At 42.2% G+C, this 71747-nt stretch overlaps 3 protein-coding genes across 4 annotated transcripts; 2 read left to right on the top strand and 1 right to left on the bottom strand.

Moving 5' to 3' along the window:
* Positions 1 to 14779: 14779 nt before the first annotated feature.
* LOC114794527 (speckle-type POZ protein-like) lies at positions 14780 to 18132 on the top strand. Its single transcript, XM_028987143.1, has 12 exons — positions 14780 to 14881; positions 15099 to 15217; positions 15319 to 15470; positions 15600 to 15724; positions 15873 to 16035; positions 16202 to 16257; positions 16644 to 16766; positions 16857 to 16999; positions 17191 to 17459; positions 17558 to 17717; positions 17865 to 17920; positions 18045 to 18132. The coding sequence occupies exons 1-9, from the start codon at positions 14855 to 14857 to the stop codon at positions 17321 to 17323; spliced, it is 1041 nt and encodes a 346-aa protein (XP_028842976.1). The 5' UTR covers positions 14780 to 14854; the 3' UTR covers positions 17324 to 17459; positions 17558 to 17717; positions 17865 to 17920; positions 18045 to 18132.
* Positions 18133 to 21787: 3655 nt separating this feature from the next.
* Positions 21788 to 25140, top strand: LOC114794522 (speckle-type POZ protein-like). Its single transcript, XM_028987134.1, has 12 exons — positions 21788 to 21889; positions 22107 to 22225; positions 22327 to 22478; positions 22608 to 22732; positions 22881 to 23043; positions 23210 to 23265; positions 23652 to 23774; positions 23865 to 24007; positions 24199 to 24467; positions 24566 to 24725; positions 24873 to 24928; positions 25053 to 25140. Exons 1-9 carry the CDS (start codon positions 21863 to 21865, stop codon positions 24329 to 24331), a joined length of 1041 nt encoding a protein of 346 aa, XP_028842967.1. The 5' UTR covers positions 21788 to 21862; the 3' UTR covers positions 24332 to 24467; positions 24566 to 24725; positions 24873 to 24928; positions 25053 to 25140.
* Positions 25141 to 31377: 6237 nt separating this feature from the next.
* mrc2 (mannose receptor, C-type 2) lies at positions 31378 to 69230 on the bottom strand. Of its 2 annotated transcripts, none has more exons than XM_028986914.1 (29): positions 68947 to 69230; positions 60601 to 61002; positions 53036 to 53209; positions 52770 to 52934; positions 51804 to 51917; positions 51546 to 51689; positions 51121 to 51312; positions 50383 to 50537; positions 48355 to 48459; positions 47287 to 47402; positions 47034 to 47182; positions 45441 to 45658; positions 45220 to 45359; positions 44992 to 45088; positions 43964 to 44093; positions 43833 to 43865; positions 43408 to 43571; positions 42868 to 43036; positions 42646 to 42788; positions 42359 to 42473; positions 42109 to 42275; positions 41886 to 41994; positions 41532 to 41770; positions 40016 to 40181; positions 39778 to 39927; positions 37581 to 37700; positions 36802 to 36981; positions 34405 to 34428; positions 31378 to 33750 (listed from the first exon to the last, which is right to left on the bottom strand). In XM_028986914.1, exons 1-29 carry the CDS (start codon positions 69071 to 69073, stop codon positions 33530 to 33532), a joined length of 4428 nt encoding a protein of 1475 aa, XP_028842747.1. In that variant the 5' UTR covers positions 69074 to 69230; the 3' UTR covers positions 31378 to 33529. The 2 variants fall into 2 exon arrangements, with proteins under 2 accessions (XP_028842747.1, XP_028842745.1); XM_028986912.1 differs by having other exon boundaries at positions 31378 to 33753; positions 68947 to 69229.
* Between the last annotated feature and the right edge of the window lie 2517 nt (positions 69231 to 71747).

Raw genomic sequence — 71747 nt, 5'->3', positions numbered from 1 at the left:
GCTGTGCTGGTTCCTGACAAATTTGTGCTTCAGCAATTCCTTGGCAGTTGGTCTCATGCTTGGGTCCATAGTTAATGCTGACTGCACAAAACTCTGAAATGAGTTAGACCATTCTCTGTTCCCATTAAGCTGTGGAGAGGCTTTTTGTTCTGACCAGAAGGTGTACACTGTTTCAGGAGGGTCAAATTGCAAGGGAAGCCTGGCCTCTGCTAGCTCAATCATGGTGATGCCAAGGGACCAGATGTCACAGTTATGGCTGTAGCCTTTTCCGTGTTCTTGTGCCTGGGATACTTCTGGGGCCATCCATTGAGGTGTCCCAATAGGCTCCTTTTGGTCTTCCCTGTCTTCTATCCGTCCAGTCAAGCCAAAGTCCGTAATTTTTACCTCTCCATCTTCATTAATAATAATATTGTCTGACTTAATGTCCCTGTGCATGTAACCAAAATCATTAAGATATTGTAGACCTTGTAGGACCTCCTTGGCCACGAATGCAATCTCATTCTCTTCAAAGGGCCCTAGTTTTCTGTAAAGGTTGGATAATGCACCAGGACAGCAGAGGTCCATGCATATATATAATTTTTGTTTCCAGTAGTAGATGGCTAAAGGGCTCATAAGATTGTTATGATAGATCCGCTGCATTATTTCCACTTCTTGCTTCGGTGTGATGTCACGCGATCTAAATGGTATCACTTTAATTGCAAAGAGCTCGCCGGTTTGAAGACCCTTGGCCTTGTACACTTGGCCAAATGAACCATTACCAATTAACTCCTCAAAAAGGAAATCATTGGTTGGGTCTTTAACTTGAATGCCATCTATGACAACGTGTATATCTGTGTCATGAAAATGCATTTCCTTCTTTACAAGGACATTGGCTTCATAAGCCCTTTCCATTGCTTTCAATATGTTCAGAGCTCTTTTCTTTCCTGAATGCTGCCATTGTACTGTCCTGCATCTCTTCGTGATCATTTTGTTGGCTGCAGAATTCTTGGTTAGCAAGTGAGAAACATTACTTGTACCTTTGAAATTCATGAAATCGTCAGTATGTCCCATGCGTTTTCTCTTGAATATTTTGCACTTAAGTTTCTTAATCTGCAGCTTTCTTACTTATATATTCATGGAAAACTTCTTAAATATATACGCTAAAGAAGTTATTACAGATCAACTGCCAATGCACTAAGGTGATTATTTTTAGACATATATATATTTTACTTTTGTTCACCTAAAGGAGTTTCTAAAATGCAGCTTACTGATTGGGTGGTTATGCATAATTATACATTTCCTTTGATCTTTTTGTCACCTAAAGAAGTTTCTAAAATGCAGCTTGCTGTCATTATCATACATGTATTGTGTCAATTTAAAGTTCCCACATTTGAAACGAGTGCCTTTTTTTCCACAGAAAAAAAATTGGTGCTAGTGCCCTAAAACAAGTGAAATAAAGTCGCAGGCTTCACACGAACAACCGACCAAACTGTCAATTTAAAAAAATACAGGGGCAAAAAGAACCGGCTATGTAAAAGTGGCAGCTGTGGACGTTCAAAATAGTCCTAGTACGATATAATGATTCAGTGCTGGGATTTCTGTTTAGTGGGAGTGACTTGTGACCCGCTGAGTTCCTGTCTATTGTAATTGCGGACCAGTTCTTGGTTGGTTCACATTTGAGCACCAGCATAGCACCAGAACCGGCAGCTGGCACCAGCGTAGTGGAAATGAGGTTTAAAGTGTGGTATAAAGTTCCTCTCTTACATGAGAACCCAAACCAGGGAGAAACCATAATGCTGTGCTGAATGTGGGAACAGTGTGGACAAAGTACTCAAACTATGGGCTTGAGTTAAAGTGGAGTTACTCAAGGTTCAATTTTACTCCAGTTTAAGTCCTCCATTTAATTTTATACTTGAGTAGATGTACAAAAGTATTTGCCTTCAAACATTAAACAAGTATTAAAAGTAACAACATTTACGACATTTATCAAACGCCCTTATCCAGAACAAATTACAATCAGCAGTGACAGGGACTGTAACTTACTCGGGCACTGTGGCTTCAGACCACCTTTATATTTTTGACAGACAGTCTTTGGATGCGGAAAATTGTAGGACTGAATGCTAGCATTGAGTGTTAGTGTTGTGTGATTCATGACTGGCTCCATTACATAACACTTTTTTTCTGCACCAATACAATCTGAATCGCTCACGGATGGGTTAGCACTACTAACTCGATTCAGTGCATCCGGCAGTTCCTCTGGCTGGAAATACTTACTTAAGTGACGCACCTGGATCAGTTTAGATCACATTTTCAGCCTATTCACCACTCCTCCTTTTCATCCCTAAATCATCCCATTGAAGCCCTTCCATTTTACAGAGCAACAATTGTCACACTTTCAACCTTCCTACCACCACATACTTCAACAATTACAACCACATTTCAAATTCAAATTCAATTTTTATTTGTCACATTCATAGTCATACATTGCAAATGAGTGAACGACAATGTATAAAAGCAAAAAAAAGAGTAAAAAGAGCAGAGATTTTATGCAAAGAGAAAAAAGAGCAGAGATTTTGTGCAAAGTGATTTTGTACAGGGAGCTTGGTACGGATGATGTGTTCGGCTGATAGAACCACCCTCTGTAGGGCTCCCCTGTCCTTCATGGTGCTGTTCCCGTACCAGGTTTTGATGTTTCCCGTAAGGATGCTCTCTATTGTGCAGGAGTAGAAGTTCCTGAGCACCTGGGAGGGCAGTCTAAAGTCTCTCAGGCGTATGAGGTGGTAGAGACGCTGCTGGGCCTTTTTCACCACGGTGCTGATGTGACAGGACTATGACAGGTCTTGCGTGATGTAAACACCAAGGTAACGGAAGCTGTCCTCTCTCTCCACTGGGCTCCTGCTGATGACAGGTCCTCTCCTGCTTGGTACTGAAGATTCACAGATTTAGAATGCCTGAAAAAACTCAAGCTGCACGCTTGGAGATCAATCACAGTCTCTTTAGTTTTTATATATATATCTTTTCATTTATATGTCTTACATTATCAGTTAGAGACCTGACCAAGTTTCGTAGAGGTGCGTTTTCAGCAGCGGGTGTTTCCACCTGTTGCTGCCTGAATTCCAGCAATCCCCTCAGTGATTTAAATTCGGTGAAGAATCTTTCGTCGAAGCTGGGCAATTGCTGTCGATTTAGTACAGGATGTTGGCGAGTCTTCACCAGTTACCTTTCTTGTACAATTGTGCTTTAAATAAAGAACTTTATGTTAAAAAGAAGAAAAAAGTGAACCTGTAAAACTGTGTTGTTCAATGCGATGCAGTCAAAAATTTGATGCACCTAAACATTTATATTTTAGTATGTTCATAATACGTCTCTATAATTAATCATTTTTAGTAAAGTAGGTTTTTAAAAAATACAGGCCAATGCATTAAGGCTGAATGATTACATTAAGTAAAGCTAAGGAATATTTCCTTGTCAATGCACTTGATTCTGAAAATATTCTTGAAATATTTAAATCTTTATTTATTTATGTATTCATATGTATTCATCTTGGTGTCAGTGGAGTCAGCCGCAACGGTCGTCTGGCATTCAAGCAAAAGCGGTGGTGTCGTTTGCAAATGGTTTGTCTAGCCTAGAGAATAACACACTCGACTATGATCCAGAAGACTACAAAGTCACAGGTTCAAAAACCACTTACTACATGGGCAAGACATTTAACACTGGGTTACAGATAGCAGAAGTACTGAAAGATGGCGCCGGTGAGGTCGGCTGCCGTTGTGACTGCTCCGACCTCGTTTACGCTGTTTTTGTCTTTTAAGTTAAGTTTTAGCAACCCTTCACCGACAAATCCACCACCATTGTGAGAGCCATTAGGTGTAATAGAGACACACTTGTTGTACAATGTACAATGCACTCAGAACTCGAAGTATGTAACTGCTCCATATCCCAGCTGGTCGAGTGAGATCCTGAGGAACAACAAACCGGCATCAAGAACAGGCTGAGAGCCTGTGCACACCGCACACCTCTGCCTAGCATCTGCTTGCCAACGTCCAGTCACTGGAGAACAAGCTCGATGATCACAGGGCCAGGGTTAAGTTCCTGAGAGACATCCTGCAACCTCCTCTGCTTCACCGAGACATGGTGGAACCCAGCGGTGCCGGACCACGCCATCCAGCCATCAGGAAGTCAAGGTGAGGTGGCGTGTGCTTGATGGTAAACAACAGCTGGTGTATCCCCCCCAGTCATTTGCACAGCTTCACTTTACACATTTGCACATTTGCTCACCTTCTCCCTACTCTTTACATATAATTTATGTTTAAGAACATAAATTTGTATTATTTGTTTATATTTGCACTATTTGCATATCATACCACCGTGTGTGTGACAAATAAAATCTGAATTTGAAAGGTTGGACCTTGGCAGTAAAATTCACTCACATTTCCTTTTGGAAGAAGGGGAAGGCTGACGTCTGTTCCACTTTTTTTTTTTTTGGTCAAATGATTTCCTCACAGGACAAAATGTCAACAATGTCTTAAACTAATGACTGACTCTGTCACACCGGCGAGCTGACGGGGGAAGGAAGTGCAGAGGCGGGACATACTGGGTAAACAAATAAACGCAGCTCGGTGGCCGAAAACAGTGAAACTTAACAGGGGGGAAAAAAAACTTGCCCACAGGCGATTGCCAGAACTCAAAACACACAGGAACAGGTCAAGTTCACACAAAGAGTGCACGAAAATGCCGTTCCTCCAAAGGGGCGGAGTCACTGGCTTTTCATTGGGCACAGGTGATGTGTCCAGGTGCCGTCAATCCTGACATTTATTTTTTTTATTGGATTCTAGCATGGTAACAAGTGATTTTTACACCAGTAAGCTGGATAGCAACCCCACAATTTGTGTTGTTTTGGCCAAAATGGGTACCTTGCAAATTAGCGAATAGCCATCATACTGTGAGTGTTTGTTCAAGGGAGATCCATCTTTGTCAATCTTTTCTCGAAAAACTTGTCACCTCATCACCTGACTCTAGACTTGATTTTCGAGCTGATAAAAAAATAAAAAAATTATAATTATGAGTAAATGTAATTAGTGTAATGTAATTAATGTAACATTATTTTTATATTGTAATTAAAGTAGATACAACAACAACATTTATTTCTTATATAGCCCAAAATGACATACAGTATGTATCAATGGGCTTTGACAAGCCCTACAGTTGACACCCCCCACACTTGACACCCTAGTATTACATTTTAGATAGGTAATAGAGTAACTTGTAATTGTAACAACCTACATTTCCAAAGTAATCTTCTCAAAGTGATAGTATTTTGCCTGCAGCAACAAACAACACTGTCTCTTTTACACTGACAACCTAATTTGCTTCCACACATTCAAACAGTGTTGGGAAGATTATTTTGGAAATGTAGTTACATGTTACCCTATTTATGGATGTATAAATGTAATAGTAGTTTCATGTAATGAATATTCTTAACTGTGTATCTTTTTTTATTTTGTAACCTGGAAGTGTTCATCTTATATAGCAGTTCTAAACATACACTAGTTCCAATCACTCAGAGCCGCTTCAATGCTTTGTTTCTATTGGTGGTGCAACAATGCATCACAGCGTGCCGAGGTCAAACCACAATCTGCACAGAATTTGTATATGCCAATAATTTTAGATTTTGAGTGTGTTTCTTTAATATATATTCTTTAGTTTAAGACCTGCAGCCTCTACAAATGCTTCTTTAAATAATTCTCAGTCCTTGAAACACCGGGCCACTGGGGGGGCGGGGTGGGGTTGCGGTACCACTCCAACCACGATGCAGCTCCCCAAACTCACAAGGAAGCTGGCAAACACCATAAAATGACAACGCCAACCCCAGATCTTTTACACCTGCGCTCCTCGCAATCTCGAGCTCTTCTGCAGCTAAGAAGAACTTGTCTTTAGTCAGTTCTATCTCTGTGCCATCACATGAGTCATATAAGCAAGTTCTAAAAGAAGCTATCAGTGAGTGGCTGAGGGATTCACTGGTTGTAGAGCGAGCTGCTGGACTCACTAGACGTCTTCAGAAATGGTGAATCTGTAGTACTCTTTGTCAGATGGATGTCCACCAGTTCTTTCAGTGGAGATATATCACACTGCACGTTTTTAACAAATACATGCCTCAGCAACGCGTTGGCAGTAGGTCGCAAGCTTGGGTCTACAATTAGAGCATGATGCAAAAAACTCTAAAATTCATAAGACCATTCAGATTTGTTTTCAAGTTCTGGCACGGATGATTTATCATTGTAATCTTGGCACAAGGCGTCAATGTCAAACTCTGGGATTTTTCCCTCAGCCAACTCTATCATTGTGATGCCAAGGGACCATATATCACAATTCTGGTTGTAACCTGTACTTTCTGTTGCATCATACACTTCTGGAGCCAGCCAACCTGGGGTACCTATTGGGTACGTATGTCTTTATGTGCTTCCTGCCAAGCCAAAGTCACCAAGCTACAATTGACCATCATCAGTTATCATTATATTGTCTGGTTTTATGTCTCTATGCATGTAACCTTTATCGTTCAAGTACTAGAGACCTTGTAGAACCTCCTTAGCCACAAATGCAATCTCATTTTCCTAAAAGGGGCCGAGTTCTTGATAGAGATCGAATAAAGACCCAGTGGTGCAAAGTTCCATGCACATATGAAGTTAATTTTCCCAATAGTAGCTTTCAGTTAGCTTCAGCAGGTTTTCATGGTCCAACTGCTGCATTATTTCAACCTCATCCAAGGCAATGAGTGTATCACGATGAAGTTTTAGAACTTTTATTGCTGCCATTTATCCTGTTTGTAAATTCCTGGCCTGGTATACTTCGCCAAATCCACCTTTTCCAATTTTCTTATATAAAACGTATTCTTTTTTGGGGTTTTAAATTTTAATACCACTGACTACGTGGTTCATGTCTGACATCAGGTCTGAAATCTTTTTTTTCTGCTGTTTAAAGAGTTTAGTCTTATTAAACTTGGGCATATTCTTCTTTTTCTTGAGATGATCAATCAGAGGGGATGGACCACGCTATAGATTTCTTATGAAAATGTGCTGCAGCAACATATATGCAGATGGTCTCATACTTGGATCTGAAGTTAGTGAAAATTCAACAAAATCCTGAAATTCCTCAGACCATTCGTTTTTGTTTTCAAGTGTTGGGATTTCTTGCTTGTCCTTACCGTTTTCTTCTAGTAATTCAGGTGGTCTGAAAGCAAAAGGATGTCTACCCTCAGCTAATTCGATCAAAATGATGCCCAGTGACCAGATGTCACTTTACTGCTGTCTGCTGTCACTGCTGTCTTCTGTTCTTCTTACTGAGCCAAACCCACCAATTATCAGTTCACCAGCATCATTAACCATAATGTTGTCTAGTGTTATTGCACTGTGCTCAAAATTCCTATTGTGCATATGACGGAGGCCCAACAGAACCTGTTTGGCCACAAATGCTATCTCTGTTTCTTTGAAAATACCTTTCTTATAATGAACATCTTTTAATGAGCCACCACTGCAATATTCCATACATATATAAAGTTTTTCTTACCAATACCACACGTCTATAAGAGCAATAAGATATTTGCTGCTGAAGTTTTACATTATGCAATACTCAGTTTATGCGGAGTAGTCATTAGAATCCAAAGGCAAAACCTTGATTGCAACCAGCTCTCCTGTTTCTTTATTAGTGCCCCTATACACTTTACTTTTTTCTCCCTCCCCAATAAGATTCTGAAAACGTAAAACAATAGTTGGATCTATAACTAAGATTCCATCTACCTTATTGTAAATAAATCTAGAAATCATTGTTTCAATACTTTTTCAAAATTGTCTTTTCCTATTTGATCCTAAATAGTTTTGGCAATATCACAAACAAAATGCAACTATAAAGAACTTTTAAACTGACTGAAGTGATTTTCCCTGTGATGAATCCATAGGTTGAAAGTAACATTTTACATTTATATAATTTACATTTGTTTCGTTACTGTAATTGAATAGTTTTTGTAATTTTTTTAAATAGGTCATTTTGCTTTTACTTAAGTACAGCACATTACATTAATTTACCCAATTTTAATTCGCTACATTTAATGAGTAAAACATTTTTAAAAATCCGTCTGAACTGAAAGGAAATTTCGGGGGCACGGCATTCCCATATGTTGCAGCGCTCAATATTTGCCTCATTAGTGCCTCTCCTCTGGGTCTTACTGCTGGTCATTTACCAGCCAATCAAAAAAAAGAAAAGACCTACACAATAGCCAATCAGAAAATAGTAGTATTGTAATTGGGTAAATGTAACACAACAACCAATGAAAATGCATCCTTGAATTCTTTCCGTTATTCTGCTTCTTGTAATTAAATAAAGAGCATCACTTCAAGCACAGAATAAGTAATCTTTTGTTTTAATGTTACAACAAATTCACAACTTGATACAAACAATGACAACATGGCTACTGTTAGAGAATGTTACCCAGTTAAATAGCATCAGTTTTTCAATGCTGAGCATTTGTAGACTTTTACAGCCTTTTTTACAACACCTGTCCTTAACAAGCAGTCACTGACATATTTTTTTGACTGACAGGATGACTGACATATTCACACATTATAGTCATTTCTCTCTCCAAATTGGCTAAATAATTTTATTGAATTGTCTGTGCCATGTGTCAATTTTTTTCCACAAGTCTGAGTAATTAATAACAATAACAATACTAAATACTAAATAGAAACCAAAATTCCAAAAGAAATTTTGATGGGCCGGGCGTTTTTTGTAGGAGCATAACCTCCTGAGCTGGTCTCAGCTGTGAAATCAAGTGTTATTAAAATATCCAATAGAGCAGGCAGTGATGTGAAATTTGTTGACGTTTAGAACATGTTGAAAAGATAGCATGTTAGCATGTTAATGCTAGCATGCTAAAATACAAAATGCTAACAGGGTGTGGCCAAGGTGCGTCACATTAAATTTGGTGTTGTGTGGAGCATGTTTAAAAAGTAGCATCTTAGCATGCTAATGCTAGCATGCTAACATCAAAAACACTAAGAAGGCATGTCTAAGATGCGTCACGTTAAATTTGGTGACATTTGGACCATGTCAAAAAAAATTAGCATGTTAGATGAAAGGACAGGGCGTCCCTACTAAAGTGGCCGAAGGACCGGGTGTCCCTACTAAAGCGGTCAAAGGACCAGGTGTCCCTAATAAAGTGGCTGTAGAACAGGGCGTCCCTAATAAAGTGGCTGAAGGACAGGGCGTCCCTTATGACATGGCGAAGGATAGGGCGTCCCTAATAAAGTGGCCGAAAGAAAGGTCGTCCCTAATAAAGCGGACCAGGCTGTCTTAATAATGTGGCTGATTGACATCCTAATGAAGCTGCTGGTTTGAGGTTCCATTCAATTACAGTGCTGGCGCTGCTGCTGTATCAGTACCCCTTGTAGGACCCCTTTTGCTGGCAATGACACTGTAGCAGTACCACTTAAAAGGGGGCCCATTTTACAAATGCTACCAATGCTAAAATTAGCATTCAATACATTTCAATGGGAAACTACCCTGTTTGAGCGTTAATAGCTCGGCCACGCCCTGTCCAATCGCTTATAAAAGTAATAGCACACCTCACACAATAAAGTACTAATTTCTGATATGTAGCATGCCGGTGTGCGTGCTTCGGTACGACCCGCTTAAAAGGGGCCCAATTTTACAAATGCTACCAATGCTAAAAGTAGCATTCAATACATTTCAATGGGAAATGACCCTGTTTGAGCGTTAATAGCTCGGCCCCGCCCAGTCCGATCGCTTATAAAAGTAATAGCACACATCACACAAAAAAGTACTAATTTTTGATATAGAGCACACTGGTATGCGTGATTCGGTACGACCCGCATTAAGTGCCGAAAAAAGGCTGAAATAAATAATACATAAATGTTTTGTTACCCATTGACACTTTTTTGTTTTTCCAAAATTGTGCATGATCCGTAAATCAGACAAACCATCAAAACGTCGGTCTTGACGAGATCTACGAGACAACATTAAAAACTTTTTTGTATGTCAAACTGTCTTGACACAAAGTCCAAAAAAGTAAAATTTTGGACTAGGATAATAAACGCGTTGCGAAAACGCTTTTTGGGGAATTGCGTGCAGACCGTAAATCCGGCCGAGCCAAGCCATATGTCAAACCGTGCGGAATGAAAAGCCGCACGATCTGAAAGTCGTGTGTGTGCTGTGAACCGTGTCATCACAAATTCTAAGAAACCAAATTTTTTCACACTTTTAATGGTTTGGTCATGATTTGTGGCCATTCTGTAGTCCCCAATGAAGCAACCAATATGTCATTTTGTGCGTCTCACAGTCTTAGTGTGGCAGCCACAAATGCAAGACATGGCCTTTTTTGCCTTTTTCCCTATTTCCTATGTTTTCCTGACAACTGTTGGTGGTAGCAACACATCCAATATGTCAGATTGTGTGTCTGAAAACCTCTTCCTCTGCACAATAGTAAACGGTACTTTTTAAACTTTGAACACGATTTGTGGGCGGGCCGTATGACCTACCAAAACAAACAATATGTCATCTGGTGCGGAGAGGTCATGTAAACATGTTCTCGGTGAGAACTACCGTTTCCCACCAGTGTTTACTGTGGATTCTCATCCACTAGTCTGAGGAAGGGGGGCTATCCACAGTGGCTGTGCTAAGACGTGTGCCTCAACTCGCTCCCTTAAATAGTGCTAGAGTACCACGAACCGCTGAAAACTAATTATCAACAGCACATTTACCAAGAGACACAGAAATTACATTAATGTCAAGGCCAAATGAGCTGGGCTCAAATGTAAATAAGTGTCGGCAATGAAGGCGGGACTGTTCAGGTAGCCAATTCTGAGGTAAATAAAGGAGAGACTTTTGAATCGCGCAATGGAGGTGGGATAAACAAGGAGAAAGGAAGCTTCAGAGGTTCAGATAGAGCATTTCCTTTTTTCTGTACAAGAAAAGTTGCTTAAGACCACCACAGCACTTGTCAAGTTAATGTATGATCGGATTAAATGGCTCGTACGTGTAAACGTGGAACAAACGCGGATCTCTTTATTTGACGCTCATGTAAACAGTTCGGTTGGGTTATTTAAATCTGATTAAATTCAATCAGATTGAAAAAAAGGGTCCATGTAAACGCGACTAGTGTAATGCTGTAGTATTCAACGGGACAGTGATTGGGGCTTTATTTTCTCTTTTTTATTATAATGTTTGAGATGGACCATACAATTCAGAATTTGGCACAAGCTCCCATGTCATGAAAATGTAAATATGGGTGTAAATAGTGCTTTGTTCATTCTGCTTTGCAGTTCAGAGAACGGCAGCTCGGATGGTCAGATCTGGAATTTTTTCCCTTTATGTCATCATAAGGTTACCTCCTCTTTCTCATGCTTTGCCGGCCCAGAGAATTTTCCACCCCTCCCCTAAAAATGAGCTCCACCGACCATCATGGCAAACAAATGAAGCATTGCAGATGCTAAATTCATTTCTAGTTTCGTCACGTGAGCATCTGAAGAATCAGCGGGTTAATTTTATTTTTCCTGGAAAAACTTCCTGTTTGTGCACAGCATTAAGGTTGTGGAATAGTGTTGATGACGCCATTTCCACAAATGCCCCCTCGCTTTTATAGGTTGCTCTTATCTTCGTCCCACCTCTCTCCTCCTCATTATCATTTCAATTTACAGACACTGAAATAAACTTGTTGCGTCCTGGGGAAATCTCATTCTGGGACTGCCTTAAGGTGACTGTAATGCTGCGCCAAAGTTGAATTTCGGCAAGAGACTTCAGTTTTAGGAGATCACTGTAGACCTATATATACATAGTTTGTTAGTCATACTGCCTAAAAGTTGAATAAAACAACTAGTGCTGGATTGGATTTATAACTAGTCATTTTTTACATCAAGTAATTGAAAGAAACTGAGTAACCTTTACTCAAAGTCTATTTTAAATTAAGCATTTTTTTACTTTTACTCAAGTAGATTTTTAGATCGGTGCTTTCTATTGAGTATAATTTAATCAAAGTTAAGATACTTAATCACATTTACAAAGATACCAGATAATTTTTTCAGTACTTTTTCCACCTCTGGTTGAATCACAGTTACAGTTATAAGATATATTAATAAATACTTTAACAAAAATATAACTTACTACACTGTTTGAATTAATGCTCATGTACAGAGAGAAGTGTTGAATTCATAAAAAATCATTTTAGATAACTTGAACACAAATTCTGGAATTTAGCTAATTAGCTCATAACAGACTGTAGCGTTTGCAGCCAATAGGGCTGAGGTTATTTGCATATGGCCGCCTCTTAGAGTAGCGAGGCCCATTAGGATGAGTGGTGGGCGAGTTAGTGGGCTACTGGAAATATTAGAGCAGGCAGGGGGCATGTTGTGATCTGAAGTAAAGGCCTCCCCTGTTGCTATGTATTTTGTCGAATAAAAAGGCATCTTGGTGCTACAAAGATCTGCCTTTCTTTCCACCCAGTCATAACCTTTGCTATGCTGGTGTCTGTAGTGGGATGGGGAGTGTCCAAGCATCTCTGAAAAGCGTATTCCATACCCAGTGGGTGGCAGCTACGTCTGATCTGTGAGAGAGCCTGTGGAAGGGCAGCGGAGCAGCTGTGGAGGCAGACCCAGGGACGGATTATGGGTCGTGGGGGCCCCTGGGCAAAACGTTCGCGAGGCCCCCCCCCCCTAAAAAAAAAAATAACGGCAGCATTGTCTGGGATGGCTAGTTGCTACGTCACCGTGCCACTTGTGGGTCCAAACTAGTGCGATGTACCGTGTTGTAAAGGCAGAATGATGTTGGCAAAATCTTTTGCCGCTTTTTACCTTGGAAAAAGTGAAAAGAAGGTGGCTTAAGTTGATACAGTAAATTGGATCTCAAATTATACTCAGTACAGCCTAATGCCATTACCTCACGTTAATGTTAGCACCAGGTTACCCATCTCTGTTTCTAGAGACAGGTAGCAACGTAGCACAACCAGATCGTACCATAACACACATTATTTGAATGTCATACAATTCATGCTCTAAATCAAAGCACTTTTGCTAATCATCCCATTTCTATTCAGCCGCCTGGTTATTACCACGGGAAAAGATAGGTCTCTGCCCATGATTTACGCAATGCAAGTTCTCCAATGTGAAAAAAATGTATTTTATAGTGGTGGGCCGTTATCGGCGTTAACATGCTGCGTTAACGTGAGACTCTTATCGGGCGATAAAAGAAATATCGCCGTTAATCTATTCACAAAGTTGGGTTGGGAGCTGGGTCTATACTACGCAAGCTATTGTGCCGGAGTTAAATGGTTACACTAGATTTATAAGTATATTTCTTCTTTCTTGTGTCTTTTTTTTTCTTATTTCCTAAAGACTTTTATTTTGTTTTTGACCCGGTTCAGGTCTCTTGGACACATTGCGTGAGCTGTGAGAGGTGCGTGGGGTTTGTGTGCAAAAAGTTATTTCTTTCATTTTAATGTATGTACATATTAGGAATATTTTGCATGTGTGTTATTTTGTGAATATTTTTTTATGTTCTTTTAATACTGTATATTGTAATTTAATACATTTAAACAAATTTAAACGGTGACATCATTAGACAAGTTGATTAATTTAAGTTATTTAATGGATGGAAGTCCAAGCAACCTTAAAAACATAAAAGCAAATATAAAAACTACATGACTTCAAGAGCACAAAACAAAAATAATAAAAAATATTATTATTATAAATCCAGGCCCATGTCTGTTTCATTGAGATTGAAATAAGTAATAAAGGGCATGATAGGTTTGAAATACACCACAGTTACTTAGTTATCATGCTCAAATAAAAATTAAATTACTAAAATGTGACAAAAAAGAATGAATATAAGACCACACGAACAATGAGTCTTATGAGTCAATGAGTCTTAGGGTGGTAGAAGCCTAGTTGGTAACACACTCGACTATGAACCAGAAGACACTTACTACCATTGTGTCCCTGAGCAAGACACTTAACCCTAAATTGCTCCAGGGGGGACTGTCCCTGTAAATACTGATTGTAAGTCGCTCTGGTTAAGGGCATCTGATAAATGCTGTAAATGTAAATGTGTTATCAAAGCGTCATGTGACGTCACATTACGCGCTCTAGTGGTCAAAGTTAATATTGCAAGTTTGGGCAGGAATGACGCCATGAAAGCCAGGTGGCGTGGAGTCACTTAGTCCTGAAATTAATGATCACAAGTGGAAAATGGGGACACATGGACCCCAAAAACCAAATATGAAAATGTTGTCTGGAGACATGTTTAATTTTTTCACCATTGCAGTATATAAGATGTAGACATGCTGTTTCTGAAAGATGTTAAGTAAACAGGTTTAACCCACGTGCGGAAGCCCCGCCCATTCCCCATTACCAACGTAATAGAAACCAGAGAAAAGAAAAATACCAAATAAAATCGTGTTAAAAACAAATCACACGAACTACACTCCGTTCATATTTTATTGCTGATTTCATGATGTGAACTGCATGGCTTGGAAAAAAAAACGTTCCTTAACACTTAAAAGTATACAAATTTAAATGCTGCAATAAGGTGCCCCTGCACACGTTACCATGGTAGCCGCGATATGTAAACAATAATTTCATTAGGACACAGCACTTTTGGTGAGTAGCTACCAATTATTTTAGGACAGAGTTAGCATTAGCCATATAATACTTTTATTTCTACACATTTTTATTGTTTTTCTAATCAGATCATTAATGTTTAAAGAGCATTTGAGAGAGACCAGCATTGTTTTAGACGAAGATTCCTGCGAGAAGAACGACCCCACAGCGTTTCCAGCAAGAAGATTAATTCGTCAGAGGATCTTCAGAGTTCCAGAATGGCCAGCAGCTACAACTACACCCAGGTGTGTGTGAGTGAGGGATACGTCAGCCATTTAAAAAAAGTCTTTATCCATCTAACAGTGTTTATCTCTCTTTGTTGGGCTTTATTATACAGTTAGAGCATTAATAAAGTTTAGTTACTGAATAATAAAGAAGAGCAGTCTACGGGGCTGAAGATCTGGCCGCTGTTTACCTAAATTAATACGTTGACGACTCATGAAATATGTTTCTTGCTCTCAGCACCAAGTGGAAGAATTCTCCTGCAGCTGGACGATCAGCAACTTCAGCTTCGCAGATGATGAGAATGGCGCCTCCCTCACCAGCTCCACCTTTTCGGATGCCAGCGGACGGCTGAAATGGTAGGTCTGGGTGGGTCTGGAGATTCGTTTCAGCCAGGGAGTGATGTCCTTCCAGCTCATGTGTTTTTAACTCTTCCTTCCTCTGGTCTGTGTGTTCTCAGGACTCTGCAGTTGTACCCTAACGGCGTTGATTCTGTCCAGGAGGGCTACGTGTCATACTTTGCCGTCCTGGTCAGTGCTCCAGAGGCAGGTGTGCGGGCCTGTGCAAGACTCGTCCTCCTCAACGCCGAGGGACAGGAGGCCAAGGTCACTGGTGAGTTCAGGTGTCCCTGTGAGAGGAGATAAAGGCGTGTTTTCCTGCATCTCTCTGCTTTGATCTGTATTGATTTTATTGCTGAGCTTCAGTGCTGACCTGTCCTGTCTGTGTGCTTTTGTGTTGCAGAGAATAACTACTACACCCGGGTGTACGAGGGCGATCAGATCGGCTCTGAGTTATTCAGCAGAAATGACGTGTTGGACGATGCCTCTGGACTTTTACAGGATGACAAGCTCACCCTCACCTGTAAGGTAAGTATCACTGGCTGCCTGGTCGCACTTCACCATCTCACTGCAGAGGGATTCTGTGATGTTCGTCTCTTTAAAGTCCTTCCATGTTGGTAGCTTTTGTGTGATGGCGTAGCTGTGTTGTACTAACTACCATGTTGGGATGTTACAGATCACTGTGGAGAAGGATCCAGAGATCTCCACAGCGCAGGTGAAGGAGCCAGATAGCAGCCTGGCGTTTGAGCTTGGGGAGCTGTGGGAAGAATCCCTGCTCACTGACTGCACCCTGTGTGTAGCTGGGCAGGAGTTCAAGGCCCACAAATCCATCCTAGCAGGTAACACTTCCTCTAGCACATCCTCTAATATACACACACACATGCACACACTTGAGAATTTACAGACAGACGTAAGATGATTTGGTTCCAGGTATTTAAATAGCTACTGTAGAGAAGAAATGAAGGAATTTAATGCTCATCTTTACACTCTTCTGTCTCTCTGCAGCCCGCTGTCCTGTCTTCCGTGCCATGTTCCTACAAGACACGAAAGAGCAGCAAACTGTGAGTCTTTAAAACCTAATTTTCTTCCTTTTTGTCATCATGTGACTACATGAGATTTGCTACAGGAGTCTTATAAAAAAAGTGATTAGTTGTCACACGTGACACACCGCAGCACAGCACCCTGTGAACACCCTGAAATGTGGTCTCTGCATTTATCCCATCCCCTGAGGGAGCAGTGGGCAGCCATGACAGGCGCCTGGGGAGCAGTGTGTGGGGACGATACTTTGCTCAATGGCACCTCAGTGACAACCTTCTGATTACGGCTCAGCTCCCTTACCCGCTAGGCCACCACTGCCACCACTATCTGCTCTTTGCTGGAGCCGTGTGCCCACCTTCTTCTCATGCAGTCTAGAACCATACTGATTTCATCTCTGCTCTCTTTCTAGAACCGCGTGGAGATTAAGGAAATGGAGCCCGACGTCCTCAAGGAGATCCTGACCTATATCTACTCGGGAAAGGCTCCCAACATTCGTCATATGGCTGCCAAGCTGCTTGCTGCAGCAGACATGGTAGCTCTCACACTCACACATTACTGATTTATTTTTTTTTTTTTAATTCATCTCTTCACCTCAAAATTTCTGTCTCCTTCTGTCTTTCAGTACCTCCTGGATCGCCTCAAGTCCATGTGTGAGGACACACTTTGCAGCAGCCTCACCGTGGACAACGCTGCTGAGACCCTCATCCTGGGCGACCTCCATCAAGCTCAGCACACCATAAACGACGCTGTCACATTCATCAATGTGTAAGTGACACTTCCTCAGCCAACTACATCCTAATCTCAGGACCAGGCCACTATGTAAACTCCAGTACAGTTCAGGGTAGCGGTAATGCCAGGGCGGAAGTTTCCATGGTTTCCATCCTTACCTTGCACGGCCTGCAAAGGCAAGTATTTGGATGCAGCTGCTCACTTTTTTCTCTCTGTGGGATTTTTAGGAATGCAGAAGAAGTCACGAAGACTGACGGCTGGACGACCCTTACTGATGACCACCCACACCTCATCACAGATTTGTACCAGTCACTGGTTTCTGCTGGAGAACCACCAGCCAAACGCCAGAGACGTTTTTAGTCTCTTTCACCTCTTAATATACCTTATATAATGTGGTGTAATATTAAATGTTCAGGGTTAATGTTTTAATCTTTTTTTTAATCTGCTTTTGTCTATCTAGGTTATGATTATTTTAGGTGCTTGGTTACTATTTTTGGTAGGTATTTAGTCTTTTTGAATTACATGAAAGATGCAAGATTACATCTGTTTCTAAATGTAAATAATTCATTTTTTACTCTCTCATTATCCTACCAGAGGTCATCCCAAGACACCATCCCAGGACCAGCATCGTTTTGGACTGAGATTCCGACGAGAAGAACGACCCCAGAGCGTTTCCAGTAAGAAGATTCCTTCATCAGAGGTTCCTGCAGATCTTCAGAGTTCCAGAATGGCCAGCAGCTACAACTACACCCAGGTGTGTGTGAGTGAGGGATACGTCAGCCATTTAAAAAGTCTTTATCCATCTTACACTGTTTACCTCTCTTTGTTGGGCTTTATTATGCAGTTACATTATTACAAAGGAATTTAATGTTCATCTTTACGCCCTTCTGTCTCTCTGCAGCCCGCTGTCCTGTCTTCCGTGACATGTTCATACAAGACACGAAAGAGCAGCAAACTGTGAGTCTTTAAAACCCCATCATGTGACTACATGAGCCTTATCTGCTCTCTGCTGGAGCCATGTACCCACCTTTTTCTCATGCAGTCTAGAACGGTACTGATTTCAGCTCTGCTTTTTCTCTAGAACCGTGTGGAGATTCAGGAAATGGAGCCCGACGTCCTCAAGGAGATCCTGATCTATGTCTACTCTGGTAAGGCTCCCAACATTCGTCAGATGGCCACCGAGCTGCTTGCTGCAGCAGACATGGTAGCTCACACACACACTTTCACTCCAGACACAAACTCACAGAGTACTGTGGATGTTTTCAGATGCATCTCTTTATGTCTAACTGTCTGTCTCCTTCTGTCTTTCAGTACTTTCAGCCTGAAGTCCATGTGTGAGGACCGTGGACAACGCTGCTGAGACCCTCATCCTGGGCGACCTTCATCGAGTTCAACACATCAAAAACGCCGCTGTCACATTCATCAATGTGTAAGTGACACTTCCTCAGCCCCACTACATCCTAATCTTCATTTTGTTAAAATATTAAAATGTCATTATTCGGTTTTAAAATATTTTCTACTGTTGAAACTAATGTTGGTCTAATATCTTTCTTTTTCATATTTCGGGGCCAGGCCATCTTGAAAGAGAAGAAAGTCCTTTTGTCCCCAGAGAGGGGGGTGGTGGTGTGACCAACAGATTGGTCCGGGGTTAAACAAACAACTGAAAATAAAATATTGTTTTAAAACCATTTTTGATGTTTTTCTGTTTATATTGCTGAAATTATTCTTTAATTCTCTTTCTGTTCCCATGTTATAGTGACAAAAACAGACAATCACCACAACACCATGTATAGTCAGTTTTGAACCCCCACTGTCACTGACTGTTTCATTACACATTAAATTAAATAAATTCACATCACTATGGTCAGACCAGTTGTGTTGTGATGATGATAATTGTTTCTTGTTAATGTTAGCAATTCTATGTTAGAAACGTCTGCACCTAACTCGCTTCTATAATGTTGAGTGACATACAGACTAATTTATGTATAATTACAGTATATACAGTTGTCACAGCATCCACGGAGACGATCACCCACGAGCAGACGAGGTCGGGGTCGGTGTCGACTATAAACATCCTGCGGCCATCTTGCTCGGGGCCCGCTCATTGTAGTTTTATCTTCGTTGCCTTTGTACCTGGTTGACCCTGCCACGTATCGACTGCCTTGATTTAACTACTCTTTCGAATTGCCCCACCTCTTTCTGGTTCGAACCCCGATGTTACCAACAGACCGCTTGCCTCACGACCATTCTTCTACCGTCCCCTCGGAAACGATCAGCCCTCAACGTTGCCAACTCTCGCCACAAAACTATTCTCCAGCCATCCTATTTCACTCAGGATCCATTATCTCATACAAGGGTGGCCGGGATGTTATGGGAAAAACATTGTATGTATGTTATGTGAACCCCAACAAAACTTACTGTTGTCATTTTAAGCTACAGGCTGTGTTTAAGCTGTGTTTTCTGTGTAATTGTGGGTGGGAACGAAAATTTTATGTCACTGTTGTGCTCACCTGTAAATAGTTGTACTATTAATGACTGAATTACTTTTGGAATTCATGTGGTGGGTTATTTTATGTATTTTATTTCATTTTATTTCACGAGCTGTATTGCTAGGCAGTTGCCTCAGTGTGCTGCGGGAGCAGAGACGGGATGAGAGGAGGAACGTTAGCCACTGACTGTACCCTGCTGGGTTCCCACAGAAATAAAACCTCCCTTTTTGACACCAATTGATGTGCATGGGTGATTGAATGCTGGTGTGAATCAGTTACATAAAACTGGGGCCGTGACCCGGATGCACCTGATCAGCCATCGCCGATCACCGGGACCGAGTGCATGCTTGTAAAGCTGGAAGCACCGAGTCAGAAGATCCAAATGCTTGTGAAGCTTGTTACACAAGCATTAATTATACAAACATCCATCAACAGCATTTTTATGGCATGGGCGAAAAAAATTAACTCCATCTCACTGTTCCATCTACATCTCAACAAATTTAAACAGTGACATCATTAGACAAGTTGATTCATTTAAGTTATTTAATGGATGGAAGTCCAAGCAACCATAAAAACATAAAAGCAAATATAAAAACTACATGACTTCAAGAGCACAAACCAATTATGATAATAATTATTATTATAAATCCAGGCCCATGTCTGTTTCATTGAGATTGAATTAAGTAATAAAGGGCATGATAGGTTTGACATCACAGTTACTGTAGTTATCATGCTCAAATAAAAATTAAATTACTAAAATGTGACAAAAAAGAATGAATATAAAACCACACGAAAAATTAGTCTTCTTGTTATCAAAGCGTCACATTACGCGCTCTAGTGGTCAACGTTGATATTGCAAGTTTGGGCAGGAATGACGCCATAAAAGCCAGGTGGCGTGGAGTCACTTAGTCCTGAAATTAATGATCGCAAGTGGAAAATGGGGACACATGGACCTCAAAAACCAAATATGTAAATGTTATCTGGAGGCATGTTTAATTTTTTCACCATTGCAGTATATAAGATGTAGACATGTTGTTTCTGAAAGATGGGAAATAAACAGGTTTAACCCACGTGCGGAAGCCCCGCCCATTCCCCATTACCAAAAAAATCGTGTTAAAAACAAATGACACGAGCTACACTCAGGGAAGTAAACGGCAGCATTGTCTGGGATGGCTAGTTGCTACGTCACCGTGCCACTTGTGGGTCCAAACTAGTGCGGTGTACCGTGTTGTAAAAGCAGAATGATGTTGGCAAAATCTTTTGCCGCTTTTTACCTAGGAAAAAATATTATTATTATAAATCCAGGCCCATGTCTGTTTCATTGAGATTGAAATAAGTAATAAAGGGCATGATAGGTTTGAAATACACCACAGTTACTTAGTTATCATGCTCAAATAAAAATTAAATTACTAAAATGTGACAAAAAAGAATGAATAAGACCACACGAACAATGAGTCTTATGAGTCAATGAGTCTTAGGGTGGTAGAAGCCTAGTTGGTAACACACTCGACTATGAACCAGAAGACACTTACTACCATTGTGTCCCTGAGCAAGACACTTAACCCTAAATTGCTCCAGGGGGGACTGTCCCTGTAAATACTGATTGTAAGTCGCTCTGGTTAAGGGCATCTGATAAATGCTGTAAATGTAAATGTGTTATCAAAGCGTCATGTGACGTCACATTACGCGCTCTAGTGGTCAAAGTTAATATTGCAAGTTTGGGCAGGAATGACGCCATGAAAGCCAGGTGGCGTGGAGTCACTTAGTCCTGAAATTAATGATCACAAGTGGAAAATGGGGACACATGGACCCCAAAAACCAAATATGAAAATGTTGTCTGGAGACATGTTTAATTTTTTCACCATTGCAGTATATAAGATGTAGACATGCTGTTTCTGAAAGATGTTAAGTAAACAGGTTTAACCCACGTGCGGAAGCCCCGCCCATTCCCCATTACCAACGTAATAGAAACCAGAGAAAAGAAAAATACCAAATAAAATCGTGTTAAAAACAAATCACACGAACTACACTCCGTTCATATTTTATTGCTGATTTCATGATGTGAACTGCATGGCTTGGAAAAAAAAAACGTTCCTTAACACTTAAAAGTATACAAATTTAAATGCTGCAATAAGGTGCCCCTGCACACGTTACCATGGTAGCCGCGATATGTAAACAATAATTTCATTAGGACACAGCACTTTTGGTGAGTAGCTACCAATTATTTTAGGACAGAGTTAGCATTAGCCATATAATACTTTTTTATTGTTTTTCTAATCAGATCATTAATGTTTAAAGAGCATTTGAGAGAGACCAGCATTGTTTTAGACGAAGATTCCTGCGAGAAGAACGACCCCACAGCGTTTCCAGCAAGAAGATTAATTCGTCAGAGGATCTTCAGAGTTCCAGAATGGCCAGCAGCTACAACTACACCCAGGTGTGTGTGAGTGAGGGATACGTCAGCCATTTAAAAAAAGTCTTTATCCATCTAACAGTGTTTATCTCTCTTTGTTGGGCTTTATTATACAGTTAGAGCATTAATAAAGTTTAGTTACTGAATAATAAAGAAGAGCAGTCTACGGGGCTGAAGATCTGGCCGCTGTTTACCTAAATTAATACGTTGACGACTCATGAAATATGTTTCTTGCTCTCAGCACCAAGTGGAAGAATTCTCCTGCAGCTGGACGATCAGCAACTTCAGCTTCGCAGATGATGAGAATGGCGCCTCCCTCACCAGCTCCACCTTTTCGGATGCCAGCGGACGGCTGAAATGGTAGGTCTGGGTGGGTCTGGAGATTCGTTTCAGCCAGGGAGTGATGTCCTTCCAGCTCATGTGTTTTTAACTCTTCCTTCCTCTGGTCTGTGTGTTCTCAGGACTCTGCAGTTGTACCCTAACGGCGTTGATTCTGTCCAGGAGGGCTACGTGTCATACTTTGCCGTCCTGGTCAGTGCTCCAGAGGCAGGTGTGCGGGCCTGTGCAAGACTCGTCCTCCTCAACGCCGAGGGACAGGAGGCCAAGGTCACTGGTGAGTTCAGGTGTCCCTGTGAGAGGAGATAAAGGCGTGTTTTCCTGCATCTCTCTGCTTTGATCTGTATTGATTTTATTGCTGAGCTTCAGTGCTGACCTGTCCTGTCTGTGTGCTTTTGTGTTGCAGAGAATAACTACTACACCCGGGTGTACGAGGGCGATCAGATCGGCTCTGAGTTATTCAGCAGAAATGACGTGTTGGACGATGCCTCTGGACTTTTACAGGATGACAAGCTCACCCTCACCTGTAAGGTAAGTATCACTGGCTGCCTGGTCGCACTTCACCATCTCACTGCAGAGGGATTCTGTGATGTTCGTCTCTTTAAAGTCCTTCCATGTTGGTAGCTTTTGTGTGATGGCGTAGCTGTGTTGTACTAACTACCATGTTGGGATGTTACAGATCACTGTGGAGAAGGATCCAGAGATCTCCACAGTGCAGGAGAAGGAGCCAGATAGCAGCCTGGCGTTTGAGCTTGGGGAGCTGTGGGAAGAATCCCTGCTCACTGACTGCACCCTGTGTGTAGCTGGGCAGGAGTTCAAGGCCCACAAATCCATCCTAGCAGGTAACACTTCCTCTAGCACATCCTCTAATATACACACACACATGCACACACTTGAGAATTTACAGACAGACGTAAGATGATTTGGTTCCAGGTATTTAAATAGCTACTGTAGAGAAGAAATGAAGGAATTTAATGCTCATCTTTACACTCTTCTGTCTCTCTGCAGCCCGCTGTCCTGTCTTCCGTGCCATGTTCCTACAAGACACGAAAGAGCAGCAAACTGTGAGTCTTTAAAACCTAATTTTCTTCCTTTTTGTCATCATGTGACTACATGAGATTTGCTACAGGAGTCTTATAAAAAAAGTGATTAGTTGTCACACGTGACACATCACAGCACAGCACCCTGTGCACACCCTGAAATGTGGTCTCTGCATTTATCCCATCCCCTGAGGGAGCAGTGGGCAGCCATGACAGGCGCCTGGGGAGCAGTGTGTGGGGACGGTCCTTTGCTCAATGGCACCTCAGTGACAACCTTCTGATTACGGCTCAGCTCCCTTACCCGCTAGGCCACCACTGCCACCACTATCTGCTCTTTGCTGGAGCCGTGTGCCCACCTTCTTCTCATGCAGTCTAGAACCATACTGATTTCAGCTCTGCTCTCTTTCTAGAACCGCGTGGAGATTAAGGAAATGGAGCCCGACGTCCTCAAGGAGATCCTGACCTATATCTACTCGGGAAAGGCTCCCAACATTCGTCATATGGCTGCCAAGCTGCTTGCTGCAGCAGACATGGTAGCTCTCACACTCACACATTACTGATTTATTTTTTTTTTTTTAATTCATCTCTTCACCTCAAAATTTCTGTCTCCTTCTGTCTTTCAGTACCTCCTGGATCGCCTCAAGTCCATGTGTGAGGACACACTTTGCAGCAGCCTCACCGTGGACAACGCTGCTGAGACCCTCATCCTGGGCGACCTCCATCAAGCTCAGCACACCATAAACGACGCTGTCACATTCATCAATGTGTAAGTGACACTTCCTCAGCCAACTACATCCTAATCTCAGGACCAGGCCACTATGTAAACTCCAGTACAGTTCAGGGTAGCGGTAATGCCAGGGCGGAAGTTTCCATGGTTTCCATCCTTACCTTGCACGGCCTGCAAAGGCAAGTATTTGGATGCAGCTGCTCACTTTTTTCTCTCTGTGGGATTTTTAGGAATGCAGAAGAAGTCACGAAGACTGACGGCTGGACGACCCTTACTGATGACCACCCACACCTCATCACAGATTTGTACCAGTCACTGGTTTCTGCTGGAGAACCACCAGCCAAACGCCAGAGACGTTTTTAGTCTCTTTCACCTCTTAATATACCTTATATAATGTGGTGTAATATTAAATGTTCAGGGTTAATGTTTTAATCTTTTTTTTAATCTGCTTTTGTCTATCTAGGTTATGATTATTTTAGGTGCTTGGTTACTATTTTTGGTAGGTATTTAGTCTTTTTGAATTACATGAAAGATGCAAGATTACATCTGTTTCTAAATGTAAATAATTCATTTTTTACTCTCTCATTATCCTACCAGAGGTCATCCCAAGACACCATCCCAGGACCAGCATCGTTTTGGACTGAGATTCCGACGAGAAGAACGACCCCAGAGCGTTTCCAGTAAGAAGATTCCTTCATCAGAGGTTCCTGCAGATCTTCAGAGTTCCAGAATGGCCAGCAGCTACAACTACACCCAGGTGTGTGTGAGTGAGGGATACGTCAGCCATTTAAAAAGTCTTTATCCATCTTACACTGTTTACCTCTCTTTGTTGGGCTTTATTATGCAGTTACATTATTACAAAGGAATTTAATGTTCATCTTTACGCCCTTCTGTCTCTCTGCAGCCCGCTGTCCTGTCTTCCGTGACATGTTCATACAAGACACGAAAGAGCAGCAAACTGTGAGTCTTTAAAACCCCATCATGTGACTACATGAGCCTTATCTGCTCTCTGCTGGAGCCATGTACCCACCTTTTTCTCATGCAGTCTAGAACGGTACTGATTTCAGCTCTGCTTTTTCTCTAGAACCGTGTGGAGATTCAGGAAATGGAGCCCGACGTCCTCAAGGAGATCCTGATCTATGTCTACTCTGGTAAGGCTCCCAACATTCGTCAGATGGCCACCGAGCTGCTTGCTGCAGCAGACATGGTAGCTCACACACACACTTTCACTCCAGACACAAACTCACAGAGTACTGTGGATGTTTTCAGATGCATCTCTTTATGTCTAACTGTCTGTCTCCTTCTGTCTTTCAGTACTTTCAGCCTGAAGTCCATGTGTGAGGACCGTGGACAACGCTGCTGAGACCCTCATCCTGGGCGACCTTCATCGAGTTCAACACATCAAAAACGCCGCTGTCACATTCATCAATGTGTAAGTGACACTTCCTCAGCCCCACTACATCCTAATCTTCATTTTGTTAAAATATTAAAATGTCATTATTCGGTTTTAAAATATTTTCTACTGTTGAAACTAATGTTGGTCTAATATCTTTCTTTTTCATATTTCGGGGCCAGGCCATCTTGAAAGAGAAGAAAGTCCTTTTGTCCCCAGAGAGGGGGGTGGTGGTGTGACCAACAGATTGGTCCGGGGTTAAACAAACAACTGGAAATAAAATATTGTTTTAAAACCATTTTTGATGTTTTTCTGTTTATATTGCTGAAATTATTCTTTAATTCTCTTTCTGTTCCCATGTTATAGTGACAAAAACAGACAATCACCACAACACCATGTATAGTCAGTTTTGAACCCCCACTGTCACTGACTGTTTCATTACACATTAAATTAAATAAATTCACATCACTATGGTCAGACCAGTTGTGTTGTGATGATGATAATTGTTTCTTGTTAATGTTAGCAATTCTATGTTAGAAACGTCTGCACCTAACTCGCTTCTATAATGTTGAGTGACATACAGACTAATTTATGTATAATTACAGTATATACAGTTGTCACAGCATCCACGGAGACGATCACCCACGAGCAGACGAGGTCGGGGTCGGTGTCGACTATAAACATCCTGCGGCCATCTTGCTCGGGGCCCGCTCATTGTAGTTTTATCTTCGTTGCCTTTGTACCTGGTTGACCCTGCCACGTATCGACTGCCTTGATTTAACTACTCTTTCGAATTGCCCCACCTCTTTCTGGTTCGAACCCCGATGTTACCAACAGACCGCTTGCCTCACGACCATTCTTCTACCGTCCCCTCGGAAACGATCAGCCCTCAACGTTGCCAACTCTCGCCACAAAACTATTCTCCAGCCATCCTATTTCACTCAGGATCCATTATCTCATACAAGTGTGGCCGGGATGTTATGGGAAAAACATTGTATGTATGTTATGTGAACCCCAACAAAACTTACTGTTGTCATTTTAAGCTACAGGCTGTGTTTAAGCTGTGTTTTCTGTGTAATTGTGGGTGGGAACGAAAATTTTATGTCACTGTTGTGCTCACCTGTAAATAGTTGTACTATTAATGACTGAATTACTTTTGGAATTCATGTGGTGGGTTATTTTATGTATTTTATTTCATTTTATTTCACGAGCTGTATTGCTAGGCAGTTGCCTCAGTGTGCTGCGGGAGCAGAGACGGGATGAGAGGAGGAACGTTAGCCACTGACTGTACCCTGCTGGGTTCCCACAGAAATAAAACCTCCCTTTTTGACACCAATTGATGTGCATGGGTGATTGAATGTTGGTGTGAATCAGTTACATAAAACTGGGGCCGTGACCCGGATGCACCTGATCAGCCATCGCCGATCACCGGGACCGAGTGCATGCTTGTAAAGCTGGAAGCACCGAGTCAGAAGATCCAAATGCTTGTGAAGCTTGTTACACAAGCATTAATTATACAAACATCCATCAACAGCATTTTTATGGCATGGGCGAAAAAAATTAACTCCATCTCACTGTTCCATCTACATCTCAACAAATTTAAACAGTGACATCATTAGACAAGTTGATTCATTTAAGTTATTTAATGGATGGAAGTCCAAACAACCATAAAAACATAAAAGCAAATATAAAAACTACATGACTTCAAGAGCACAAACCAATTATGATAATAATTATTATTATAAATCCAGGCCCATGTCTGTTTCATTGAGATTGAATTAAGTAATAAAGGGCATGATAGGTTTGACATCACAGTTACTGTAGTTATCATGCTCAAATAAAAATTAAATTACTAAAATGTGACAAAAAAGAATGAATATAAAACCACACGAAAAATTAATCTTCTTGTTATCAAAGCGTCACATTACGCGCTCTAGTGGTCAACGTTGATATTGCAAGTTTGGGCAGGAATGACGCCATAAAAGCCAGGTGGCGTGGAGTCACTTAGTCCTGAAATTAATGATCGCAAGTGGAAAATGGGGACACATGGACCTCAAAAACCAAATATGTAAATGTTATCTGGAAGCATGTTTAATTTTTTCACCATTGCAGTATATAAGATGTAGACATGTTGTTTCTGAAAGATGGGAAATAAACAGGTTTAACCCACGTGCGGAAGCCCCGCCCATTCCCCATTACCAAAAAAATCGTGTTAAAAACAAATGACACGAGCTACACTCAGGGAAGTAAACGGCAGCATTGTCTGGGATGGCTAGTTGCTACGTCACCGTGCCACTTGTGGGTCCAAATTAGTGCGATGTACCGTGTTGTAAAAGCAGTACGATGTTGGCAAAATCTTTTGCCGCTTTTTACCTTGGAAAAAGTGAAAAGAAGGTGTCTTCAGTAAGTTGGATCTCAAATTATACTCAGTACAGCCTAATGCCATTACCTCACGTTAATGTTAGCACCAGGTTACCCATCTCTTTTTCTAGAGACAGGTAGCAACGTAGCACAACCAGATCGTACCATAACACACATTATTTGAATGTCATACAATTCATGCTCTAAATCAAAGCACTTTTGCTAATCATCCCATTTCTATTCAGCAGCCTGGTTATTACCACGGGAAAAGATAGGTCTCTGCCCATGATTTACGCATTGCAAGTTCTCCAATGTGAAAAAAAAACACAGCACGAATAGCCTGCAAGCTCCTTTTTTTATTATCTCTGCTTTGGCTTTAAGCGAGCAGAAGTCTGACCTCAACAAACATGAGCATTCATTGTTCTTAAACACCCTCAGGTCAGATGAAAGTCGCTGAGATGTTTAAGGAAGAAAATATGCTGATGGACCTTCATCACCAGAGTGTTAGTGTGACAGGTCTATGACAGTTTCTGTGTGATGTGAACACCCAGGTACCAGAAACTCTCAACTGCTGTCCTGCAAATGTAGAGGGGCTGGTAGTTCCTTCCTGTCTTTTTCTGAATTTCACGATCAGATCCTTAGTCTTGCTGATGTTAAGGAGAAGGTTGTTCTCCTGGCAGCAGTTCTCCAGGTTCCTGATCTCCTACAGGTATGTTTTCTCTGTGTTGTCAGAGATTAGTCCCACAAAAACAGTATCATCCGCAGACTTGGTGATATGGCATACAGTCATACATCTACAGCATGTACCACAGGGGGCTTAAAACAGAACCCTGAGGAGCTCCAGTGCAGAGAAAAATAAAGGAAGAAACATGTTTGCCCACCTTCACTGACTGTGGTCTGTTTGAGAGAATGATGATGATCCACTGGCAAAGTAATGGACCAAGACCCAGAACCTTCAATGTAATGAAGAGCTTTGAGGGGATTATGGTGTTAAATGCTGAACTCTAGTCCACAAACAGCATCCTAACATAGTTTGCCCTGCCTGTGACATAGGATTGTGTGCAGCAGAATGCTAAACGAGGACATACCATGAAACGAACCAGAGGGTCACCACAGCCACCACCACCGTTACAGCTTCAGGGATCTTCAAGTGGACCAGTAACATCATTATGGACATGTAATCTAGACCATGACACTGGACTACATTCTGGACTTCTCCAACCCTACAACTGTAGGACTTATTATTATATAAAGTAAAGTGAAGTGATTGTCACATGTGATACACAGCAGCACAGCACACGGTGCACACAGTGAAATTTGTCCTCTGCATTTAACCCATCACCCTGAGAGCAGCGTGTGGGGACGGTGCTTTGCTCTGTGGCACCTCAGTGGCACCTCAGTGGCACCTTGGTAGATCGGGATTTGAACCTGCAACCTTCATTAACCGCTAAGCCACCACTGCCCCTGCCCCATATCATCCCCAACCCTGCACTGACGCCATTTGCAGGCTCACTCTACCCTGGAAGGGGGTCCCTCTCTGTATCACTCCTTCCCAATGTTTCTTCCTTTCTTTTTTTTTTTTTCTCTCTCCTAGAGTTTTTTTGTGTGGAGTTTTTGCTTGTGTGAAGAAGGGTCAAGTGTGGGGGGTGTCAACTGTAGGGTCTGTCAAAGCCCAGTGAGACATACTGTATGTGATTTTGGGCTATGTAAGAAATAAATGTTGTTGTTAGTCTGCTATGCAAACTGGGTGATAATCATTCAGGAATGCAGGCTTCTGTTTCTTAAGCACAGGTACAATGATGGACTATCTGAAGCATGTGGGAACCTTTGCCAGGCACAGGTTAATGAACTCAGGGAACACTGGTCCTAGCTGGTCAGTGCAGGTTCTCAAGACCCAAGACCCATGAGATGGCATGTGGACCTCCTTCTTTCCTGGTGTTTACTCTCCTGAAGGCGTTCCTCACAGCGTGCTCTGTAATGATGAGAACATTCCCCTCACTTGTGCTCTCCATGTGCCGTCATGTGAGAGGCTATAGGAGGAAAACCACAGACACTGTTGTAAGTTGGAACACTCCCCAGAGGGGCTGTTTATTGGAACCGAGCCGTCAGCGTTTGGTGTGTCACTCTGGCGTTGGTGTCCTTTGTGATTCGTGACAAGGGTGGTGAGGCCAACCGGTGAGATAGTACCTTGCCTTGTGGATGGCATATCGGATGGCCAGGGCTTCTCGCTCCATAGTAGGATACTGCTTCTCCACTGGCAGTAGTCTGCAGCTTAGGTACAGGGATGTTCATCCCCCTTCAGACCTGGGCCAAGACAATCCTAGCACTTCTCCCAATGCGTCCATCTGCAACACAAAAGGAAAGTATGCTCAGGTGAGGCATGTCTTCTCCACACTGCTCTCATTCTCCACCAGTGATAAGGTGACAGTGCATATAGCTAACTGCACTGGTGATTGTTAGGGCAATTGTTAGCTGCTGCATCGAAATGGGTGGTAGTAACCTAGTGGGTAACACACTCGCTTATGAACCAGAGGACCCGGGTTCAAACCCCACTTACTACCTTTGTGTCCCTGAGCAAGACACTTAACCCTGAGTTGTCCAGGGGGGGACTGTCCCTGTAACTACTGATTGTAAGTCGCTCTGGATAAGGGAGTCTGATAAATGCTGTAAATGGGCATAAACCATGTTCAGCTCATCAGCAATGGAATTGTCAGCTCTCACCATCAAAGTGGTTGGCCGTTTCTCGATTTTACTGTCTTCAGTCCTTTACAGTGGCTCCTAGAGTCAGACTGTTGCACCTGGGACTCTTACTTTCTCCCCGTTTCTCAGTTTTGCCTGTTTTACTGCTCTGCTCGTCTGATAGAAAGGAAAACTTGCATTGGTACACAAGGTGTCAAAATTTAATATGTGTAAAGAGTGCTTTGACCATTCTGTTTCTCCGTTTAGAGAGCGGCAGCTCAGACGGTTGAATCTGGAATCTCTCCCCTTATGGCGTCATCCCGTTTCTCAAGCCTTTCTCCTCCTCATTAGCATTTAAGGCCACTGGCTAAAAGTAGCTTTACTATTGGAACCAGACAGGACTTCTCTGGACAATAATTTTTCCAGATGCCCAAAACAATTGGACAGGTGCTTCATCAAAATGACTTCACCCCAGTCCCCAGCAGTCCAGTCCCTGTACTTTCTGCAGAATGTCAGTCTGTTCTTGTTTTTCTTGGAGAGAAGTGGCTTCTTTGCTGCCCTTCTTGACACCTCCAAAAGTCTTCGTCTGACCGTGTGTGCGGATGCCCTCACACCTGCCTGCTGCCATTCCTGAGCAAGCTCTACACTGGTGGCACCTCGATTTCGAAGCTGAATCATCTTTAGCAGACGGTCCTGGCACTTACTGGACTTTCTTGGGCACCCTGAAGCCTTCTTCACAACACTTGAACCTTGAACACTTGAATTTTTTTTTTTTTGTGCAAGCAGAGAAACAATTCATAACAACAATGGCCGTAGCCATCATAGAATTAATACTTCTTACTGTGTTTGAAAAAAAGCATTTTGATTTACTCCATTTACATTTCTTCTGGTCAAATGACAAAATGTCAACAATGTCTTCAAACTTAAGGCTGAGTCGTTTATTTCTTTAAGCTGACTTAGTAGCTACAAGGAGTGCTGCGGAGCCACATGGTATTTAATAAACGTTTTAACTTCAGGATTGGTTAATTTGAAAGAACCAGATACATCAGTCAGGGTTAACAACTGCTGTTTGTGTTCACATAAAATTAAAGTGCACAAGAAGTATTTGTCCAGTACAGAACAGTAGCAGAAAAAGTTACATGGGTAAGCAGGGCACTTACATGACTCTTGAGATCATGACAGAAAATGAGTGTGTGTCATTATTGACAAGTCTGGCCATATACCAGACACCATGGTAAATCCCTTTTTTTATTCATACTGTCAGAACTGCACTTTTAAAGGCCAGTGGGACACAAACCTTCATAATTCTGAGAAGAAAGTAGCCTCTTTCCTTTTTCTCTTAAACCAAAAACCAATTTAGGAGCCAATAATGAATCCTGTAGCTGTTGGAGGTAGAGGTGATAATTTATAAATTCACCCATCAATGGCATTGTGTGCTATGATCAGCCCAAGGTATCTTGTCCAGCCCTGCTTCTAATTTCAAATCCTGAAAATTTGTCAAATACATTTGTTTTAAGGATTTTGTAATGTTTTGAAAAGTTTTTATCCTTTTGACATATTGATGCCCACATCACTGGAAAAAAAGTTCCACGTTTTTTTTTTTTTTTTTTTTTATTTAAGCTGTCCTAATTTCTTTGCATGGTTTCAAACCATGCATATTAAGTTCATTCAACTTAATTCAACTGATTATTTTATTAAGTTGATCAAACGTGATTTGGCATTGATTCCAAATTAAACACATTATTCTTACATGATCAAATCATTTGTCACTTAAAGAAAAAAGATGAATTAACTTAATTCCTTTGCATTTTTCAGAGCATACAACTCTTTAAAGTTCCAAGTCATTTAGTGTTATATACCATATTTAATTCATACAAAAAATAATAAGAAGAACAAAACAAGAACACAATAGTACAGGCGCTGATTTGGATTTTGTCTTCACAGGGACTTCAGATTTGATGCGCAAAAGCATCCTTTCATTATCCTTCACAGTCCCAGACTGTTAAGACTTAACACACAAACGCATACACTCACACACACACTTTCCTGTGGACTTGATTTTTAGGTGTACAGGTTGTTTTAGGTCGTTTACGTTTTGGGTTTGTGCTTTTGTTGAGGATTTCCAGTCATCTTTGTTTAATTTCTTGCGTTACACCACTAGAGGGCGACACATATTTCAGTCTTGTATGCCATAAAGTGAGCATAATCACTTCTAGTTCCCTTTGCCCACTTTTTTCAAGACCATTTAAAAAACATTGTCAATATTGTGTCAGTAAACAAAGCAGAATACTTAAATGTAATGAGAATCAGATACCCATAAAAACAGTCCAAAATTCCTATTGACTTCTTCTGACTCTTTACATACTGTAGCCTGCCCAGTTCTAAAATGAGTGGCCCTAGCCTGCACTTTAGAAGCAGTATTGGTGTAGCTAACAATTCCAGGTCCTTTTTATTGATCTTGTACATGAAATTAATTGGCCATTTCCATTTGGCATCCCTTACACGGGACTCTCCTGTCACATTTGAGATGATCCAGTGAGAAGATTTTTTTGGGGTGGTTGGGAAAGGTCTCTCACCCACTCTCCATCTCATAGCAGGTGTAATGTTAGTGTACAGGCACAATATGGCAGTCGCCATTCCATCTTGTAGGTGGATGACATTGGTGAGGCAATTGTCCAAATATGAATGTGCAGATTGAATGACCAATTCCTGAGTCAGATAAAAAAAAGGAATCCTGAGGACACACACATGAATACTGACATGGAAAAATATTTTGTCTGTAAGAGGGGGTGCACGAACATGAGATCAGTTCAGGTTTCGTTGAGTTCTAAAGTATATTTACGAAAGGCTGGTGTATATAATATGGATTATTATGTTGTCTTAGGGTTTGTGCTCATAGTACTCAGAATTCAGAAAAAGTCTTCTGTTGTGTAAGTCATAAGCAGGTAGGCAGCCTTTTCAGTATTTAAAGATTGTCATGTAGAGCCAATAACAGCAAGCTATTGATGGTAGAGTCACAATTTAGGCCTTTCAAGTCTTTTCTTGTTGACGGACATCTGCTGTGGTCCACACAGCAGGTGTCGGCTTGGTGCAGTACATTCCTCATTATTCCGGAATATTGTTCCACTTTATTCCGGCTGCTCGTTCAGCTCCATGTCTGACACTAGAATGTTCTTCTCCATTTGTTCAGAGGGGGTGGAGTTTGTGCGGCTGTACCGGGCACCCTCGTAGGACCCTCCTGATCCTGACATCTGTCTGCGGTACAGATAGATCACGCCCACAACCAGAGCCATCAGAGCCAGTGCTGATACCAGAATAACAAACACCAACGCAGGAACATGGTCTCCATCTGCTATGAGGGGAGAGACGGTGAGATGTGAATCAGCATAAAACAGCTTTTAAATGTAAAAATATATATTTTTAAATGCTTTCTTAGTGGTCAGACTTGTACAATTGAGGCAGCGGTGACCTAGTGGGTAAGGAAGCGGACCCGTAATCAGAAGGTTGTCTGTTCAAATACCGAACTGCCAAGGTGCTACTGAGGAAAGCACCGTCCCCACACACTGCTCCCCGGGCGCCTTTCAAGGTTGCCCATTTCTCACAATGGTGATGGTTAAAAGCACAGGACACATTTAGTTTTGTGCTGTATATCACAATGACAATCAATTCAGTTCATTATACAGATGGAGTTCTGTTTCCCTGGTCCCCTTGAATTTGAAAGAAAGAAAGTGATTATCATTGTGATACACTGCAAGACAGCACACAGTGTCACAATGAAATGTGTCCCCTACTTTTAACCACCACCCTTGGTGAGCAGTGGGCAACCATGACAGGCGCCCAGGAGCAGTGTGTGGGGACGGTTCTCTGCTCAGTGACACCTCAGTGACAATCAGCGGGTAACCTAGTGAGCTTTGAGTAAAGCCAAGGATATCTGCTTGTAATTAAACATACTCATATCCTATGATGACAAGCTAATGATATATTATATTTCAATAAAACTTACTTATAACTGAAGATGCATCTTGACCTGTAAGTAATGAAAGAAACAACAGAGAATTATTCACCTTAATTTAATTGATCTGATTTATCAGAGTGGAACTACACTGCTTGTCCAAAAAAAGTCACAATCTGGATTTAATAACACATTAACTTTACATTTATATCATTTATCAGATACCCTTATCCAGGGTGACTTACAATGAGTAGTTACAGTAACAGAGACATGGTTACGGCTAGTACCACAAAGCAAATAGGTAAGAGCCTCCCATTGGATAAGGCACACCTGATTGTTTCAGCTGGCAAAAAGGTTATATAGAGATAGGGACATTTTGTGCCCTTCAGTTTCTTATCTTCAAGCCATTTTGGATGTGCTGAAAGAATTTGGGTCCAATTTGGACCAATTAATTTTTAAAAAACTTCTGCTCCTAAAATAGCTAAGTGTCAGGATTGGCTCCAGGTTGCCAGCTGGAGTCAATTCTGACAGCCAATAAAAGTCGGTAACTCCGCTGCTTCTACAGCAGCGACATTCTAGTGAACTCAGTGTGTTAACTTGATGTGATCTCGACCTGGCAACTTGTATAGTTTTTGAATTCTGGCAACCGCCACACGCCTGCGGGCTCGTTTTTGTTCTCCCCGTTGTTTCACTGTTTTTCGGCCACCAAGCCGCGTTTATTTGTGTTCTTTTATTGTTTGTTAATAAAACCCCTTTCCCAGCATGTCCCGCCTCTGCGTTTCCTTCCCCCGTCAGCCCACCGACGTGACACTAAGTTACACAAAGACATACTTACTTGGTCCTAATAACAAAATGTCCCATTGACCAATCCAATAATAATTAAAATAATTTAATGAAAATTATTGTAGTTTTTTTCCCCCCAATATATCACAGCGCATCACTTTTTCCTTATTTTGTTTTGTTAAAACCTCCAAAATTAATTCAATGCATTTTTTTCTTCAGTATTCTGAACACCCCACAAAGACAACATGGAAAAGGTTTACATGAGGTTTTGGCAAAGGCATTAAAAATAAAAACAATTACAGCCTCTTTTTGAGTATGATGCCACAAGCTTGGCACACCGATCCTTGGCCAGTTTCTCCCATTCCTCTTTGCAGCACCTCTCAAGCTGGGAAACAGACATTTTACGATCTCTCCAGAGATGTTCAATCAGATTCAAGTCTGGGCACTGACTGGGTCACTCAAGGACATTCACAGAGTGGTGTGAAGCTGCTCCTTTGATATTTTGGCTGTGTCGTTGGCTTATGTCCATGTGCCTTTTACTAAGGAGTGGCCTACATTTGGCCATTCTACCATACAGATGAGTCCTGCTGGTTTTGAACTTCTTCCACTTATGGATGATGGAGGCCACTGTGCTCATTGGGACCTTCTGTAACCTTTCCCTGATTTGTGCCTGGAGACAATCCTGTCTCTGAGGTCTACAGACATCTCCTTTGACTTCATGCTTGGTTTGTGCTCTGACATGAACTGTCAAGTGTGGGACCTTATATAGAAGGTGTGTTCCGTTCCAAATCAGGTCCAGTCCACTGTTTTTTTTGAGCTGCAGAAACATCTCAAGGATGATCAGGGGAAACAGGAGGTACCTGAGCTCAATTTTGAACTTCATGGCAAATTTTAAATTTGTATTTTTTTTTATACATTTGTGAAACCTTTTTCACGTTGTCATTATGGGGTGCTGAGTGTAGAATTCTGAGGAAAAAAATAATTGAATTCATTTTGGAATATGGCCGTAACGTAACAAAATGTGGGAAAAGTGATGTACTGTGAATACTTTCCGTCACGCAAGACTCCAGTGGGTTAATTTAATTTATTCTGGAAAACCGCTGACACGACTTCCTGTTTGCACCAAACATTGTACTTAGTGAATGGTGTTGATGACATCATTTCTACGAATGCTTGCTCAACTTCTATAGGCCACTCTCCTCCTCATCCCGCCTCTCTCCTCCTCATTAGCATTTAAAGCTACAGACACCAAACGGCACGTCCTGGGGAAATCTCATTGTGGGCCTGGATCAAAGTGGCTGTAATTCTGCATCAGATACAGTATTCAATGACAATGCCAGGATTCATCTGGCTCAAAGTAGTAGTTCAGAGAGCATGAGACCTAATTTTTCATCCATGTATTGGCCACCACAGACTTTAAGCCCATGGATAATCTTTGGGATGTGCTGCAGAAGAATTTGTGAAGCGATCATTCCTATAAAATCTTGTCAGAAATTAATGCAACTCAACTAAATATGTCAGTGTGTGAGTATTTTAGACTGCCAGTGTATATATCTACTCTACTCATTTAGTCAGGCACTTGACTTAGAATTATCCATGTGGAAACAAAGTGTCAGTGTGAATAAATGTAAATGCGAATTTGATTATCATGCTGCGTTGTCATACCACGTGGCCGTTTACAGATAACCCCATGTGTGTGGTTCTTGCAGGGGCTGGGCTTCCAGAGGCCAGTGTTACTCTGCATCCAGAAGCATGTGTTGGGGGAGAGCATGCTGAGGTTTGCATCTTGTAGTTCCCAGTTTGTGTATCTTACTGCCACATTGTCCAGCCACTGCAAAACACCCCCTAAACAAGGCAACAGGCATACATCATTATTATGGTCTTCTTACAGGCTGATTGAGACAAACTGTAAAGCAAATATAATTTGGTGCATTTTACAGATATTATAAGTATATGTACACACAAACAATTAATCTATCAGTCAAAATGTATGGGTCTTGGATTTTTTACATTATAGAACAAAACTGAAAACACAGGACTATGAAATAACTCAAATTAACATTTTTTTCTTAACAAGGGGCTTTTGCTGTGATGGCAGCATTTAACACTCTTGGATTCTCTCGATAACCTAAAGTTAGATAACAGGGATGATTTTCCTGAAGGCTTATGCTGAACACTCTTTTAATTCACTCATGTTAATGAGCATCATGAAGCAACTTTTGATGATGAAAATAGTGAACATATGTATTAGTGTAAACTAGTTTTAAAAATAAGGAACTAAAATAACCTAAATCAGAAGTGTTTCTTATGCATTAGAACAATGTGCATCTATCTTTAATCCAGCAGTATTCAGGATCATGTAGTCTCTTCAGAAGTGAAATTATTTTCTGATATTTATTGGTGAATATACTATCCACTATAGAACACAGATTTCACAGACAAACCTTTTGGGTTGAAGCTCATGCCAAGCCATGCCCCATGTGCCTGTTCCTGGTAGCTCTGCATATGCTCCCATATGAAGCTGTTTTCACTCTCATCGAGGACAGAGAGAAGCTTTGCTCCCACTGAAAGATTAGTTGAGAGAACATTAGAAAACTGGTGGAAATTGACAATTGGGTAGAGACAGAAGCATGTGAACCAATTTAAAGGCTCTATTCCATTCAAATAGTTTCAGAAATTAGTTCCACATCAAGCCTTTCAGCTTACAGCTATGCCAAAAATAATCAAGAACTCCATTTTACATTTTAATACAGTTATCACATTAGGAATGTACAGAGCCCTCCAGGGGTCATGTAGTAGAAAAAATATTTTTTTAAGCAGTGTGTGGGGACAGAACTTTGATCAAGGGGACCTCAGTGGCACCATGGCGGTTTGGAATTCTAACTGGCAACCTTCTGATTATGGGGCCACTTCCTTACCCGCTAGGCCACCCATGCCCATTTAAGTTCAAAAATTGGTGAGGTGTTGAAAAAAATTAAGGAGTAGAAAAAAAATCAGCAAGGTGGTATAAAAAATAAATTATGGATTAATTGGAGGATTAATCCAGAGGACTCATTTTGTTGTGTGCACCATGTGCTGTGTTGCAGTGTTTCAGAGACCTGCTGACATGCATAGCTGCACACACAGACAGAGACCATATACATTATCTACTGAAAATTATATATATTTTCTTTTAATAATAGCTAAAAAGCATTGTTTTGCATATGTGTTCAGACCCAGCACAGCCTGCTAGCACAGACAGTCTCCCACCCTCGCTGTCTGGCCCCCTGGAGTTTGAGGGGATGTCATACAGGCTTCTGCAGAAGCGTCTGGACTGGGAGGGAGCACTACAGGTGTGCGAGTCCCTGAAGTGGAGATTTTAAATTACTTAGCATGTTGATAGTACATTCCTGTAATATTTAAAAGTTTGCGATGTCATTTTGCATGTCACAAAGATTCATAATTATCATACCGGCCACATAGTGCAAAATAGTCCGGAGCCTATAGCTACGTCGGCAACGGAATGCATTATCAACATGCTAAGGTCATCCTCGCTCTTCACATCAAGCAGCTCTCAGCTCAGGCTGCTTACATTGTCACATGAGCAGGTTTTTTCCCTATGACGTCTCTTGATATTGTTTTTTTTTCTACTACCCAACCGTAGGAATGTCTATGAAATAAAAGACAAACATTACAATAGGATAAAATATAAGAGTATAAGAGGGGGATATAAGATATAAGAGGGGGGCAGTTGTGGCCTAGTGGGGCCACATAATCAATGTGGAAGCGGCCCCATAATCAGAAGGTTGCCGGTTCGAATCCCGATCCGCCAAGGTACCACTGAGCAAAGCACCGTCCCCACACGCTGCTCCCCGGGAGCCTGTCATGGCTGCCCACTGCTCACCAAGGGTGATGGTTAAAAGCAGAGGACACGTTTTGTTGTGTGCAACGTGCGCTGTGCTAAAGTTTATGTTTTATTTACTGGAATAAACATCAATTTGCAGCAATTAAAACTTCTGTAAGTCAATTTGTAATTCTAATTATTGATTAAGCTTTTACAGTGACAGACTTGCATTGCTGAACACAGCATCGGACCTAAACACTAATTGTTTTTGATAATTGGCCTCTTCACATTTGTGTAGACATTCGATTCATTAAAAGCCATAGTCCTTTTCAGCCTTTTTCAGCAACTTAATGTTAGTTTAATGCAGTGGTTCCCAACATGCAGTCTTTGAGCCCCCTGGAAAGGTGCTAGAGATTGCAGAGGGTCCGCACATTGGCGCTTTTAAAAAGCTTTACATTGCAAGGGCTCACAAGATCATGGCTGTTTGGAAAATGTAAAGTTGGAGTCAAGAAACCCACCCTGACTGTCATTTATTTAAATGCACACAGCATAACAGTTGGACTGAATTCTGTTGGGCTCGGATTGAATATAAATATACTAATCAGATTTGCCTTTGCATGTGTCTTTTTTCTGACTATTAAAATCACATATATCAATCACCCTGATGGGGTATTAAGAGCTCTAATGTTGCCCTATAGATTTGTTCTCCATGCCTTTACACCTGACTCACAGGTAACTATTACAGGAAAATGGTACATGGACCTTGACTGATAGTAATTGTAATTGGATTAAGTTGGTGTGTAGGTTATAAGGTTTACCTTTGCTGCATGTGTGTACTGCTGTATGCTGTAGCTCGGGCTGTTGCAGGTTAAAGGAATAGCAGCTGTTTCTAAAAGGCACCCAGGACCAGCTGTCAACAGCCTGAGGACAATGACCTGGATACATCCACCGGTGATCGACGGTTCTTTCTAAGCACATGAGACCAGCGTAGTTATAAAATGATTTCAAAACTTTTCTGAAAACAAGAATGCACAAACTCGTAAATCTCGTAAGTACCTGGGTTGATTTCACAGATAGCATTGTTCAGTTTGGCTTCACAAGAAGACACTGTCCACAGCCCGACTGCATTCATCTGACCACATCCCACCATCTGGTTGCTTTCCCCGTCTCGCCAAGCAGTGTAGGTCAGCTCCTCCATACCGAGCCAGGAGAAAATGCGTCCCTAAGAGAAAATGATGCTCAGCAACTGATCACCCTTCAAATTGTTCTTAGTTCAGACTTGAGCAACAGCTTGCGGGTGGCCTAGTGAAGGGCAGCGGTGGCCTAGCGTCCCAGTTCAAATCCCGAGCCGCCAAGGTGCCACTGAGTAGTGCACTGTCCCCACACACTGCTCCCCGGGCGCCTGTCATGGCTTCCCACTGCTCACCAAGGGTGATGGGTTAAAAGAAGGACATCCATTTTGTTGTATCACTGTGTTATGTGCTGCAGTGACTATCACTTCACTTTCACTTTTTAATTTTATTTCCATAAGAAGTGAAAGTGTGTTTATTCCATTGTTTCTATGTCTGTTAAAAGTATTTTTGCATTGTTTGTTTTTTAATTCATTTTACAATGGTCTCTAGTATGAATGAATGCCCTTTGAGTCAGGTTTGGTTTTGGTGGGGAAACAAAATGCTATGATGCTCCTGTTTCAGGCTGTTTTAGTTTGGATCATTAGTTTGGAGGACACATTTCACTGTGTGTTGTGGTGTGTAATGTGTGACATAATCACTTTCACATCATAAATGTCTTCGGAGATACAGCCTTAAGCTTTTAATCCTGAATCTCAGGAGAAAGGAGATAGCGCAAAAGAATCGCTTGGAGAAGGGGTGTTAATGGACTCCGCTCCCATTCTGGGACTCATTTTGTGGAATTCAGGGAAACCTCAGAGGATAATTATCTGTTTTTAAGGCGTGTTGTGAGACCCATCTGTACTAGGTCTGTTTTAACAGGTGGGATAATAGGAAATGCTTAGCATGTCTAATAGGTATCTGAGTGTACATCTGAGTTTTATCCTAAGTTCTGCCTCATTCGATCAACCTCCAAGACCCTTAACACTCTCCCTTTTTTTACAATGTGTTATTGCTGCCATGTTTTCAACTTGCTGGTATCTCCTCTACCCTCAATAGTTAGCTTCTACCTACCGAGACAATCTCTGCCTTCTGGCTGCAAAATCAAAACTGTCTTCCCGTGAGCGGTCGCAAGCCAAGGTGGGCAAGGCCATGACTACTAATTTCGTAGTGATGTAAGTTCAAAGGCCTTTTTCTGATTCACTAATATTTCCGTCTATGTTCTCTCTATGGCTAATGCAGGTCAATGGGGGTAGAAGAACATTTTCTCGTGCATCATGCATATGCAACTCATATTTCAGAGAAAGTATTAAATGGTTTCTCAGGCAATGACATCTTTAAAAACGTGTCAAGAGTAAAGTTAGATATTGTACATTATATTATATTGTAGCATTATATTGTACCATTTTATCTGATGAGTACATGTGACCCTAAAACTGTGGTAGCCATGCAGTCTTCCTCACCATGTCATTTTGGAGGCCAATCCAAGCTGGTTTACGGAGTGTGTGGAGTAGGAGTGTGAGGTAGGCCTGTTGACGTGGGTCCCGTATGACAGCCAGTGTCCCATTGAGGGACTCGCACACCTGTAGTGCTCCCTCCCAGTCCAGACGCTTCTGCAGAAGCCTGTATGACATCCCCTCAAACTCCAGGGGGCCAGACAGCGAGGGTGGGAGACTGTCTGTGCTAGCAGGCTGTGCTGGGTCTGAACACATATGCACAACAATGCTTTTTAGCTATTATTAAAAGAAAATATATATAATTTTCAGCAGGTAATGTATATGGTCTCTGTCTGTGTGTGCAGCTATGCATGTCAGCACCTTTGTTCTTCATGCAGATGTATCCGTGTTTCTCTGTCTCACACCCTCGAGATGCCCACATACCCGTGGTTCTTGCCGGGCTGCCATGCAGCATCAGCACACAGTTTGCCTAGCATCACACAATGGTTTCACAATTACAGAATGGCAATAAAAATGATGCCCATTAAACAGGACAAGAAGTCAAGAAGGAAGGCAGGCAGATGGATGGATAAATGTAAAGCACCGGACTCTTGTTGGGATGGGTCCCGCTGTTGTCCACTGGCTCCCCTGGGGCCCAATTTGTGTAGCTTAGCAATCCTGGCTCCGCCCACTGGAACTTAGACTTAAAATCAGAGGTCAACCCAACCCACAGGTGAAAGCTTGTGTTTGGCAACAGAGTGATCAAGAAAGCTAGAAGATAAAAAGGATTCAAATCAATGTGTGTTAGTCAGTGTTAGTTAGTGTGTGTGTGTGTGTGTACGTGTGTACTGTACCTTGCTCAACATGGCTGTGCACGGTTGCCATTGCCGCCCCTTGAGACTGACAAATGGAGTGGGCAGTGGGCCAGGTGACACGGCTGAACTCATCATGGCCAAACACCTTGTAACACTACAGGATTGACACAGGAAGGGAAAGTGGAAGTGAAGTGATTGTCATTGTGATCCTTTTCTTGATATATGGCCTAGGGGGTGCCTCATAAAAAACCACTGACCTATCATATATACAATACACATCGATGCAACAGACTGCTTATGAACTGGAGTATGTACTAGTTTTCTACCTTGTGCAGGAAGGGAGTCCACCCATCAGCACAGCCAGCTGACTGCAGAGGGGTAGAGGGGGTGGGAGGGATGGTGCCTGTGATATTGACTCTCTTACATATATACCGAAGGTCAGTATGACACTTCTGATCAGTCCAGTCTCCTGAAACAGACATGAATTGAGAGTGAGAGTGACAAACGGAAAAATGAAGTGTTTCTTCTGTATGAGAATGACCTCTGACCTGAACTGGTGGACATATAAACACACTTCCTGTCTCGGCTGATGGTATGTGGCTGTCCGGAAGCCCAGGAAACATAGTTGAGCACAGAGTGATCTGACCAGTGGAATCGGCCATCATTCTCATAGGTGTACATGCCCAGCCACCAGTTCTCATTGTCTGTTTTAATCATCTGCAGAACACATCATAATGCATTGGAAGAAAAATAAGCATGTTTGACATCATGCTTGAAACCAACATAGCCAACATTTTCTTGCTTGCACAGACATTGGCATGCAAAGTCTAGATGCTGCTCTGTTATCTGTTTCAGAGAAAAAGTAATCACAAAAGGAATACATTAATATTGCTTAAAATATTGCCTAAAAGGTTAGCATTTTGGTGATCAGATCATCGTCTGCTCAATGAACAACTCAGAGTTACAGACACTTTAAACTAAGTGTGCACAGTTTTGCATGCCACTATATTTTTTAACTTTACAGAGCATACAAAGCATATTTATAAAGGATTGTGGAATGTGTACATAATGATTCAGGGCATTTTTACCTGATTCAATGCGTTTTTTAGGAATCGTCCCTCAGCTGCAGAGTGGATTGAGGCTAAAGAGGCGTCCACCCAAGAGCAGATCCTCTGAGCCTGATCCCAGGAGGAGCGATGCTCTGAAAACCTGTACTCTGCCTCCTCAAAAGCCACCCACTTCATCCCAGAATCTACAGTTGGGGAGAGACAACGAGAGAGAGAGAGAAATATCAAGAATGATGGTGGTGGGGGAGGTTTGGACAAGACCACATGTTATGGAATTACAGTATAAGTCAGACCTCTTTCAACTTTTAATTGTATGTTTTAATAGAATTATTCTAAAAGTTACCTTTCTTTCCATAATGTTACAGTAAAGCAATCTTAAAGTAACAATAATTTAATTATTCATAATTTATAATAAAAAGGGGGGGGGGGCACTATGAAATTCTCACCCATTGAAGTCTCTGGTTCCTTCTCCACAGCCCCTGCAAAACACCCAAGGGCCACTTATTGTAAGCGTATGCTTACTTATTAAATTCTTTAATAGATGCACACCAACAGGAATGCAGGCAGCCACACGAACCTTTTGGGATTTTGCAGATCCAGTCCAGTTTAGACTCACAGTGCATAGGCAGCCAGCTCTTGGTGCCTAAATCCATCGCAACACACTTATGGATGGGAGAATAATATCTGGCAAAGTTCTGATATGTATACTGAATGAGAGAGAAAGAGAGAGTAAATAATGACAGTTTTGCTTTAGTATTAAAACACATTTTAAAGGTGCATTATGTAAGAATAAGGGTATTTATTAGTATAGTTTTCAAAAGTATGCTTTTCATTTGTTTTCATTAGTGTGCTACATGTAAGCTTACAATGAATATTTATATAGAGAGCAGGTCCTTTTCCACAGAAGTTGCTGTGTCATCATAATTGCAACAGAAGTGCAATGGGCAAAACTGAATGGTTTATGTTAAAATGTGAAGCGCTTAGTATGAATGTACATCCACTGTTCTTAAGTTAAATTGATTTAACTTTAGATTTTACATTTCTTTTCTACCAATCAAATCAAAAGACAAAATGTGTATCTCAAAGTTATATGTTTGAGCTTTTATAATCTCAAGATTAGAAAATATCCCATTACTTTCTTTTCATTCTTAAAAATATGCTAATTGGACTAATAGAAAACAGTAAAGTCAATAGTAACACAATTTAGACTACTTTAAGACATTTTAAGTGACTACAGCAAAAAATATGAGATAATGAAAACACGTGTAACAGTGTAGAATCTGTTGGGCCTGTTGCTTTAATAAGACATGGTGCATGGGGAGTGCTTAAATTGCTGTTTTTTTGTATTTACAGCAATAAAGAAATACATACAAAAAAGCACTGCTTGCTAGTTATCAGTATCTTGTAGAATAAACTACTCAACCAGCTCTTTTTGTTTGTGTGTAATTACTTCTGACACCCCAGAAGACAAACCTCTAGGCAAGTTTGGTTTCTCTCTGTTTTATTTGCCCGTAATACACCTTGTTTATGATCTCTGATATAGTCAGTGTCGCCCATCAGATAAAGACATTGATTTATATATTGAAATGCCACTGAAACACTCACAGCCAATCCATCACTCCACTTCCAGCTGTCATTGTCTAGGGGGTTGCGGCGGTGTAAGCCAATCCAAAACCAGTGTTGCTCATGATCTTCTGATTCCCTGAGTCACATGACCACATGCGGTTAGGATTATAATGCACCCATAGACTAGAAATACACTGGATCTTTCGACATATTAATGTGTATGTCCAATTTACAGAGGCACATGGACATTAGTTAAAAAAAAATCACCCAAAGGTCTCATGTAAAATCTGTTCGATGAACGCCTCCTCCTCTGGGCCGTTCACACTCAGCAGGTTTGCCCCATGAGCGTGACAGTTAACCAGGGCCTTAATCCACGATGACTGCTGCAATTGCTCCTGAGAAAAAACCTGAAGAAGACGAATTAAGAAGATGTAAAGAGTGAGGCTGGTTGCTTACATTTTACTTTGGTGATGAGGTCAGGCACAAACCTTGTAGCAGTAGCGAATCTTGCTGGACGTTTTCCACTCAGAGGGGCAGTTGCCTGTGAGGCTGGGAGTGGGAGCTGGGCTGGGAAGGGCAGGGCTTGAGGATGATTCCTTATTCTGTCTGCAGATGTATTTGGATCGTGGCACTGCACACTCCCTGACCTCCCATAAACCTGTGGCATGACCTGTTGCCATGGTTACACACCCACCTTTCATGGCAGCTGGGGTAGAGGTCAGATGTCATAAGTTCAATTAAACCAAAACAGCTAGAATTAGGTTAGATAAAAAGTGTCTTATTTTAATCTTAATTGTCATCTTAATAATGAGTATTGGCAAAACATGACCTTTTTATTAAAATTGTAATGATCATGAAACTGTCCCAAAGAATTTTAAGTTGCCAGAAGGCACATCAGAAAGTGTTTTCAAGTAGATGAGGCTGCATTTTCACCTCACAATGGATTTTATTTAACACATATATCTGTGCAGCTAATAATTTGGACTATTTAAACTTTTTTATTATATTCAGCAACTGAAGAAAGTGGAGAATCTAAAGAAAAATACACAGAAGCCAAAGATGGCCATTTGAATCAGAAGTCATTTCAGAAACATCTCATCTCTTACCATCATGGATGATGTATATATGTTTTTTACTAAATAAAGAAAGTTCTTTAATGCAGTTTATTTTAGTCCCGAAGGTTATATGTGTCATGGCTGCCGTCCACTCTCTTGGTCGACAGGGGGCGCATGGGCGTACTGAACCCAGTTGCACCGGCAGGACATCACACTCAAGGCAACACACAGCATAAAAGGGGAAGATCTAGACCAGTTCTGTGTAATCTTTTCTCTTGACTGACCCTGCCTCACATCGACTGCCTTGTTCCTGACCATTCTCTCGCATTATCCTTGCCCGCCTTCCCTTTGAAACCTGATGTTGCCGCCGCCTTTTTCAGCCCACGACCAAGATTTCTGCGCTTGCTCTGACCCTGCATCTGACCCTAAAACCTGAAGACCATGAGTACAGCCAGCCGCTAATGAGTCCTACGACGACAGCGCTGATAATATGTCATGCGGTAGGCCATTTGATGTGCTTAGTGGTTAAGTAGCCTTGAGAGTAAACGTTCTACTGATTCGTTATTTATTCATCTTCATTAATTATGTTCCAGTCACCATTCTCTTTAAAAGCCCTCTACTGGGAAGAAATATACATTTTGGCCCATGGGGTTCACACAATGGGTTCCCCACCAAGTTTGTCAGATTTTTGGAAAACCTATTTCTCATTTAATTATATTACAGCTAATGCAAGTGACTCCAGTTAAATAGCTTTTCAGATTTTATCAGATCAGAGTTTAGAAACTATGAATGCTGAATAGTTTTGCTATTCTAACAATGACTATGTAACGGGAGCCAGTTCACAATATTAAAAACTGGAGATGAATGTTCACAAAGCATTACAGTTACCTGCAAAACAAAATCTAGAAAAAACCTCTAGAATTCCAGATGTTCCAGATGTCCAAAATCTGCGCATTATTGTTATAATTGTTTTTTCAAATGCTTTGTGAGTTGTTAACAGGATGGATGGCTTATTGTATCTCTCACCAGGCTGGTCTCGGTTCCAGTTGGTGTAGGATACCGGCCCCCCGCTGACCCAACTGTAGGTGCCAGTGTTGGCCTCATCCTGCAGGCCGATCCAGAATGAGTCTCCAGAGCGGCCAAAAACCAGACTGTTCACAAATGCCTGCTCGAATCTATACAGATTCACAAATACACACACATAGACAATCCTGAGAATGCTTCTTTTGTGTTGCCATTTTCTAGATGTTTGTGTGTGCGTGTGGTGTTTCTGTGGCACCTGTTACTAATGGTGACCAAAGTCGCTTCATGTACAGCACAGGTCTTCTTGGCTTCATCATATGTCACCAATTCCTCCCCTACTAAGAAGCAGGCAGGGTTGTGCCAGTGCCAGTCCTACGCAAATATGCACACACACAGACAACATACACGCAAAACACACACACATACTCGAGGCTCAATTCATGTTTATTAAGCCAACCTGGATTTAAAATGTTAGAGAGAATGTGAGAAATCGGAGAGAAGATTTCAACCAAATGCGTATCCACATTATTTCTCTCATCACACTGTCACGGACAGCAGCGTGTGGGGGGTGTTGTGTCCCTGAGAAGCCTTGAATATTGGTGGCAGCACTTTGGGAAAGTACATGTTGTGTGGTGTGTCGGTTTGTGCGTCTGTGTGTGTACGATTATTTTCTGGCGACAGCAGAGGAACCTCACAGTGTTCCAGCTGTCCGTCCACACTCTGCTCTCTGTCTTGGCTGTGAGATACAGGTCATCGTTCTCAGCTTACACTGATGACCTCAGAGTGACCCCACTCTCTGTCTAACTCTATCTCCACACTGTCACTCACAAGCCTTACAGACCATGCGCCTTGGGAAGTGGTAATCCCAAATGGCATCCCATGATGCATTTCCCTGGGGAAAGTTATCAGCATATCCTGACATATATATATATATATACACACACACACACACACACACTGACGTAACATAGATTGTTATATTACTATCCTGATTCTCATAAACTGGATAACACAGGTTCAGAGCAATGAAAGAGGTGGTGAGACGCGGTTACGGCTTCCCAAATATTTACATTTAGCACACTGCTGATAGGAACCATTTGGAGCAGAGCTGCATGGCTCAGCAGCAGAAAGTCTTTTTGTATGGAGAGAAAAACAGAGGGAAGCAAAGGCGGGGATAGAGGATCAACAGATCCCCCGTTCCATCAAAAAACTGCTAGCAGTGAAATGACCCCAAAGCAGCTTCTAGTATAAGTAAAATCAAACAAATTCATAGCCAATTTACTGCTCAAGAAAACAGAAACGTATCACCACTGAGCAGAAGTACCTGTTTGCAACCATGCTCATGCTTCTTCCCTTCCACCTTCTGTGCAGGTTTTTTACAGATGGACGGCAGGGTGAAATTACAGGGACTGTCGTTCCACCGGCCCTCCTACAAAGCAAAAAATAATTTCTGCCATATTCAAGATGTACACACATTTTATGTACTTGACTAATAAGTACTGTGGGGAGACAGTATTATTATGAGGAATCCTATGTGTGACAAAATATCATTATACACTGCTCAAAAAAATTAAGGGAACACAAAATAAGACATCTATCAACCCATGAAGGTCTGGATTTGGAGTCACACTCGAAATACATGCTGATCAAACTTTGATGTGATGTCTTTAAAACAAGACAAAACTAGGTTTCAGTAGTGTGCGTGTCCTCCATGTGCCTGTATGACCTCCCAACAACGCCTGGACATGCTGCTTATGAGGTGGCGGACAGTCTCCTGAGGGATCTTCTCCCAGACCTGGACTAAAGCATCCGCCAACTCTTGGACAGGTGGATGGAGCGAAACATGATGTCCCAGATTCCGGACAGGGGAACGGGCGGCCCAGTCCATAGCATCAATGCCTTCATCTTGCAGGAAATGCTGACGAACTCCAGCCACATTAGGTCTAGCATCGTCTTGCATTAGGAGGAACCCAGGGTCATATCGGCATGGATGTCTGAGCGACACCTCCAACTCAACCTATCCAAAACCGAGATTCTGATCTTTCCGGGCAACAATTCCCCTCAGCAAAACCTTTCAATTCAAATTGGATCGCTACTGTTAACACCCACGGCATCTGCAAAAAGCCTTGGAGTTTGGATAGATGACAAACTGAGTTTGAACCATCATGTTGCTGCGATCTCCAGATCCTGCAGGTTCACTCTCTACAACATTCGCAAGATTCGGCCTTTTCTCTCACAACAGGCTACGCAGCTCCTCGTCCAGGCAATGGTCATCTACAAACTCGACTACTGTAACTCTCTCCTGGCTGGAGCCTCTGCATTCACCATAAAACCACTCCAGATGATCCAAAATATGGCAGCCCGTCTCATCCTCAATCAGCCAAAATACACCCATGTTACGCCTCTTCTTACCTCCCTCCACTGGCTCCCGGTAGCTGCTCGCATTGAGTTCAAATCCTTGATGCTGCCTACAGGGCTGTAAATGGAACTGCGCCCTCCTACATCAACACACTACTACCTAGCTACACCCCTGCACGCTCTCTCAGATCTGCAAACGAAAGGAGACTAAAAATTCCTTCTTCACGGGGACTCCGATTCCAATCATCTCTGTTCTCCGTTGTTGTCCCTGGCTGGTGGAACAACCTGCCCTCCTCCACACGACTAGCCGAGACTATCACCACTTTTAAGAAGCAGGTGAAAACCCTCTTGTTCAAAAAATATTACAGACAAATCTAACACTTACACACGCACATGCGTACACATTGCACAAACAATACAAAAATGTATAAATACATTATAATTTTTCTTCGTCTAGACCTAACAATCTCTGAGCATGCTCTTCGCTGACAAGTTGAGCCTTATCAGGGTTCTTAGTTTGTAAACTCAATATTCTATAGAAATCAAACGAGAATTGCTGGTGTCTTCCTCTTGTAAGTCACTTTGGATAAAAGCGTCTGCTAAATAAAGTAAAGTAAAGTAAAGTAAAGTAAAGGGTCAACCACACCAGCCAAAGGTCAAATACAGCATTTCTTTGTGGAAGAGATTATGTTGTATTTCAAATCTTTTTCACTTAAGACAATACTGAAATCTTCTTTGTATTTCATTAAATGAAATCATTTTTCATTGGTATTTTTTAGTCCATTTAGTCTCTCTAAATATTGTTTTGTCCTGTTCAAAGTTGTGACATTATGTGAAAAGCTGTTGCCTGAATGTCTTTGCTTAGCAGCAGTATCAATATCAGAGAAGGAAATAGTGGCAACTAAATCTTCAAATATTTCTCAGTAAATTTATGATAACAAAAAAATAGTAAGGGTGTGCTTTACTGGGTAATAAGATAATAACAGTGACTCACAGGACCCCAGAGAGTAACACAGTCCTCTTGGGTGTTGCGAAAGTTGTTGGGCTCAAATGGGTGCCAATAAGTGAAGATGACAGGTGTGCGATCTGTCCACTCAAAATTCATCTCCAAGGCCATATCATGGAGCCCAATCCACAGCTCCACTGAATCTGAATAAAAACAGAGAGAAATATGAGAGAAGCTTAGACTGAACGGAATAAACAAAAAAAAACAAACAGCAACAAGAGGCTAAATTGAAAACACTAGTACGTTTCAGCCATGACTGAAAGACAGATTAAAAGACAGGAGGATACGTAGAAGGAGGTTAAGTTAGGAGGACAGTTTTGAAATGTTATTTTGATGGATTTCATTGAACAAGTGGACGTCAGAGGGATAGAGGTATGTGAAAATTATATTCTCAATGATTAATTGCTAATCAAAATTTCATGTCTAAATGTTGAACTATGAAGAAATTGGAATGTTCCCAACAAAATGCAACAAAGACAGGAATTGTTTTTGTTTTTTAACATAAGCAGGGGGGTCATAAAGGAATATTGAGAAAAGTGTGAACAGGAGTGAGGGGCTTAATTATAATTGCTTTTTATGCAAGTGTTCTAATTATTGATGCTGCAATTTGAGTTTTTCACGCCAACATGCACTCATTGGCTTGTACAATGACATACTGGCCACTGGATGTAGTGTTATGCATGTGTTATGAGGAGGTTGTAGTAGTATGGATGCGGTGTTAAATACCTTTTTTCATGTTGCCGACGATGAACTCCAGCTCAGGCAGTGTGTGTATGCTGACCAGGTGGGCCTCCATCTTCAGGCAAGTTTTCTCAGCAGAGTTCCAGTCCATCTTGTCCGTGGTCAGCCTATAACATCCTGCCTGAAAAGCCTGCCAGCCCACATCACATTGGTACACGTCATCATCTGCCCAGGAGTCTGTAAATCACAGAGTAAGAACAGAAAGTATATGACCAGTTAAATTTACTGTTAAACGTTTCAAACCGTTTGATATGGGCAGGGAAAATAATACAGATTTTACAACTGAAGCCGTGATGATTCCAGTAGCACTGTGTGTCTAACTGGCTGTTTGGCTAATTGCTGTGTGTGTCTGTCCATGTGTGTGTGTGTGTGTGTGTGTGTGTCTATGGGAAACAGAAAGAACCCCTGACCAGTGGTGAAAGGGTCCATTGTGGCATTTGGTCTCTTCTTGCATACATATGGCAAAGCAATGGAACAATCTCGGTTTTGCCAGCGGCCAGATGTCTCGGTACGGATCACAGCACAGTTCTGCTCATCTTCATACTTCGGCTGGTCTAGGAGGAACCACAGTCAAAGGTCAACCATCCAGTTGCACGCTGTTTAGAATCTAGTATATTACATGATGGTGGGCTCTAACAGGCCTGCTGTGAGGGGGTGTGGTATCTTGCCTGGCTCCCAGTTCATGTATTTAAGAGGGGAAGAGTCAGCCCACTGCCAGCCCCCAGTCAGGTCTAGATCATTCAGACCCATCCACAGAGAAGCACTGTATCCTGTCAGCAGCCCTATTAACAGATGTAAAACAGAAACACACATCATTACACGGAGCAGTATCATGTCTTCTGAGGATCTAAGCTCACCAGTATGGACTAAAAGTGTCTTTCCAACAACACCCACTGTTGTTGTTCATGGTGTGCATGGCACGGTAGCATGGAGAAATGAGAAAATGCTATTCTGTGAAATATGGGGGTGGTATTGTCTGTCTGGTCCTGCTTTTGAGCTTGAAGGGGTCATTTCAGATACTGAAAGCACTTGACAGTCACAGACACAACCAGCAGTCAACAGATTTGACTCACGTACTGTTTTACGTCATTTTAGACAAAAACAAAGTGATACTTGTTAAATGTTTTTCTGTGATGACAGTATTTCACACTCTTTATAAAATGGGAATGTGTCATGATCCGGACCGGCAGGGGTTGACTCCGGATCCGGAGTTCGGACCGGATTTTCATGTTTGTCCTGTGTAATGTTCCCTGATCGTGTTCACCTGGTGTATAATTATCTAATTGTATAAAACTATCCTGTTCGTGTCTGTTTGCGGTCGTGTAGATTGTGCGTGTAGATGTTCCCCTGTCTCGTGTAGTTTGTATTAAACCCGTCACATGAAATCGTGCGAATGCGTCCTCCTTCACCGCCATGTCCAGCCCACCCGTGACAGGATGGTTTCCAACAGTCCAGAAATTCTTCATATCTTGAGCTGCTTTGCCATTCTCGTTTTTGTTTATACTAAACCCATGTTTGTGTGACAATAGCAAACCGATTTAATCTATAAAGCAAGGTCAACATTAACAAGCAAAGAGTGTATTATTCCTCATTATCCTGTGACTGGATAAACTGAACAGAATCTGTCCCCTCACCGTTGATGTAGCTCTGCTCCTCAACTTTGGTGATACTCAGCAAGCTGGCTCCCTGTTGCTGGCAGCTGGTTCGAGCTTCACTCCAGGATAGCGCTGCCTGGAAGTTGAACTGGTAACAGTTGTCCATCAACGATTCAGTGTCCCAGAACGTCTCACACCCATTACCTTTTGAAAGAGAGAACAAATCCAGTAAATCCAACATCCACACACTTTAGAGTTCCTCCTTCCCCGTGTGAAACCTGGTGCTGAAGAAAATGCTCACTCACTCTTAATAGGACAGAAGCCCCAGCGTTCATCCTTTCCGTAGTCATATGTGGTGGCGCACCAAAGATGACCGTCCTCCCGACCCACGCTGGTGCAGCTGTGGAACCACTGGCCGTCGTACAGGAAGGGCAGAAAGCAGGGTCGACCTTGAGAGTTGCCCTGAATCGTATATATCTCTACAAACACAGTGACACTGATTTACTAAACACCTCAGACAGAGGGAAACACTTAAAAACAGTAATGAATCAGTAACATAGTTTCACAGCTGTATATCCCAGCCAGACATTGAGAATGAATGAAACCATGTAAAATTGACAACGGTACAGTATAATAGACAGTAAATAGTGGATGAACAACAACTTCTTCATGTGAAATTCTAAGGAAACGAAAATACTGTTACTTGTCAGAAAGCTGGCAAAAGGAATGAACGTTGATAGTCCTTGATGCTCAGTGTTGATCAATGTTGGTGGTCCTTCTATCACTATATATATATGACCACCAAGGACTTAGGAGTCATAATTGACAGTGATCTATAAATTCTGTTATTAACATACAAAGCTCAAATTCGACTGGCCAATGCCTACTTGTCTGACTTGCAAACAAACTACTGCCCCACAAAACTGGATTCTTACTGTTACAGAGATTCAACAAATTCCCAGCAGGTGTCCTTCTGCTACAGAGCTGGAGTGGTGTGGGAGAATTTGGGAATGTTCTGGATCAACTGGAAAGGTCGAGTAGTGCTAAGATGAAGTCCAGCCATCAGTGATAATTATATGTTGGACTATTTAATACCTACCTTGCTCTGACCCCTATTTTCTTTTCCTTTGACAAATCAACACTAAAACTGTTCTGACACCTACAGTGGAGAAAATAAGTAATTGGAAGGCATTGTGTCAGGCTCGTAACATACGGTGCTGCTTGGAAGTTTGTGAATCCTCCAGACTGATCTTGTTAAAAAAACATTATTACACATAAATCCAAATCCCAATTTGGAAAGCACACCTTCCAAATAATGGACACACACACAAAAAGAGACGTATTTTCATTACTTAATTAAACAAAGGCCATTTATTTCACAAAAACTGAAAACTTGTGCAAAAGTGTGAGAACCCTTGTATTAGTAGCTTGTGGCTCCTCCTTCTGCAGCCATTACTTCAACTAAAAGTCTTCTGTGACCCCTAACCAGCCTCTCACATCTGCTTATGGGGATTTTTGCCCACTCCTCCTTGCAGAACGCAGCCTGTTGAGAGAGGTTGGAGGGAGATCTGGCATGTACCAACTTCTTCAGGTCTTGCCGCAACATTTCCATTGGTTAAGGTCCGGAATTTGCCAAGCCAATCCAGAGTATGAATCCTCCTTCTCTGAAGCCATTTCTAGGTTTTGCTGGAATGCTTTGGGTCAATGTCTTGTTGCATAATCCATTTTTCTCTCAGCTTCAACTCCCTGACTGATGGCAGGAGTTCCTGGTCAAGAATTTGTGGATATGCGAAGATCCAGAAGGTCCAGAAGCAGAAATGCAGGCCCAGACCATCACATTTCCACCGGCAGACTTCACTATTGGGAAGAGGTTCTTTTCTTCATTATATGGTGTGTTGGCTTTTCTCCAAACATGTCAGTTTTGATTGTGACCAAATAATTCGTTTTTGGACTAGTCTGTCCAGAGAATGGACTTCCAGAAGACCTCTGGTTTGTCCAAGTGCTCTCTGGCAAAGTTCAAACGGGTAGCTTTGTTCTTTTTTGAGAGCAGAGGCTTTCTTCTGGCATCCCTCCCATGAATGTCATGGCTTTTCAATTTACGTCTGATTGTAGACGCATGCAAATTTGTCCTAGATGCTGCCAGAAAGGTCTGCAACTCTCTAGAGGTGATGTGTTGGTTGGCTTTTACCTCATTTATTATTTTTCTGGTGCTTCTGTGTGATATTTTCAATGTCACGTTGAAGGCCCTCCATTTGTAAATTATCTGTCATACAATGAATGGATGAAGCTGTAATCTTTGGAGGTCTTATAGTCCTCCCCAGACTGATGGGTTGTCTTTACCCTCTTCTTATTGTCCTCGAATATCTCCTTTGTTCAGGCCAAACCCTGCACAAATGTATCATTTCATTGGTCTGTTAAAATGAGTAACTAAGCACCCAAATGCGTTTCACCTGAATCTTTACAACATTTTACAACATTTACAGCATTTACCAGAAGACAATCAGTAGTTACAGGGACAGTCCCCCCCTGGAGCAACTAGGGGTTAAGTGTCTTGCTCAGGGACACAATGGTAGTAAGTGGGATTTGAACCTGGGTCTTCTGGATCATAGGCAACTGTGTTACCCACTAGGCTACTATCGCCCTACTATCTGTAACCTGCTTGACTTAACCAATGCAGCTGGGGGTTCACTTACTTTTGCAAGTACACTAATTCCATGTTTCATCGAATATATTAGCTACTTAAACAAGTCCCACTGAACAAGTACATGCCATTGATATGCATATATATGACATTTCATACACAAAACCTGATGAAGATAAATCAGGGCAAAACAAGACAAACATTTAAAATGCTAAAGGGGTTCACATACTGTCATGCAGCAGTTTATGTCTGCATAATTTCACATCACACATGCACAATTTGTTCCTCCTCCTAACCTGCTCTGCCATCTTTTGTAGACATAAAGCATGTCTCAACACTCTCACCCATTTGAAAGTAAGTTGCATTCAAAGTTAAAAAGTATCCACATTGCTTCTGCCATTATATTGATACCTGTCTCTCACTCTTCTGAATGTGACTGCTGGATCTACTGTGGCTGTGTGTACAGGATCTGATGATCTGTTGTCCAGTGGACTATGGCCAGTCAGTGAGAGAATGTGCATAACTCTAAACATTTTCAATATGTTTTAACATTATATAAACAAATCCCATGAATTGCAACAGCCAAAGTGTGAGAAAAATTGGTTGTTCCTGCCTTCATAAGCAGGTCAGGAATCTTAAAAAAGGGTAAATGCCAGACAGATGCAGGTCTTGGGCACATGCAGACAAACATAGAGCTTCAGGGACAGCTCATAAGGGTGTTTAGGCACAGTTTCCTGTTCTCACGATTTTAGCTTGATTTGTTGTAACTCCATGAAGCAGCCAAAATCACATCCACAGTCCACACACATCTCCACTGAGTCAATAAGAGGGAAAGAACAAGCAAATAGGAAAATGAAAAAGAAACACACACCGTTAAATCCAACGGTAAACGGCTAAATAAACAAATGAAAGGGACACTGGAGAATAGTACTGATATGCTTAACATTGCCATGGATACCAGATTTTAACGTTCAGTTCCGCATCTGCACTCTTTTTAATTTGTTTCTCTCCTGTTTCCTCACTCTTTAGTTGAATGAGAGTTAATCTCCTTCATTGAACGGGGGTTGTCGTAGTAACAAGCACATTCCAGTGGACCATGGGATGTGAATAAAGGGCAACCAAAGAAAAAAGTGAGGGTCAAGAGAGTGTGTGTGAGTGAGTTAACTTCACAAAATGCTGTCATAGTTTACCTCTGAGCAAGGCAAATGGAAACTTAGACACACACACACACACACATATCGCCTTACATCTTTTCAGACAGCTAGGCCTGAAAATATTATTTCAGAGATGCTGGAAGAGTAAAAAGGGAAGTGGGTTTTCTGCGGCCGCTCTGTGGGTGACTAAAAAGATCAAACTGCAATTTCACTGAAAATAAATTATTTCGAGCTATTATTAGCTCAAAAGCGAAAAGCTATTATTAGATTTCTGAAAAGGCATTGCGCTACACCACACCTTATTAAACTTAAGAACACGAAAGATCTCTTTTGTGTCCAAATTTACAACAACACTCTTGGGTTTATGTAGTGTCGACTGAAATCGAATCTTTATAGGGTAGAGAATGGAGAGGGTTGCAGACGTTCTACTGCAGATCTTCCACAGGCCGTCTGAACTGCCCTGTTTACTAACATAAGGAAGGGCTTTCCTGTTGGCAGGGCAGGGATTTATGTAGTAATGTCGGCGGCAGGACCAGTGGAAAACAGCTCTCAGCCAAAGCAACTTATTTGGACAGTGAGGTTGCCTTAATAGCGGGGACAATAGTTTGTGAAAACAACACATTTGACAAAAAATGTGATGCTTTGAATTGTATCCTTAGTATTTTGACAGTTTCAGTTCTTTAAGATTTAAAGCAGCTATAAACACTGTTGCATGTATATGAAGATTTTGTGCCAACATGGTGAACTGTTTTACAGCATGCGGCACGCCGAACAATGCACAAGGACTGGCAAAATCATCAATTACTGGACTAGCATCTTGTTCAACCATTATGTAAAAAAACATTGTCATTGTCTTCTGCTGTAGCACAAAAATTGTGAACATTTTGTGGGTGATTTCTAAGACCTGATACATTTTCTCACAGGGAGTTATAAGACACATATCTTCACAGATACATTTAGAGAAAGAATATAGAATATAGTGATCACACATGCTCGCTTAAGAAGACTGTCCGGAAATTAGAATGTAAATGGTGAATAGCATGGAAGGAGAGCATCCTCAACTATAGGAAGGCACTTAGCGCGGCTCAATCAACATATCTTTCGTTGTTAATAGACAAGACCAAAAATAATCCCATATTCTTGTGTAACACTATAGCCAAACTAACCAGGAAAAAGACAGAAACGTATACTATCACTCAGTATCATCGTAGTAGTGACGATTTTATGAGTTTCTTTAATACTAATATTATTACGAATAGAGATAAGATTAAAAGCATAACAAACAGCTCCATCGATATTACTATGGAAAATAATCTTCAAATAGCAGACCACCAATTAGAACGCTTTCTTAAAGAGCATGAATTAATTAAATTAATCTCATTGTCAAATCAATGTACTTACACATTGGATTTGCTTCCTACAAGTTTCCTTAAACAAGTAGCACCCGGTTATAAATCCTATCCTTAAAATTATTAACTCGTTGCTTAGCACCGGACACGTCCAAAATTCCTTCAAGGTAGCAGTCATTAGACCCCTGATCTTGATCGCAGCTTTCGAATTATAGACCGATATCCAACCTTGCGTTTATATCAACAATTCTACAAAAAGTCATAGCCCAGCAGCTGTGCACGTACCTAGACAGCAACAACATTCATGAAGTATTTCAATCGGGATCATAGCACTGAGGCAGCGCTGGTTAAAGTGGTTAATGGCCTTCTGTTGGCCTCTGATCAGGGACGCATCTGCTTGTCCTGCTTGATCTGAGTGCAGCGTTTGACACTATTAATCACGCTATTCTCCTTGCCAGGTTAGAGAATGTTGTTGGGATTAAGGGAATAGCCCTTGTATGGTTCAGATCATATCTGACTGATTGGTATCAGTCATCATCAATGGTGATTCGTCTTCACATAGTAAAGTAGAGTTTGGTGTTCCACAAGGTTCCGCCCTAGGTCCGTTGGTATTTTCCCTATACATGTTACCTTTAGGTGACGTCATGCACAAACACAGTAATAGTTTTCATTGCTACGCTGACGACACACAGCTGTATCTATCAGCAATGCCAGATCAGAGGCAGCAGCTGAACAGAATAGAGAATTGTCTGAAGGACATTAGACAGTGGATGCTCACAAACTTTCTTTGTTAAACCCTGATAAGACAGAAGCCACTGTACTTGGGTCTCAAGCACACAAACATAAGGTGGCTGACTACATCATAACTCTGGATAGCCTTTCTATCTCACCAAGTACAGAAGTAAAGGATCTAGGATTCCTCATCGATGCAGGTCTCTCATTCAATTCACATGGAGATAATATCACTAGGAGAGCATTCTTTCACCTTAGAAAAGAAACATCATCTCAATGCACGATGCAGAAAAGTTGGTCCATGCCTTTATTACATCAAGGTTAGATTACTGCAACGTTCTACTGTCTGGATTTTCTAGTAGGTGCATGAGTAAACTCCAGCTAGTTCAGAATGCTGCAGCCAGAGTTCTAACTAGAACTAGGAAATTTGACCACATAACCCCAGTCTTACAGTCACTGCACTGTCTACCTATCAACCTTAGTTAGGCTGTCCTAGTTAAGGTACCGGGCCACTGTTGCATAAATATACCACTATTACCACAGTATCTGTCTGCTGCTGCTTCAGTTTGTTCTCTCCGAGACACTGAATCAAGCGCACAGACTACTGGCAAACTCCAATGAAGAGACCACCATATAAATCCTGGTTCCTGGCAACTGCCAACAAAGAACTTAGCATGAAACGAACCAGAGGGTCACCACAGCCACCACCACTGTACCAACTAAAGCTTCGGGGAACTTCAAATGGACCAGTAATGGACGCGTAATGTACACCATGACACTGGACTACACTGTGGACTTCTCAACCTCTGCAACTGTAGGACTTTTTCTCTTATTGGACAAACCATCACAAACCATGCACTGACACCACTTGCAGGCTCCCTCTACCCTGTAAGGGGGTCCCTCTCTGTATCACTTCTTCCCAACGTTTCTTCCATTCTGTTTTTCTCTCTCCTTTGTAGAATTTTTCTACAAGTGTGGGGGGTGTCAACTGTAGGGCCTGTCAAAGCCCATTGAGACATACTGTATGTGATTATGGGCTATATAAGAAATAAATGTTGTTGTTGTTGTTGTTGTCTTCACTAAGAGTGAAATCACCCATTTCCATGACCCTTGTGTAAAAACTGTATTCAAACCACTCCAATTTGATGTTACCTGGCAGAAAAAGGCATGGCACAATAGAGGTTAAAATGAACAGTTTCTAATTTATTAACACTGGTAAATAATTATTGTAGTTACATATGAATATTGGATGTAAAAAAGGTACCAAGGTTACAAAGAAAACAAAAATGAGAAGAAAGAGGTAAAGGGAGAGAGAGCGAGAAAGAGGCAGAGCTATGAGAAATGAGATGATAGAGCAGGCTCGAAAACCAGAAGATCCGGTTTTGATGGAAAGACAGCTGGGAAAGAAAAAGTAAAGAAAAAAAGAGAGTGGGCGGTCCTGACGGCCGGCACTTCACACGTTTGTCTCGGCAAAAAGCCGTCCGACAAAAAGACATGTGAAACAGAGGTGTTGAATCTTCATCCACAACAATTTGCACAGGAATGTCACATTTGTCCTTGTAGACGGTCGCTATGCAAAACAAAAGCATGGTCCTGCGATGCCCAATTTTACACTTGTTCATCTCCTTAAAATCTCAGCTACGAGCGCATAATCCATAATCCATCCATGTCTAAAACTAATAAACAAAACAAATTTTGAGAAGCAGGAAATCATATGGAAAGAACAGGTAAAATAGACCAGAGGTTCATGTTTGCTGACCATCCAGACCCAACCCAAGCACAACTAAAATGATAGAAATTGTTTACGGACCCAGCCCGACCAGACTCAGTCCAAGATTTACATTTCTAGTCTATATAGCCTTTATTCAAGGCTCATCATATGGATTTTTGTTAAATGTGACCCAGAACTCTATTTATCCTCTGTTTCATAAAAGTGAGGGTTCGGTAATTTTCCTGAAATACTTATCATCATTCATATCAACACATTGCTATACCTTGGTAGCTCTTGGCACACAGGTCTTGGTCATCACCGTAGACCCTCCATGACCCCTCAGTAACAGCTTTGGCTGTGGACGTGTTTGTGACCATAGCTGGGAAAGGCATGTAGGTGTTCAGGTTCTCCAGCACCTGACCACAGTACCAGGTCCATCGCACCTTCAGTGGCTCATGGTCGCATGTGTAGACATTTAGAGGAGACCTGCTCGTACTCCCATTTCCCACGGTCAAGCCCAGGCAGAGGGAGGAGCCGAGGTTGAACATCCGGCCCCTGGTCACCCACTTCCACCGCTGGGCTTCATCCTCACAGGAGGAGAACATGTACAGCACACTGTCCCGCACACCCAGGCATCCCTGCACGCCATCATGGAATAATGAAAATGTGTTGGAATCAGCTGTACCTAAAGGCAGAAAGAGGCGGAGACATAGAAGGACCAATGAGATTAATATTGAATGAAAACACTTCATTATGACACCTCAATAAATTTCAATCACTTTTCAATCACAAGTTTTTAAGACTTTTAACAGGCCAGACATAAACACACAATCAATAATTAAACTGATCTCTCACCCCCAGAGTAACACAGAGAAATGAGAGCAGTGCTGAACCGAGTGGAAGACTAGGTGAGGCCAGACAGAACGGCTGAATTGAATCGTAATTAGAGCCACTCGATAGAAAGGAAACAGACCCAGTTGATTTGCTAATGTGGAAAAGGTTGATCGATGTTGGATCCGGGGAAATAGGACTAGATGGGATTGGAGTCCATCACCCGTCCGGAATTAATTTTAAAAAATGAAAAAGAGACACGAGAAAAAGAACTGTAGGCTGCATTAGATAACAGGTCCACTGCAGGTCCAGGTCCTTGCTGAATGCAACTCACAATTTTTACTGGTTATGGTTTGGCTGAGTGTTTTATTGGTTTTCTTGGACAAACAACTATTTTCAGTTTAACATTTAGACAGGATCATTTTAATAGTGGGTAAAAAGGAGAGTGAATAAAATATGACACAATGTCTTCAGGGTCTGATTTTTACACTAGATGTTCTCCAGTCCTCCTGATCTGTTCATCTCGCCCCACAAACTTTACATGAACCAAATAAATTATTATTATTAAAGAATGTGTGGAATGTTAAAAACAAGCATTGTGCAATATTAACATCTTTCTATTTTAAAATGTAAGGATGTAATTTCAAGAGCACAAAGCACATCAAGATGAAATGAACAGAAACTGGAATCATCTTATAGTAGGAAGAAGAAGGAGAAGAAGAAGGCTGGACTCGAGCCACAATGACAGGAATGTCGGGAACCAAACCCAACGGCCTTCCCGAAAGCCAGAGTACTTTTCTCTCTCATCCCCCATTTTTTCTTATCCTCCTCCACTCTGGCTGGTGGGGGTGTGAGGTAACAGCCACAGAGAGGGAGTCACAAAAAACATCAAAATATATTAAATGCAACCAAAAATGAGAGGCAGCATAGATCACCAGAGAGGAGGGACAAAACATTGCACGGGGAACAAAGAAGCCCTGCACTTCGAGTTGAACTCTGAGTCTGAGAAAGGAAAAAGAAAGGAGGTGGTAAAAGACCCTCAGCATTCCTACCATTTGGGCCCCTGATGGGGCAGCAGGAAGTGGACAGAGAAAGAGAAGGAGAGAGCAGGACACTTTCATCCAAGGATATTTTATTCACGTTGGATGACTGAACACACTGGTAGGCATCAGACCAATCAGATCAGACCGGCACACCCTGAATGGCATAAAGGAAACAGTACGCTCCATTTTACGCATTAGGAATCAAAGGCCTGTTTCTTCCCTTTTCCGCCGGTTTGTGTGAAATTCCTGGCATGGTAGACACCTCAGTGAGAAGAGCTGCATGACTCTTTCAATGACCTGGTATGAAATGCAAGACGGCTCAGTTTATCCGCTCACTGTGGGCTCTGCGACCCCCCGACACTCACTTCTGTCACCCATCAGTGTGTTTAAATGGCCTTGCCAGTTTGCCCCACTCACCTCCTGCTGTTTTAAGATGTGGTTTTATCTCAAACACACACACAATAATGAAAGTGTTTCTCCAGATGGGGTGACTCTTGGCTGCCAGAGTCTCCTCCCACTGTGCAATTCTCCACTGCAGAGAGTACTCGGGTTCCTGCAGACGTATCATTGTGCCATTCTGGTACGAGACACAGCTAGTGATTAAAGACACAAGGAGAAGCGGCCGTGAGCCATCCTGTCCTCATGATGCAACTCGGCTGCAAAGCCAAGGAGGAGGAGGACGAAGAGGCGGAGAAGGCTTGGCAGCTGGGTGTTTCAGGTTCAAACCTCAAACTACAACAAACTACAAGCAAACATCTTAATTTAAGCTTTAATGAGTGTGAAATGACCACTATTTATAGTCACTTATTCTGATTACAGGGTCATTCACTTTTTTCCTCCCAGCTGCATTTACATTTGTATGAGATGCTGGCAGAATTGCTCCAGGCAGAGAAAGTGTTAAACAGTCTCTGACTCCGGAGCACACTGGCAGCAGAATTTATAACAGTGGTAGCCAGGACTTTCTGGTCCAATAATGAAGTAACTGTGAACTCTGACTAACCACTGATGCTGCTGTGATTGGTTATATTCCACTGTTATATTCATAAACTGTCACGAGGGCAAGAGAGGGCAGGAAAAACTCACAAAAACGGGATTTACTTACAACATTGCACATACAGCCAAGACTGTCACGTAACTTCGGTCACTTGGCAGCATAAGCGCAGAACAGGGTGACGTGTTTCCTATATAATCAGTGTCCAGACAGCTGGTCTCTGCCCAGTCATTGTTTGTTTCATTGACTTAAAAATAAAGTAACATAAAAAAAATAAAGTGAAGTTCTTGTCACATGTGATACACAGCATCATCACTGTGAAATTTGTCTTCTGCATTTAACCCATCACCCTGAGTGAGCAGTGGGCAGCCATGGGGAGACCAGGGAAGCAGTGTGTGGGGACGGTACTTTGCTCAGTTGCACCTCAGTGGCTCCTTGGCGGATCGGGATTCGAACCGGCAACCTTCTGATTATGGGGCCACTTCCTTAACCGCTAGGCCACCACTGCTGAGCTGGGAGACTTCGACTCATCTCATCTCTTCCGATCCATCTTACCTGCCTTTTCTGCTCCTGATTCCTGTTCCCTGTCTGTTGTGTTTATTGTGCGAGTGTCAACATCCGTGGGTGTGGCAGCAATAGCTGAAACGTGCTCGTAGGCTCACCCGCCCCGTTGTGTTGTCCCACAATTGTTCGAGTCCAACCCTGGACTCACATCTCCCTGGATTTCATTACTGGTCTGCCAGCTGTGGACATCCTCAACACCGACCATTGTCGACCGGTTTGACCAATGCCGTCCACCTGGTGGCTCTCCCCGACCTTCCTTCATCACTACCACCCCCAACCTACTCCTTCAACACATGGTGCATCTGCATGGGTTCCCTCAGGACATTGTGTCGGACCAGGGTCCCCAATTCGTCTCAGCTGTCTAGAAGGCATTCTGCCGTCTCATTGGTACCACCTGCTGTCTCTCCTCTGGCTATCACCCCCAGTCCAACGACCAGGCGGAGAGAGACAATCAGCAGCTGGGACGATTCCTGCGGTGCTTTGTAGGTCTCCTGTTCTACTGGCAACAGTCCCTTTGAGGTCTGCTGTGGATACCAGCCCACTTTCTTTGCCCATCAGGAGCCCGCAGGCCAGCATGATCGGCAACACCCGGTCAGACTGCAATTCCGGGTGGGTGACAGAGTGTAGCTCTCCACCCAGGACCTCCACCTCTGCACGGAGTCACGGAAGCTTCACCCTGGATCATCGACTGGGGTCCCGTGTGTACGGTTGAGCGCATCCTGGACTCACGCCATCTGGGGTCCAGAACCTCATCCACTGGGCCGGCTATGGCCCCCAACAACGGTCCTCTCATTACTGAGTACCCTCCTCTGTTCCAGGGCGTCAGGGGACAGGGATTTTGTGATGGTAATTATTAAATTAGTTTAAGACATGTTTTATCACATGATCCCAGTTTGTTCAAATAATTGAAGGCCAACCTGTTCATTTGAACAAAAAGTGAACCCCTGAGATTAAGACACACAGAGAAGACAAACAAGGTAAAGCTCACCCACAGTTCATTCCTTAAAGTTTAAAGATTCCCCATTCCACAAGAAATCAATCATTCTGTTTCTAACATTCAGAAAATCTGTTCAATGTGGCAGTGGTTGGCCTAGCAGGTCAGAAAATAGACCCGTAATTGGAAGGTTGCTGGTTCGAATCCCGAACCACCAAGGTGCCACTGAGCAAAGCACCATCCCCACACTCTGCTCCCCGGGCGCCTGTCATGGCTGCCCACTGCTCACCAAAGGTGATGGGTTAAATGAAGAGGATTGTGTGCACTGTGTGCCGTGCTGCAGTGTTTTACAATGACAATCACTTCACTTTGAATTACTGCAATCGTTCAGCGCCAATAATCCATGAGCTCTGGCCTGAACAGAAGTTATCGACATGTTTCATTTACTCTCATTTATAGTGCAGCCTGATTAAAATCAAATGCATCAAATGCAGCCTGATTAAAATGCATTGATATTCAACATCCTCCCTATCAGTTGTTTGATTAATACTACTTAGGGGACATTTGTTACTATTGATTAAAGTTTAAAGTTTAAAGTGAAGTGATTGTCACATGTGATACACAGCAGCACAGCACACGGTGCACACAGTGAAATTTGTCCTCTGCATTTTACCCATCACCCTGAGTGAGCAGTGGGCAGCCATGACAGGCGCCCGGGGAGCAGTGTGTGGGGACGGTGCTTTGCTCAGTGGCACCTCAGTGAGATCTCAGTGGATTTGAACCGGCAACCTTCTGATTACGGGGCCGCTTCCTTAACCTCTAGGCCACCACTGCCCCTAAATTATGTTTACAGACCAACTTTATGTTTAACTATAATGATTAAAATGGTATTAGGCACAACTACTGCTTAACACACTGTGTACATATATGGTAAGCATTCATTTGTAACAACATAATTTAAACTAAATACAGAGTATTGTTAGCAAATGTATGTGGTCTGGGATGTTTTCTTTTAGGTTTAAGACTAGGTTTAGGACCATGAGAAGTTCATACATACATTTTCCCTGTATAAGCAAAGGAAATTTGTGTTTATCTTTAGTTTTTGTGTTATTTGAGTTTTTGTGGGATTGCAGTGACCTGGCCTATTTCCGCAGGGTTAGGGCTGTTGCTGTACTGGCTCTGGTTCGACAGTTTGATTCAGCTGGAGGCAAAAGTGACATAACGCTGATTTTGGCCAGAGAGGGGGAGGCAGAGGCGTATTCACGACAGCCTGGTATTCAGGGCACTGCTGGCCAGGGTCAGGAAACAAGGTTAAATAAAAGCAGATGTTCCTCACACCTCTTTCCCTTAGAACCAGTTAATGGAAGCTTAAAAAAAATCACCATGGACTAAAAATCACCACAAAATGCCACATCATCAGGTCCACAGGCCAAGTCATGGGGGAAAAAAACCTCAACAGCTGTATTTCAGCAGAGTAGAGAACTAACATCTATCTATAGTGTTAGTGGTTTACTTCCAGATCTGTGAGAAAGTGAGCAGTTGGTGTGGTGCTGAACATTTTTAAACACTGGCTCTGTGTAAAAATAAAGAAAAACATAACACACACACACATATATATATATATATATATATATAGTGTAATAAATAACAAAGGTTTATAAGTTAAGGCTACACACAGCTAAAAGGAAATATTTGAAACGAGTGATGATCGCTTATGAGTCCTTTTCTTGAACTCCGGAGGATTCGGGCTGGAGCTTTGTTGCGTTTTGTTCATTGTCAGCCTGATTGTGTGCAGCTGTTGTGAGTGTTTAAATGTCGCCCTTTGTATCACTTCGCTGTCGGGCCCTTAATCTGTAAGTCCTGTTCTGATGCGTGTCTCTTTATGTATTAAACCCGCCGGTTTGTGACGCTGTGTGAATGTGTCCATCCCTGCCCCTGTTGCAACTCACTTTGATGCAACTTTTTTCAAACGTAAATGTAAATGTTCACCTTTGGTCATGGTTCCATAATTCCAGAATGGCACGGCTTTGTTTGGTTCTGCTTTTCATGATGAATGAACTACACTCACTATGCTATACTATAGTCCCTCAGCTGTAAAGACTTTGGGCAGGTTTTTGTTTCAGCCAAACCAACATTTTTGTCCTATCTTTGGAGAAAATAACAGCACTCAGCATGCCCTCATCTCATCTCTCCTTTACACACCTTCTCCCTCCTTTCCCGCATCTCCTTGAAAAAGTTGAGCTACTGATCCCAGATGGTTTCCTGTTGAAATGTGAGGCCTGAGGCTGCGGCCAAAATCAGCAGGACCTCAAAAAAACAGACCCCCAGTGAGAAACCCAACACAACCTGCTCAAATCAGAACTATCTCCATCCATATATGCTGAATATTCCCTATTAACCAGCACACACTTATCTCCACCACAGTGTGGGTGGGACTGACAGCAAGGCCAACAAGAGACCAAGCTCTAGTTACACACTTTTAAAAGGGTCAGGGCTTCATGACCACACAAGGAAACTCATCATAGGAGGATAACCGTTATAGAAGGACAACAAACCAATGAAAAACAGACCAAACGAGACCAATAACACAGAGCTGGAGGCCAGCAGGCCAAACCGAGGATGTTGATGTTCAAACGATCTGAAAGCTATTTCCCAAAAGCTGATACAGAGGGAGGGGCATTGCACCATCTTTTTATTTGGACAGATGTTTGGGGGATAAAGAGTGAGAAAGTGAGCGGAAAATAAGGAACACTGTTCCAAAGAGGTCAGAGAATGAGCTTTAGAGGGAGAAAAAGAAGAATGGAGGCACAGTCCAGGTTCCATGCTGATTGTTGAAAACCAGTTGAAGTCAGTAATAAAGTAAATGGAACTGCATACTGTACTTAAATACTTGTTATAACTTGTTACAACATTCAGAGCGACCTGGTTCTACCGGAAGGAAATAAATTGCCTTCAATGAAAATCATTAATTAATGACATTCTAATAAAAGATTGGTGTACCAAGAGTCTGTTCATGTAATATTAGTTGACTGATCAAGAATCCGGTTACAAGACCGACAACAGGATATTAGAGTATTAAAAATAATAAAGTGAAGTCATTTTGCTTTTGATACTCAAGCACGTTTGAAATACTTTAATGGAAGTGGATGTTTAAAATGAGGACTTCTACTTCTACATTATAACTGCATTAATTCAAGTACATGGTTGTGTACTCTGTCCATCAGACAGGATGGGAAAATCCGATTGTGCATGTTTTTCTGCTAGGTGATTCACATCCATCACTGTTCTGATGGATGGGATATCAACTGAATGAACAATGACACAAAGATGACGTGAAATGTCAGAGCAGAGGACAGAGTCCGTCAGATTTGCCAGAGATCCACCCAGTTGACATGCAGTCAACCCAATAATCGCCTGACCCAGTACACATGCCCAGCAAGCCCCTGAGACACTACCAGAAAGCAGATCTATTTTGTTACATTGAACATCCAGTCACTTATATTTGATTTATAATGTTTGCCTGTAATAGAGCAGCACATTTATATTTAACCTGTATTAAGTGAAAATGTATCTTAAAATGCTTAAGTATTATAAATTTAATCAAATGTAATTATCACTGATTTCTTGCATCTTTAGGTTAATCAATATTTCATTAACACTTAGAACACTATTCTATAAAGACCCTAATGGTCACTGCAGGGATAAATGTTATCTGGTAAAATAGCCCAGTGAATACGGTCTGTATCAATTGTCATATATTTTTATGTTTCTATTATATGAATTAAACATTTTTAATATATATAAACTGGTATTGCCTATTATTCTGGATCACAGTGCCATGAACTTATTACCGTAATACTTTCATCACAACAATAAATTTGCACGCTATGGTAAATAGTTTCAAAAGTTTTAAATGTACAATGGGGGGAGTTTTTTTTAGCACGGAAAAGTGTGTAAAGTTTACTGCTCAGTCTGGGACGGATGGAGGCAACAGATCCGCACGAGTTTACGCTTCACAACAAAGTGCGGAACACAGCGTCTGGCCGGCGCGGGATGCGCCGTGGGGGCGGGGCCGCCGAAGCCCCGCCCCCTCCACCGCGTCCACATCTGGTTCCACTCAGGAGCTGCACTTTCGTGGCATTCCTCAGCCCCACTCTGCACGGGCGACCGAACACACGTAGCAAATAAATAAAAGAAGTGGGGTTTTTTTTCGCAGGGACACAACTCGACCCGTCGCCAGCAGAAGTCTCGGAGGAAAGTCCTTACCTGAGACGGCGCTCTTTAGTGCCAGACAGAAGATGAATAAATATAAAGTGCTGCGCGCGTGGAAAGGCGGGAGCGCCCACGGCGCCCCACGCTCGCGCTCCAGTGCGTTTCCGACGCCGCGTTTCATCGTGTGGGACGCAGGGACGGACGGAGCGTGTCCCGGGCTGCTGCTGTCTCGCTTCTCCGGAGTGAATGAGCGGCAGACAGACACTGCGTCACCCCCCCTCTCTCTCTCTCTTACTCTCTCTCTCCGTCTCTCACTGTCTCTCTCTCTCTCACTGTCTCTCTCTCACTCTCTGTCTCTCTAACTCTGTCTCTCACTCTCTCTCTCACTCTCTCTGTCTCTCTCACTCCCTCTTGTCTCTCTCTCTCTCTCTCTCTCTCTCTCTCTCTGTCTCTCACTGTCTCTCTCACTCTCTGTCTCTCACTCTCTCACTGTCTCTCTCACTCTCTCTGTCTCTCTCACTCCCTCTGTCTCTCTCTCACTCCCTCTCTCTCTCTCTCTCTCTCTCTGTTTGTGTCTCTCTCTTTCTCTCGCTCGCTCCACAGTTTGATTGCCGAGCTTCTCTGGGGATGCTGAGGTGGCGTTTGAACCCTTCACACAGGAACGTCACAATTCAAGCTGACGCTGCACATGCAAGGCATGAGGTGTCAGACGAGAAGACAGTTGCAAAATGTCAGCGCAGCGAAGTGGCTACAGAAAAAGTCATTTCTGCCCATGATCCCACAAAGAAGGTGGGTCTAATCTCTGCAAAACATTTTGTACTGACAGTAGAGTAGAACTTTGTAGAGTAGAACTTTGTAGTTACCTGAAATATGGGGCTGTGACCCAAATACACTCCAAATAAATAGAAATCAAATCAATGCCTTCAAAACAGCATAAATTCTTTCAGGCGCGCTTTGTGTTGGACAAACGAAGGCTGGACAGAGCAGGTCAGAGTAAACCCTCTGCCGCTGGACATACGTTGTCCATGATGGGCAGCAGCTGGTTTAGGGTCCTTCTCTGTCCAGCTGAGCCCCAACCACGGAGCAGCTCTCCTCACCAGCTTGTCCAGCTGCACAGCTTCTTTACGCTGCGTACCCAGCACAGGACATCAGGGGTCCTCAGAAGCCAGTGGTGGGACGTAAACGGTTTAAGTAAACAAAATTGTCCCTGGTAGGTGCATCAGTGCATTGTGAAATGTTTGTGACTTCACGGCCATGCCAAGAACGGTCCCTTCAGCAGAAGGACAACAGACAGGGTGGTGTAGTGTAGTCGGAACTCGGAAAACATCCCACAGTTCCGCTTTCAACACTAAAGTCTCCCACAGCTGGGACTGGGTTTCCAACCTCCTCACAGGCAGACTACAGGTGGTGAGACTTGGTGGCCCTCAACACAGGAGCACCTGAAGGACATGTCCTCAGCCCTTCCCTCTACATCCTCTACACTCATGGCGAAAACCTGAACTCAACTATGTTACAGGATATCAAAAGAACCTTCTTCTCCCATTAAGGGTCACCACAGTGGGTCCACAGTGGGTTCTAGTGATGGACACTGGTGCAGGTGGTGCCGCTTACATTGTCTTGCTCTCCCCCGGCCTTCTCTGGTGTCACCCAGGCAGCTAGGAAGCTCTTCTCTCAAATACAAGTTGTCAGGGTCCGTGCAGCGGAGTGGCTTGCTCAGGAGCGGTCAGGAGGTCTTCATGTTTCCAAAGTCATGCTCAACCGCATATGGACATCTACTGTCAGTATAGCTGGTCACAGTTTGTATAATTCCTTACTGCCACCAATTCTGCAGCCTTGCCTGGATAGTGTGACAGGAAGGGTTAAGCCCGGGTTTCTACATTTTAGTGTAATTGGCACATCAGGAGCGCTTTGGCTCACCGCAGTGTTTACCGCTTGGAGATCTTGTACAAACCTCCACTTAGGCGGTTCTGCTGCCTTCTTCAGAGGAAATAAGAGGGTCAGGACATGGGACAATTACTCCTGCCTTAGCACTGTATCAAACACGATCTTACCCCGTCTCCAGCTTCCTGCTTTGGTGGATACTGAGACCTTTTGAGCGGATTGTTTGATTTTGGTGTGATCACTACCGGTTCAGCCCATTTGGTGTTTTCTCTTCATCAAGACCTCATGGTGCAGCTCAGGAAATTGAGCACGATCCCTTCTGGGCTTACTTCTGTAGTTTGAGCGAAAGTACGACTCGCATGACCACAGATAACGCCTGTTGGAACAGCATATGCTGGAACCCAGTAGGGAGCTTCAGTTGGCTACCACTGTTCTATGAGCACACGGTCATGTGCCCGTCTAGGTAGGGAGGGGACGTGGACAAAGTGTGCAAGGTGGACAGTGCGAAGGAGGAACACGCAGGCCAAATAAAAGTGCAAGATGTGATTTCTCCGTTTATTTTTAATACATTTGCCAAATCCTCACGTAAACTTGTGAGTAGAATTGTAAGGGGGAAAAAATTAATTTAATCAATTTTGCAATAAGCCCGTTACATAATAAAATGGGTAAAAAGTGATGTTCCGGATGCACTGTGCGTCTTCAGCACCGTTTTATGCTTCGTCTAATCCGGCTTGTGACAGGAGCACATAAAATTGACCGCAGACCTGTCGTCTGACCATGTGGATCGGGTCAAGCTGTATTTCTGACCATGATCAGGGCAGGACTGATGATGAATGCTGCACCCTGATGTCTTCTCAGAAAAAAAAAAAAAAAAACTTTGCTGGTTTTTAAAAAAACGGTCCTAAAAGAACAACTGAAATTTCTATGTCCTGATGACTAGATAATACTGATATGAGCACATGACTGCACAATGA

Source organism: Denticeps clupeoides, chromosome 7 (genome assembly GCF_900700375.1).
Source record: "Denticeps clupeoides chromosome 7, fDenClu1.1, whole genome shotgun sequence".
NCBI lineage: Eukaryota > Metazoa > Chordata > Actinopteri > Clupeiformes > Denticipitidae > Denticeps > Denticeps clupeoides.
This window is presented reverse-complemented; position numbering and strand designations above follow the sequence as displayed.

Coding starts and splice junctions, on each gene's coding strand:
- mrc2 (XM_028986912.1), bottom strand. CDS start 69,073: ATGAAACGCGGCGTCGGAAACGCACTGGAGCGCGAGCGTGGGGCGCCG. Junction 50,538..51,120: donor CGTCGGCAACATGAAAAAAG/GTATTTAACACC, acceptor GTTTTTATTCAG/ATTCAGTGGAGCTGTGGATT. Junction 36,982..37,580: donor CATGAGCTTCAACCCAAAAG/GTTTGTCTGTGA, acceptor TGCCTTGTTTAG/GGGGTGTTTTGCAGTGGCTG.
- LOC114794522 (XM_028987134.1), top strand. CDS start 21,863: ATGGCCAGCAGCTACAACTACACCCAG. Junction 22,226..22,326: donor GCCAGCGGACGGCTGAAATG/GTAGGTCTGGGT, acceptor GTGTGTTCTCAG/GACTCTGCAGTTGTACCCTA. Junction 24,008..24,198: donor GCTGTCACATTCATCAATGT/GTAAGTGACACT, acceptor TGGGATTTTTAG/GAATGCAGAAGAAGTCACGA.
- LOC114794527 (XM_028987143.1), top strand. CDS start 14,855: ATGGCCAGCAGCTACAACTACACCCAG. Junction 15,725..15,872: donor AGCTCACCCTCACCTGTAAG/GTAAGTATCACT, acceptor GGGATGTTACAG/ATCACTGTGGAGAAGGATCC. Junction 16,036..16,201: donor CCACAAATCCATCCTAGCAG/GTAACACTTCCT, acceptor GTCTCTCTGCAG/CCCGCTGTCCTGTCTTCCGT.